Source organism: Triticum dicoccoides, chromosome 3B, assembly GCF_002162155.2.
Source record: "Triticum dicoccoides isolate Atlit2015 ecotype Zavitan chromosome 3B, WEW_v2.0, whole genome shotgun sequence".
NCBI classification, from domain to species: domain Eukaryota; kingdom Viridiplantae; phylum Streptophyta; class Magnoliopsida; order Poales; family Poaceae; genus Triticum; species Triticum dicoccoides.
Genome location: NC_041385.1, coordinates 787,255,349 through 787,327,270, shown reverse-complemented (window position 1 = coordinate 787,327,270; position 71,922 = coordinate 787,255,349). Strand labels below are relative to the sequence as shown.

General features: G+C 42.2%; 3 protein-coding genes, 3 long non-coding RNA genes and 4 other non-coding genes across 10 annotated transcripts; 3 read left to right on the top strand and 7 right to left on the bottom strand.

Moving 5' to 3' along the window:
* The first annotated feature begins 3,363 nt into the window (after positions 1-3,363).
* Positions 3,364-3,840, top strand: LOC119282263. The gene is made up of 3 exons (XR_005138668.1): positions 3,364-3,480; positions 3,558-3,655; positions 3,776-3,840. It is a non-coding gene; the product is annotated as an uncharacterized LOC119282263 (long non-coding RNA).
* A 4,788-nt stretch (positions 3,841-8,628) lies between these two features.
* Positions 8,629-9,423, bottom strand: LOC119282262. The gene is made up of 2 exons (XR_005138667.1): positions 9,255-9,423; positions 8,629-8,968 (listed from the first exon to the last, which is right to left on the bottom strand). It is a non-coding gene; the product is annotated as an uncharacterized LOC119282262 (long non-coding RNA).
* Positions 9,424-33,826: 24,403 nt separating this feature from the next.
* On the bottom strand, positions 33,827-35,247 carry LOC119282260. Its single transcript, XR_005138666.1, has 2 exons — positions 34,938-35,247; positions 33,827-34,141 (listed from the first exon to the last, which is right to left on the bottom strand). It is a non-coding gene; the product is annotated as an uncharacterized LOC119282260 (long non-coding RNA).
* Positions 35,248-37,125: 1,878 nt separating this feature from the next.
* Positions 37,126-39,111, bottom strand: LOC119278486 (protein LTO1 homolog). The gene is made up of 3 exons (XM_037559837.1): positions 38,996-39,111; positions 38,661-38,733; positions 37,126-37,975 (listed from the first exon to the last, which is right to left on the bottom strand). Exon 3 carries the CDS (start codon positions 37,908-37,910, stop codon positions 37,500-37,502), a length of 411 nt encoding a protein of 136 aa, XP_037415734.1. The 5' UTR covers positions 37,911-37,975; positions 38,661-38,733; positions 38,996-39,111; the 3' UTR covers positions 37,126-37,499.
* A 3,654-nt stretch (positions 39,112-42,765) lies between these two features.
* TRNAS-GCU lies at positions 42,766-42,847 on the bottom strand. The gene has a single exon. It is a non-coding gene; the product is annotated as a tRNA-Ser (tRNA).
* A 117-nt stretch (positions 42,848-42,964) lies between these two features.
* On the top strand, positions 42,965-47,674 carry LOC119278485 (transcription initiation factor TFIID subunit 9-like). Its single transcript, XM_037559836.1, has 2 exons — positions 42,965-43,302; positions 46,961-47,674. The coding sequence occupies exons 1-2, from the start codon at positions 42,976-42,978 to the stop codon at positions 47,318-47,320; spliced, it is 687 nt and encodes a 228-aa protein (XP_037415733.1). The 5' UTR covers positions 42,965-42,975; the 3' UTR covers positions 47,321-47,674.
* Positions 44,410-44,491, bottom strand: TRNAS-GCU. Its single transcript has one exon. It is a non-coding gene; the product is annotated as a tRNA-Ser (tRNA).
* On the bottom strand, positions 45,450-45,531 carry TRNAS-GCU. The gene has a single exon. It is a non-coding gene; the product is annotated as a tRNA-Ser (tRNA).
* Positions 47,675-47,883: 209 nt separating the features above from the next.
* On the top strand, positions 47,884-47,956 carry TRNAK-CUU. Its single transcript has one exon. It is a non-coding gene; the product is annotated as a tRNA-Lys (tRNA).
* A 90-nt stretch (positions 47,957-48,046) lies between these two features.
* LOC119282259 (transcription factor MYB1-like) lies at positions 48,047-50,218 on the bottom strand. Its single transcript, XM_037562549.1, has 3 exons — positions 50,034-50,218; positions 49,621-49,750; positions 48,047-48,733 (listed from the first exon to the last, which is right to left on the bottom strand). The coding sequence occupies exons 1-3, from the start codon at positions 50,164-50,166 to the stop codon at positions 48,199-48,201; spliced, it is 798 nt and encodes a 265-aa protein (XP_037418446.1). The 5' UTR covers positions 50,167-50,218; the 3' UTR covers positions 48,047-48,198.
* Positions 50,219-71,922: the final 21,704 nt, after the last annotated feature.

Genomic DNA, 71,922 nt, shown 5'->3' with positions numbered 1-71,922 from the left:
CACCTAAAAATAGTCTACCCTTTCCTAGTGTGGCCAAAAGATTTAAATACACCCGCAAACTAGCCGCTGAGCTACAAAGTTCAGATTCTTCAAACTGAAAGAAAGTGTATGTCATTTGTTGAACCAATTACAACTTTACAATCTCTTTCAGCGAGGTGGAATGAACAAATCAGAACATAAAAAAAGTCTACGACTGTACAACCTCAAAAAATACATCTTTTATTTTGGGGAAAGGACTATTGTCATTAAACCTGAGTTCATTTAATAAAAATATGACTACTTAATAAGATAACAGAAATGTACCTGGCCTATAATAGACACGAGGGGTAAAATAACGTTTGAAAACCTCATCCCATCGCCCCACAGGTTATGTGCTATGCCCTCCAATAGGTAGAAACAGATAATTACATGACGAGGAAAGTTAAACTATAAATGACACAATCTATGAACAAAACAAGATGAATTCTGATTGAACATATGTAAACTGGTCAAATAGATTTTACAATCTGAGAGTTTAGCTATGCCCAGAACAAATAAAAATGGGAACAAGATCAAACTGAATATACTATGCTTCCCCCTGCATTCGGCAACGTAATCTGTTTAAATTCAGCTAATGTAACTTATTACAAATGAAACTTGACACACATGCATGTATCATATGGCTACGAATAACAGTGATTTTTCTAAGAGTCCCGGACAACTAACATGAACCGCTATAAGGAGCGCAAAAGTCACACAAAAATGGGAGGCGCTGCGAGCAGATTCGAACTCGCGACCATCACGAAATAACGGGAGCTGCTAGCCAGTTAAACGGTAGCATCCACATGCTCTACAGGCAGCGCAGGCTTTTTACCTACACATTCAGAAGCGGCGATTTTTGTTTTGAAACAACGTTTACAGAATTCCGCATTTCACTGAATTTTTTGAATATTTTTTAAATACCGAATATTTATTAGGTTATTTGAACAAATTTTGAAAACAGAAACATTTTCCAGAATTACAAAACAAATTTTGACAAGACGAACATTTTCTGAAATCTACAAACTTTTTTTAATACACGCACATTTTTTGAATCTGTGAATAATATTTCATAACAGAACATTTTTTGAAAACACGAATAATATTTGAAAAACTAGAGCACATTTTGAAATTCTGAACTCATTTATAAAAAATAGGGAAAATAGAAATTATAAATATATTTAAAAATGTTCACATGAGAAAATTTTGAAACGTTGAACTTATATAAAACACGAACAAATTTTAAAATTCAAAACATTTTTTAAAATAGTGAAGAAAATGCCAGTGGCTCGAACGGTCAGATTGGTCGACCCATTCTACCATTGTGTGCGTGATTGCCCGACTATTTGCTGCAACATGCAGTAAATAGGAAATTTCGTACGTTCGGGGAGTAGCGTCAATTAAACGGCGCCACGCACAGGAAGCCACCAGATTGGGCTGGCCCTTAGGTTGCGCGCCAAATCAGGGGAAATCACCGAAAAAAGAATGCTAGTGCGATGGATCGAACGTTGTAACTCTCGCTACTAAATGCTCATCACTAGCGACAAGAGCTTATAGGCTTCAGTATCTAACTAGGAAACTTGAAATACAGGAACTATCCATCAACGACCGGTTTACTATAGTGAACACATTTTTTTTCACTATTTTTTTCTGTTGTTCGGTATTTGTTTCTTTTACATTTTTTATTTATTTTAAAAAATTCTCAAGCTTTTATTTTTTAGGAAAAAATCAATAAATGTTTGCCTTTTCAAATTTATTCATAAATACAAGTATTTTAGTTTTTAAAAATTGTACAAAAAATTCAAAAAATGTTCATGTCTTTCAAAATTACTCAGAATGTCAAAACAAAATTATTTTCTAAAAAAGAGCAAACAAAATTTTGAAAGCACGTTAAAAGACTAGAAGGTTTTTTTTAAAAAACATGTTGTTTTTCTACATCACTTAAATGACATCGATTTTTTTCAATGGCTTGTATGACCAATTCAAGTCACCATGCCAAGTTGTTTTGGTTTTCAACAAATTTTCCATTTTCTGTAGTTTTCTCGGTTAAAAGAGACCGATAAATTGCAGGACGTGTCACAACTTGGATACGGTATCAGTAATCGTTTAAATGGATGCCTACCATGGGCATGCCCACCAGCTTACAAAAGTTGGGGTCATTTCAAGGATCTCTACTCCTAATGGAGCAGTTGGTGAATAGTCCGCCGGTTATTTTTTGCTGGTTTTATTTCGCCTCACCACTTTCGTTGGTTTTATTTCGCTGGTTTTATTTCGTCTCCTTCCACCTGCCTTTTCGCTTCACCACCCACATAAACCCATCAGATTAGTTACCATATAAATAAATCGCAATCAATCAAGTATTGATGATCAGATTAGTTACCATATAAAAAATAAATCGCAATCAATCAAGTATCGATGGGATATTTCCTTATATTGATGTGATTTTCCCTTTCTTATCATCAATCATCTCTACTGCCTAAAAAATGCATAGCTTTCCTTTTCCTGCCAACCGACCGCGTCCCGTCTCCCTACATCCGCCCTCGTTGCTCTGCCTCCCGCACGAAAAAACCCTCTCGTTTGACCTCCCCCAAACCCCGCACGATGGAAACACCCAGCTGCATGCTTCCCCTCCTCTCGACCGCTCCATACGTCTAGATCGCGGCCCCATCCCCATCCTCCTCTCACGTCACGGCGGACGATGGACTGCCGCCACCACCCTCCTACTCTCTCGCCGCCGCCGTCCTCCCGCTCGCTCACCGCCGCCGTCGCCACCAATCCCGACGAAGGCGCCGTTGCTGCTATGTCGCCTCCTTTCCCCATCCAAGCCTGACCATGGCAACGGCGCCCTCTCATGTGTCCTGCGGTGAGGTTTGGGGAGGCGCGACCACAATCCAGTAGGGATCTCACCGCGGACCCGTCCGCTGGGATGGGTGTTGCCTCCGTTGCGAATGGGATCGAAGGGAGGGACTACTTCGTCGTCAAGGTCGGCGAGGCAGCGGCCGATTGGGAGCCCGGTTGTGAACATGGGAGTTCGTCCCCATGGAGACGGCGGCCGTGGAGATTGGATGTGAAGCAACCCCACTTGTCGGTGGTGGAGGCTTGCCATCCATGTGATCCTTTCTTCTCCCGGTATCCCCATTCCTTGCCTCCCATTACAAAAGCGAGCATGAATGAGAGCAGGGGCTGATTTTCATCAATTCATTTCTCATATTTTTAGTTACTTTTTTGAGATTATACAAGATGCTCCCGATCTGTTTTGTCAAATTACTTGGATCGTCTTATGGAATTGACAGCCATCATATTTTTCACCTCATGTTATTTCTTAATCCTTGTCCCACTAGGCATCCACTACATGTTTGGTAATGACGTGATGTTGAGGCGGCTAGGAGAAGCTCAGCAGCCAGATCAAGGGCTATCGAGATGGATCTGGGAGCCAAGCAGTAGTTCTTCTGTTAAATTTTGGTTATTATCTTATCTATCGTTACGATTGTGGGATGATTGATTTTGACTCGGTGTAACATTTGCATTTGTTTCCCAAGCTTGTTGGCATAGATGCGTGGCACTGCGGCAACTAATCAAGAGCGAGGGCAGTGCACATCAGAGCTACGCTGAATGTAGCGAGCCAACCACGAATTGGGTATGTTCACACGAGGGATGGGAGAGGAGAGGAACATTAACATTTTTCATGATTTGGATGAAAATTTAGTTCGTAGTTTCTCCGTACGTGGCAACACACTAGCGGTACTCATGGGCTTAGGATGAAAGTAGCGCCAGCAGAATCAGTAGGTTGGATGGGAAGGCGGTTGTTGCCCTTGTCCCTTGGTACTAGCCTACCGTGGCGGCCTCACTAACTTGCTCATTGTGAATACGACTTCGTGGGGTCGCGAGTTGCTGCATATTTGTTTTTATCACTTTTTACAATATTTATTGATGTATCCCTAACTCATCGAGTCATTTTTAGCTTTGATTTCCCATATACGCCAGCCTAAATATCCCATGGTCAGAATATTTGCATGGTTAGTGGGCATTGCCCCTTTCTTTCTAATGTTTAGTATTTTATATTGCCGATAGAAATAATTTTATCCGCTTGATTTAGGAAGTGCACATAGGTAGGTCAACATATTTTGTAGCTCTTTCAGATGTAAAAGCATATGTTGCATAAGAAATTATTATCTTCCAAGCATACTCACATTTCACTAACAAATAGGGGGAGGTTCAGACTTCGGAGCAATGATAAAAAAGGTTTGTTCCTCACTCTTTTGTTGAAATTTTAGTTCCAAGTTAACATGATTTCTTATCCGCTTCATAAGTCATGCATTTGCTTAATTAGGTGATAAGTAGAGCAAAAAAAATTGATCATGTTATTGTGGGGTTTGTTTAAACTCCAGCATAAGGAATTCTGGTTTAAGAAAAAAGACTTTTGGCTTCTTTAATTACAAATTGATTGCAACATCGTGTTAGTATGTGATTTCTCACATCTGGTTATAATATTTGTGAAGACGTGCATTGCACGTGCACTTGGAAGCGGGCCCGTGGCCCGTGCCGGACGGCGCCGACGCTGACCCGGGCCACCTCCTCCGCGTATTCTTGGAGCTATGGCTGGCTGATTTACATGAAATTAATTCCCTCAGTTCTGGTGGCAAATATAATACACATAATCCATATTGTTATGCACTAGCGTGTGTGTGTGAAATAGATGGATTATGGTCTCGTACCCAATAAGATGGATATGTGTGTGTGTTAGAGAGAGGGAGAGGGGGAGAGAGAGTGAGGAAGAGGGAGGGAGAGTATGTGTGTGTGTGAGGATTTGATGGTAAAAAGATCGCCAATGTCGTAATATTGAACTCTCATAGTTAATGTGGCCCCGTTGCAACGCACGGGCGTTCTTCTAGTATCTAATAATAGACCATATTGAACGGAGGGTGTTCGGGTAGGCCAGAAGACTCTGTTTGAGAGCATGTTGTTTCCCGCCATTCTTGAAATGGACCTAGTTTTGTTCACATGACCAATTCAAGGCACCATGCCAAGTTGTTTTGGTTTTTGATAAATTCTGCATTTTCTTGAGTTTTCTCAGTCAAAAAAGGCCGATAAATGGTCAGACGTGTTGCAATTTGTATATAGTGTCAGAAATCGTTCAAACTTGACATGCATTCCTAACATGAGAATTCCCGCCTGCTTGCCAAAGTTGTGGTCATTTTGTGGATGTCAAAAAATAGATCATATTCAATGAAGGGTGTGCGGGTAGGCCAGAAGACTCCGTCTGAGAGCACGTTGTTTCTAGATATCGTTGTAATGGCCCCAATTTTTTTTCATGGATTTTTTTGACTAATTCAAGGCATCACGCCAAATTGTTTGGGTTTTTGACAAGTTTTACATTTTCTGGAGTTTACTCAGTGAAAAAATGCCGATAAATGACGGGACGTGCCGCAACTTGCATAATGTGTCAAAATTCTTTCAACCCCGACATGGATGCCTAGCATGGGATGACCACCTTGTTGTAAAAGTTAGGGTCATTTCAATGATGTCCAAAAAACACCATGTTCAATGTAGGGTGTTCGGGTACGCTAGAAGGCTCCGATCGAGAGCACGTTCTTTTCCAATATCCGTCAAATGGCTCTAATTTTTTTTTCTTGTATGACCAATGTAAGGCACCATGCCAAGTAGTTTGGGTTTTTGAGTGGTTTTGTATTTTTTAGAGTTTTCTGGTGAAAAAAGACCGATAAATCGCCAGTCATGTCGCAACGTGTATATGGCGTTGAAAATCATTCAAACCAGGCATATTTGCCTAAGATGTGCATGCCCACGTGCTTGCAAAAGTTGAAGTCAGTTCTGAGATTTTTAAAATAGCACCATGTTCAACGGAGATTGTTTAGGTAGGCAAAGGTCAGTTTGGGAGCACCTAGTTTCTCGACACCCCTTAAATGTCCGTATTTTCTCATGGCCTGGTATGACCAATTCAATGCACCATGCCAAGTTTTTGAGTTATTAACAAGTTTTACATTTTTTGGAGTTTTTTTGGTTAAAAAAGACCAATAAATGTCCGGATGTGTCACAACTTGCATTCGGTGTTGAAAATCGTTCGAACCAGGCATGAATGCCTATCATGGGCATGCCCAACTTCTTATAAAATTTGGGGTTATTTCAAGCATGTCTAAAAATAGACCATGTCCAACGGAGTGTGTTCGGGTAGAGAACAAAAGGATTCATCTGTAAGCACGTTGTTTTTTGACATCCGTTGAATAGACCTAATTTCTTCCACCGGGTTGTATGATCAATTCAAGAAATCTTATCAAGTTGTTTGAATTTTTTACCAGCTTTGTATTTTCTGGAGTTTTCTCGATGAGAAGGGACCGATAAATGGTTGGACGTGTCCCGATGTGCAAACTGTGTCGAAAGTCATTCAAACCTCACACGCATGCCTCATATGTCTGTGCGAGACTGCTGCAAGAAGTTGAGGTCATTTATCCATAGTTTAAGAAAACACCAGTTGGGGTGCATCCATGAGCATTTAGTTTTTCCTAATTTGAGTACTCCTATTATTTGTAATTTTTGTCATTATCCATCAACATGAACAAATTGTGTATGAAACTTTTACAAAGTGGAACACTTTTTCCGAAAATTTTAACAAATTCTGAATAATTTATGAAAATTTTGAACACATATGACAAACCAGTACTTTTTAAAAATTTATGAACTTTTTTGAAACACAAACATTTCTTAAATTTGGGAACAAAAAAATTAAAAATGTGATCATTTTTTTATATTCCAGAATCTTTTTATATTGTAAACAATATTTGAAAACAAGAACATTTTTTGGTATTCCAATTTTTCTTTCAAATGTTTGAATTGGTTTTAAAAAGAATAATAAAGTTCAAAACGAAGAAAACTAAATTAACCAAAAAATAAAAACCAAAAAATAGAAAAAATTACTTAAGCCTTCTCCAACTAGGCGACAACATCTCTCCCGTCGGGCTCCTGTTGAGGAAAACCCTAGTTGCCTCTTATTGCGTCAGACGGTCGTTATTTATCAGAGAACCGATCGATGCGAGTGAACATGGGCCAGCCCATTTTAATCAGTTTGTTGCCTTGACAGATGCCGGTTTTGGGAACCTTCTAGATGGTTCTAGGCTGGTTTTTACCGGTTTCTATACCTTTTAGAAGGTTCATGAATCAGTTTTTTTTGTCTTTTATTTTTTCTGTTTTTTTTTAATTACAAAGTTTGTAAAATGTTCAACATATTTATTTATTCATATTTTCACAAAATTTCAAATATTACAAATAATGGTCGCATTTTTAAAAATGTTTAGAGTTTCAAAATGGTCACGAGATCTTATAGTTTTCACCTCTAGCCTACCCCAACTTGTTTGTGACAAAAGGCTTTGTTGGTGTTGTTTGTTGTTTCAGAGTTTCAAAATTGTTTGTATTTTGAAAAATTGTTTGGGATTTCAAACAAACTTACTCAAGTTTCAAATTTTGTTAAGAGTTTCAAAATGTGTTCAACTCTTTGAAAAGTTTCTTTGCATTTGCTTCGCGTTAAAAAAAGTTGCATTCAAAATTCCCTAAAATGTTTAAATATGTTGCGTTCAAATTTGTTTCGCGTTTATAAAAAGTCACGTTCAAAATTCTAAAAACATATTGAAGAAATGGTCAACATCCATATCAAAAAGTTTAGCATGTATTGAAAAAATGTTCAGTGTGTAATTAATTTTTTTAAATGTGTGTCTAAATAATTCATATGTTTAAAAAGCATATTCAGAAAATAATTTCTTCATGCAGTTTCGAAAGAATGTTTTCTTGCGATACAATTTTGAAAGAATATTCATTCCTATTTTCACAAAGAAATGATAAAAAAGAAGAAAAAAAATGGAAACCGAACAACAAAAAAACATGAACATTTTTTACTTTGCAATGCCATTTTAGGTCTTTGGATGAGCTCAAATTGTGAAGTGGACGTCAAGAAATCTGTACGCTTTTGATTTTCCGTTAATAAGGAGCGAACCAACCTGTGGTTGGATGGTTAGAGGGATTGTGGTATCCCCAGCCCACCAGGGTTCAAATCCTGGTGCTCGCAGTTATTCCGTGATTTATTTCAGGATTTTCGGCGATGCGCATTCAGTGGGAGGAGACGTTCCCGTCGACGACGAGGCGCCTACGGTAACTTCATAAATCTCAAGATGATATGCCGGCTCAGTCTTTCAAAGGTGCTCATAGGGATAGAGTGTGCGTGTGTGCGTTCATAAGGATGAGAGTATGCGCGTGTATATAAGCGCTTGTGTCTGTACTGATGTTCAAAAAAAAAGGAGCAGAGAAGGAAGGAAACAACCGCCCAATAGGAAAGATCTTTAAATTGCCGCACTGCAAACTGACCAATATGGCAAGCTTGTTGTAGTCGTTAGGTCCGTGTGAATGACAACAGCAGGTTGTTTGTTCGAGTGTCCGGCTGCATCCTAATATTTTTTGGATTTCTCACTATTTCACTACTACAGAGACTGTTTGCTGCTGGGCCGGCCCAGTTGATCTTTCATGTACGCCGGGCTGTGTATGAACGGTACATACACATGATCTGTATAATTCTCAAAAAAAAATTAACATAGGCTGTATATGGGCGTGGATGCGTAAAGACCATTCTACCCTTTATTATAAAGGGGTATGGAAAGATGTCCTCCGTTAATGTGTTCAGGGGGTTGTACCGAAGTAAAAGTGTTTTTCTAAAAGAAAGAACAGGGAATTAAAATAACCATACACCTTTTTTTTACGGGAAATAACTATACACCTTAGTTTGCTCTGGTTTCATTGAACCCCATCCTTTGACTGCAAGAAAGTAGGAATAACCGGGAGGCCCTGCACCTGATCAACAGGCAAAGAGGCCTCACCTCTCGATCAACATCCCACAGCGAACAGCCATGGGACAGCTTGTGGACATACAGGTCGCCGACCTTGACCTTCAACCCTGCAACACAAGCACACCAATAGGTTACTTGAGGTTTGCTTTTGTAAACTACCTTAGAAAAGGTTGCAAATTTAAAGGAAGATCAAAGCTGGAGATTAAGAGATAGTGGTTAGAATTTGTTATGGTGGAGATAGTGGTTAGAATTTGTTAATCGTGAATGCATGAGAATATCCTTTTCTAATCAATTCTAACATTCGTGTAAACTTTTCAAAAGGGGTGTACAAAAGCATTAGCAAGTTTAAGAATTTGGAAAATGCATATCGAAATAAGGAGATGTCTTACATACCAGTGTGGGCATGGCAGGATGGCATGGTAGAACATATAATAGCAAGCACCACGAAAGCAACAACCATTGAGCACACAATCGTCGATCGTGTTGTAGTGCTCTTGGTGAGTGCCATGAAAACAAAGAGATTACTTCTTTTCTATTCCAACGCCCTTCTTATGTTCTTGTGTGTTCTGGTCCTGCAAATAAACTCTTTCATTCGCTGCTATTTATATTAGAGAGGCCCAATTACATCTTATGCAATGATTTTGCATCCAAGTATTTCTCCTAAATTATTGTTGGCATATCTTGCTGGTCCTACCACATCTTAGGCAAATATTATGCAATGATATTTCATTTATTTCTCATGCAATGGTGTTAATATCATGATATTATAGAAAATAGCATATATATATCTTGTTTGTCAAATAAATGCCAAATATTAGGCGATGATCTTCCATTTATTTCTCATGTAATGGTATTAATATCACAATATTACAGAAAACAGCATATATATCTTGTTTGGTCAAATAAATGCCAAATATTAGGCGATGATCTTCCATTTATTTCTCATGTAATGGTATTAATATCACATTATTGTAGAAAATAGCGTATATATCTTGCTTGGTCAAATAAGTGTTGCACATCATAACCTCATAGGTAATGATCTCACATTCATGTATTCCTCCTAAATTATTGTTGCCACATCTTACTGGTTCTACAAAAACATCGTACACTCTTTTATAGAAATGGTACTATCTAAATGTAGTGCAAGCTTTTGTATACAATTACAATCAACTATTAGGAAATGATCTTGCATTCATTTCTCTCAGGCAATGGTATTAATTTGCAATATTATAGAAAATAGTATATATCTTGTTTGGTCAAACAAATGCCGCACATCTACTTTTATTATTCTCTATATTTGCTAATTTTATTGTTGCTGGTGCTTGCATAGAAAAGGACCTTAAACATCGGTTGAATTTTGCATTTATAGAGAAGACAAACAAATCTTAGATACTTATCATGCATTGGTATCTCTCTGAAGGTAATTAACATGTATATCTCTTTTTGATATTGCCTTTATGTCATCTTTCTGGAAAGTATACCAACAAATTTGTGTCTGAAATCGTATCCATTAGTAGATGTTTATGCCATACATCTCATATATTCTTGATCCTACTCACAATGAAAGTTTATGTGAAAATATGTATTAGGCACTATAAACCCAAACAAAGGGCGCAATATGTCATGTTGTTGCAAAAATTAAGGACCACTGAGCTAAATGCGTTTATCGCATATTGCATTTATATTCTCTTGCACTTTAATATAACATAATGGTATTATAAAACTCTATATCTTGTTTGTTCTGATAAATAAATCTCACGTAATCTTATATTTAGTGATTGGAGGCATCATAGGAGGCACCACGTTGATACTAGAAGTTACAAAATGTTGCATGTCCAATTATACCCTTAATCTTCGGATGAACCCTGAAATGTGCTCCATCGTCGATGTTTCCTGTAGAATTGGTAAGTTGCTTCCACTACGTGTGATTCCACTAGCAGTGCCCATCTATGGATCTACCTCAGGTACGATTCAACCACAAGTACCAGACCCTCCTTCTCCTGGTCATATGATGCCAAGATTTAGCCAAAGTCTCAATTATGTTAATAGCAGGTAGCAACAAGTATGTGTTAATACTTCCCTCGCTTTCATAACCCAATGTCTCAAATAAATCATTAAACATGGTCATACATGTACGTCAGCCTCACTGCAATTACACCAAACCTTCCTTCCACTAACGTAGGACCTATTGCCTCCTATCCCATGAATGAACTCCATAGTGAAGTGGTCAGTCTCGAGTTCTGTGAAACAAAGGAAAAATATTACTTTTCACTTCATCCATTCAAAAAACCTACGATTGCGTCCAAACACTAGCCAAATCAGTACCAACTTAAACTAAAATTATGACCAGGATAGTGCAAAGGCTCGAAATAATAAGCACAATTTCTCTACTCACAACAGCCAGGGGAGAAGCATTAGCCGAAAAGAACTCACCATATTGGCATACAGGATCCTTGTGGTGCCACCGGAGGGGAGCCATCGCCTCCTTCTCTCTCCCTGAATGCTCACTATTGCATCGCTAATCGCCGACGATCAAAATAAAACATCACCAATATTCATCGTGGCATGTGCCCAGTTCGTCAGGGTGTCCTACAGGAAAGATTCAACTGAAACTGAGAGGGGCCTTTGCAAAAAACTAAATCGACCTGCGTCGTCCTGTGCTAATGTGGCTGGACATATATTCGCATATCTACGTGGGGCCTGCCACAGGTCCGTCGGTGGACCAGTTTCGTAGGTAGTAGGATCATAACGAGGCAACGTGCGAGCTCCGGAACGGTCCTAGACCAAATCAGCGAGTACAAGGTTTTCCCTATGTGGTTGGGTCCTATAGAGGCTACGATTGTGGATCACTCTCAAGGGGTTTTCATCATAGGTAGATACATCCTAGAAGGGGTTATGTGCCTTCACAAGGTGATTCACAAAACTGAGCGCAAAAAATCCATGCTACTTAAACTAGATTCTGACAAAGCCTACGACAATGATAGAAAAACGAGCATTAGCAGCGGCCAACAGACGGTTGTGAGCGAACAGGATGAAGCCATTGTAATACTCCTACCAGAGGCGGTTATTAAAACCAAAACTATCTCTCTCTCTCTCCCCCCCCCAAAGTGGGAGAGTTGTTTTGGTTGTCCGGAGCATATCCCAAATGAACAGTAAATTCCAAATAAATTGTATTTTTTTAAAAAAAATCAATTTTTTTGTACATGCTCATGCTAGTGTACCAATCATGCTTGATAATTTTCATGTGAAACAGGATGGCAGTGCTTCGTCGGTGAAAAATAACAAAAAATAGGTGTAACATTTGAAGGCAACATTTGATAATCTACTTTTGTTTGCACAAGTCAAAATTTGAATGTTTTCCGCCTAAAATTTTGCAGGTTCCATTTGGATGTGAGTATTAACACATCTAATTTTTTCAGATTTTGTGACATTTGGAAAAACATTTTTGTCGCGCAGGAGCATGCGCTCCTAAGAGACAAATTGGATTTCAGGAACATGACCAGAAAATACTCAGGAGCTTCGGGTGCTCCACACCCCTATATAAATATTAAATTCAAAAAAGACATAGAAAAATTAAAAAAACCTAGAATTTTGGGATATAGAACCTGGATACCCAATCTACTCCCGTGTGAAGTTTCGTGAGAAAATACCAGGAAACGTATCTGTGGCGAAGAAAATACAACTAGGGTTCCTTCGTCGTGGCCCGGTGAGAAGGGCGTTTATTAGGTCATGGGTGGCCACCCGCATGAAGTTTCTTGGTGGTAGCAGTCCTTGGGTCTTTTCATGTTCCTTAGCACATTGTGCTTTCTTTTTATTCGGTTGTGCCTTACTTATGGGGTTTGTAGAACTCTTTCTATATTAATGAATATAGATATAGCTCTCCTACATAAGTATGATATGCAAAAAAATCTGTTACTGTATGGCAAATAAACAACTCGATGCGGCACTAACAAATGACTTCCAATGAGGGTATGCGCACCACTGTTTTTATGCCTTAAGGAGTACATTGGTGTCCAACCCAATGTTTACAAATTGTGTGGAACCTGTCGACGGAAAACATAGAAACAATTAATCTTCTATTAAGATAACCAGAAGTAGACTGTCTTCTGACGGGTTGGGAAACAAGTGCCCACCTAGCTAGTTGCCTAATTAGTACCCATTGTCTGATCCAAATACGCAAGCAAGGATAACAATGATTGGATAATGGTGCAGAGAAGAACGATTGCTGCTACTACTACCGCTAAAACCAACAATGGAGTTTTGAGATGGTTATGCCACAACCAGGCCATCCATCTGTTTACGCGATTCCGATAATACTCTTCCATCATACGGCAAACGGATTTAAGATAGTGCACACCATTCTGATCAAAGTCCACATTCTTACCCAACTTACTGAAAAGAGTTGACACTTCTTCATCGGTACGCATGTGGTGCAGGATTATTCCTTTGCGAGCAAGCAGTGCAACATCACAGGGTGTACTAACAAGCTGGGTAATAAAAGTGATATAGGAAGTGACATCATTTCCAAGCTGCGAGCATGTTTGCTCAAATGCAACCAAGTTCCTGAAGAGGCAAATGGTATTTTCATCAATAAGCAAGCATGGAATTTCCACCTCACCCTTGTCAAAAGTTATGTCCAGAAGAGAAGGCGGGTTATGTTTGTTGTGCTCTTTGCTCTTAAACTCAATTCCAGCTTCATGATACTGTTCCGCTCATCACCATCGATTCAGTGTCTGACAAGAACTTATATGAGATGCTGCCTGCTGATTGATAGACAACTCTTCAAAATAACTTCTTTTGTAATATGTGTGCCACAAAGTTGTGAGAGGACGCAACCATCGGTTTCTAATTTGAAAATGTTGCTCTGGTTGAATCCTTTGTTGAGGTCGGAAGTACATATGACACAAATGGAGCAAGTGGTGGAAGTCTGTTTTCCCATCAAAATTACGAGCAACTGTTGTGTACTTCTGAATATTGAGTTCTAAATATTTACGGACCTTTTCAGCAAGTAGATCTACAACATCTTCTCCAACAAGTAACCCATATATTCTCTTCACAATGGAAAATGGTAATTGGTTCTCAACAAGAAGTAGGTCGCGAAAGGCATGGGCGTGATGCCATTCAGAAATTGGGTCACATTTGGGTTGGTCAGGATCCTTCTGATCGTAGCATTGTTCACCTGTACTAATATGCTCAAGTTCCACACCTTCTGCTGAACATAAATCGGATGATGTCCCAGTAATCAATCTCATACTTTCAGTACTTGTTCCCTTATTTGATGCATGCTCAGTAATCTCCTCTGGTTGTGCTATTGTGTATTGAAGTGGTTCTCCCCCCTGATAATTACTACCACTTGCATTCTGTTCATTAACGCACCAATTTAAGCCGTTCGTGCCACCAAGATAAACAAGTACAAAGCATCCGTCAAGCAGGAGCATTCGCAGGAACATGTCACTTTCCAGAGAAACTTCCTCAGAATAACAACTCCTTGCCTGCTTCTCAAGACTCTCCATAATTGTTAGATAGGCCTCTAACTTTTTTCCGCTGTTCTGTTTGAGAACATAATCTAAGCAGTTCCATTTTACTTTCTCCATAAACTGCAGGGAAAATTTCCATGGTAATAAGGACCTATGGACATAACTTTTGGTTCGTAAGATAACTTGTCAACTTGCTTAATATGTTTCGGAACTCGGAAAATTATGCACAATTTTCTTCGCTGGTTGTGATCTTTGTAAATTGATCTATAATAAGTTAGCTTCCTTGCCATCAAATTCTCCAACTCGTCGATGTTCAGAGTTTCTGCTCTACTCATGTCACCTTGAGCCGTCATTTTAGTTACCCAAGAATGTCACATTAATTGACGATAGCTAGCAGGAAGCGGAGAGAGGTAAAGAAATATAGTTAGATCAATATTACTAAAAACAAGTAGTAAGAATTACAGTCTGATATATAGAAAGATTAACAAAATTATCTAAGGTAACTAGGAAACGTATTTCATAAGCCTAGACACAATGTTAGAAGCTCCCACATCAGGTGGGTTCTGGACATCTGTGGAAGGATTATATGAGGCAAGCTTTACCCCTGCACAGTGCAATGCAGAGAGGCCGTGTCGAACTCAGTACTTCTTCGCACAAGTGGGATGTACTTCACCTTATATATATCATAAGCCTATTAAAGAAAAAATATACTGAAGATTTCATGATGTCAATAGCCCAATTGCTAGGACTTACATTTTTACTATACAATCATGGCCAAACAATACAGCCGAAATCATATGAAATATGCATCTGAAACCAATTGACCGTGGTAAGCATAGTATAAGTCTATAAGAGCAGTTTTAACATACTCCCTCCGTTTCTAAATATTTGTCTTTCTAGAGATTTCAATAAGTGACTACATACGGAGCAAAATGAGTGAATATACACTCTAAAATATTTCTATATACATCAGTATGTGGTAATTCATTTGAAATCTGTAAAAAGACAAATATTTAGGAATGGAGGGAGTAGTATAAGACCAGCTGAAGAATCTGAACTATTTCCTAGAGAATACTTTCAATTATAAACCCAAATAGTAGTGACCTGTTTCAAGCGTCAGTGATCTTGTTTCCCGTCGCACCGAACACACCCAAGAAATTTGTATCGTTCCTATTATTTGAATTCAACGTTTGAATGTAACAAAGCCCTTTTTTCTATGAAATCCCTACGAAGTACTTGGTATTATTATGCTTTTAATCGACAAATGTGCTAGTTAATGGCATATCAATTCCACTCACTGTCTGAAAAGCCACAATGCCATAATCTGCGAGTAAAAAACGAAAATATCGCGTGATTCACCAAACTGACATTTTTTTCACTCATTTGAATTCGACTTGAGGCTACCTGGAAGACCTAATTTATCTGAAATGAAAACGGCCTATATTAAACTAGGCAAGCAACACAAAGGAAGAAATTTCATTACCGTCTCATGGCGTCCGAATTTTTTGAGATCGAAGTTGTCCTACTTTCCTCCCGCGGTATTCAAGCCGGTTTCCATCGCAATTCCACGCCCGAGCTTCATTGGAAATATTGATTGAACAGGAGGAAAGAACGGGAGAGGGCGAGGAAGGCACAAGCGAAATAACTGAGATGGCGAATCATGGAAAACCCTACTCCCTCCGTGCGGGAATCTAAGGCAGCCCGACGAAGGCGCGTCTAAATTATTGCGAGCGAAATTTTCTTCCATGGAACCAGCCAACCTGCATGCACCTGTCTATCACTAGGTATGGCCAATAAACAACGATTAATAGCAACATGCAGTGGTTCTCGACTACTCCAGTTCACATTGGATCGCCATAAATATAGGATCACCAACGTCATTTTCTTTCGATTATCTAAAGGCACATCATGCATATCTAGTGCTCCCTCGGACGCCTAGGTTTTCACTAATTACAAGCACTCGTAAAAACTACTCCCTCCGTCCCACAATATAAGACGTTTTTATAAACAAACTTAGCTTACAAAAACATTTTACATTATGGGACTGAGGGAGGGAGTAGTTTGCTTGATTCCGCGTGGAGGACCTGATACGTAACACCCTCGTGCTGCTCACTCGCTTACCGCGGTGAACTCGAGGCCGTTGATTCCAGCGTCACCTCACGTAGTACTACCTCCGTCTAGGTGAATAAGTCATTCGCGTAGTTCTAGGTCATCGATTTGAGCAGTTAAATATGTGTTATATGTCATGAAAAGTATATCACTAGATTTCTACACGAATGTAGTTTCTAAATATATATTTTTTGTCACACATAATACATATTTAGATAGTTAAATCGTCGACCTAGAACTACGCGAATGACTTATTCACCGAGACGGAGGTAGTACTGTTTTTAGGGGATCACGTACTGCTATTAGTGTGACCTTTAACTAACACTATTAGTGGTAGCCTTAAGTGACCTTTAACTAACACTACTACTAGAAGTACTAGGAGTTTAACTAACACTACTTGTGTGACCTTTAATTCACAAATCTACTAGGAGTAGGAGTTTTAAAGGATGGTTTACCCGATCTGTCTCTACGCTTAGCTATACCATATCTCAAGATTTTAAAGCGACGGGTAGTACTCTTGCATGGTATCAGGCAGACACACGCACGCCGGCCAACAGATCACAATGCTGAATCATTTGACAGTCGGCCGGGAATTAATCTTCGGATGTGGACACCCACGTTGAGGTGCTCCGATCGATCCGTCATGGGTGTATAAATGCGTTCGTCAAACAGCTAGCTGAGATTCCACCCACGAAACAAGGAAGGAACCATGGCTGCTCCCAAAGCTCTCATCTGCGCCATGATCATACTGCTTGGAGTCGTCGGCTTCACCTGCCCTCGCGCCTCGGCAGGGCGTGTGCCATCGGTCGCTCCGGTGCCTGTCCGTTGTGCATCCACTGGCGAATCAAACATCGTATCTGCAGGAACAGGTGAGTATTGTTGCTACTTAGTTTTGTGCACCAGCTCGTACATGACGCTTGCCCCGGCCGTGATATCTATATATCTGCTAGGAACAGGAGGATGCGGTGGCAGCGCTCCAGCTGCCGCAGAAGAGAAGGCCCTGCTCCCGGTGCGCCTTCCGCCCCGCCTCCCGCCGTCGCGCGAAAACCTGCTCAAAGCTCCACCACGAAGCATCCACTAAGGTGAAGGACAAACAGGAAGCATACCACTAAGGTGACGGACAAATAAGATGGATCCACTAAGTCGTAATGGTGTAACAGTTGTGGTTATCGTGCATGTATGCCACCATGGGAAGCATCGTGTGTTTGAATTCACTGGTCTGTTTCGACGTATGTGTTTTAACAGCAACTCGATCGCTGAAATGTTTGATCGGGTTTATTAATTGGCAGAACGTTTTTATGCTAGCTCCGGTGGAACGTTAGACACAACGTTAGATCGGATTTATTAGTTCAAAAAGTTCTTATGCTCCAAATGTTGCACTAAAGAATTTTGAATGGTAGGGACTATAAGTTCAAAGAACAAACTAAAATGTGATGATTGTGCACCCGATGGAGTTCATCTTAGAAAAAGGTCAAACGTTAACGGCCTAGAAAACTGGGGTAAACCTTCTAACAGCATGGTGCACCATCTTTATATCTTTATATTTACTAATTGGAGGCACCATACGAGCCTCCATGTTAATCCACATAATTAAAAATATCTTAACCATTCAATCTATAAAAGGATCTATCTTAACCCTACAATTTATGTTGCTCTGTGGAAAAAAAATAGGGACAACCTGACACGACACAAACAATTTACGTTGCTCCGGTGGGAAAAAATAAGATATGACATAACCAGAAAAGGCACACACATGTGACTCAGATCGAATCTGTCAAAAGAAAAGATGAACGTGATGCTAAAAAAAGATGAACGACTAAAAAAAATGAACAGCGTCCCGTCAAAAAGAGAACAATGTGCAGCGTCCTGTCAAAAAAGATGTACAGTCCTAGAAGCATGTTTCCTTTTAAAAAAAATTACTCGCATGTGACTCGATCTAATCAGTCAAAACAAAAGATGAACAACATCTTGATAAAAAAAGTACAGCGTCCAGTCTAAAAAAAAAAAACAGCGTCCTATCATGTTCTCCCACAGGAAAGCCATGCTTATTCCTCAAAAAAACAACACTCCGGTTAGTTAAAAAAACTCTCTAGATAGTTTTAAAAAAAACTCTACTGATTGATTCCGAATCCAAAGAAAAAAAACACATCGGCATGCTGCCGTAAAATTCATTCTTCAGTTCGCTGCATGTCCTCATGGTGCATCACCTAGAGTCCCTAACGCCGCTCTTCATAATTCAACCGCCTTGACACGTCGTCTGTTCTTTAGGCCATCGTGCTGCCTTTAGTGTTCCATCAACCGCTAGAATCGATCTAAAGACGATGCATAGTCCAATCCATCTTCTCATGCTATGATCATGTTTCTCTCAACCATGGAGAACACGATTGTCATCATGCATCGAACATAGATAATGTTGCTTACTACTCCTGATAAGCTGTTCTCTAGGGAAGTAGGAAATAATCTGAGTACGTACATACATAGTTCTTAAACATATCAAGGACTCATGCCGATTGTAAAATAAATCAATTGATATATGCCTCAGTTATTTCTCGGAGCATGAAAGCAGAAGCGGCGATAATTAAGGCACATGAAAATAGGCAACCATGATCGATTGCGCGAATAACCTCCGCCTATGGGCTGCCTGATGCCGGCCACATCCAGTGTTTCCAGATGTGATGCGCCTATTATATTTGATTTCTCCCGATACAAAGTACAGATCATGCATGCAGATCGGTCAACATTGCTGAAGGGTGCGGCTGTTTTTGTCCAACTTGCATGGATATATACGTTTCACATTTGATTTCAAATTAATGTAAGTATCTCACTGCTACATAAGTCAATGTTTCACATTTGGTCTGCTGATTATTATTTTTCATGTGCTGAGTTTACTTATGAACCACATGCTCCTTTAAGATTATGAAACACATAAAGACATGGAATCGTATTTCCAAACTCTTTGGAGAAATGTTATTCCTTTTTGTTTTAACACTGCATCCTAATACATGTCCATGATAGTAATATTTAACATGGGTACCCAAAAAGATTTCAAATGTGTATCATAAACTCAAACAAAGTTCTATCATTACACACATAATATAGGCCGTCACATATTTATTTCAAAAAGGAATGCATATGAATTAGCTAGGCCGTGCAGCCGCACGGATTGACGACTAGTGTTATATAATAGATTTAGCCTTCTCTTAGTTAATCCTGCAGTTTACCAACTTCCAAGGAACAAAATATTTGCATTAGTTACTTTCCTCAAAATATTTGCATAGATAAGTAAATAGATAACTGCTTAAGGTTGTTACCATATTTTTCAGTTAGAGAATTGTGCGTATGAACTTATCTCTATGCTACTACATCAAATCCTCAGTTAATCTTATAAAGAAAACGTTGAATAATTGGTTTCCTATTTCCCTCATCCAAGAGGCATCTAGCAAGTGGGCCAACATAGATAGTGGCTTAAAAATTGTAAGTCAAATTATTAGTCGAAACTATTACCTGATTAATTTTGACTTGCTTACGAGCTCTTTTGTGGTGATTGGGGAGGTACCACCGCTGAATTATTCGTTGCCTATTTCCCTCATCCAAGAGGCATCTAGCACGTGGACCAACATAGAACATCCTCTCGAAAGTATTAGCCGAATGATTTGACTTACAATATTTTACCACCCTTTTATGGTTTTGAAATTATAAAGAAAACATTTTCATGAAAATAGTGTCAGCTCTAGAAATATGAAATTTTGTATTAAAGGCAAACTAATGCAAAATTGCAAAGCAATTTCCAAGATCACAGTTTCTTCAACAATGCAACGACATCTGTAAAAACTAATAAAGGGGACATCCTACCAAATGAAGACAAAGATCACAAGTAGCAGTGGAATTGAATAGATAGACGGTGCCAAAACTTATAGTTGAATCTGCAATTGGCAACAAAAATTGTGTGCATATATGGAAAAGCAGATGCATGTGTGGCAAGTCATGGGATGAAAATTATTTTGTAAAGGGTAGGCTAGAGCTGAAACCCATAAAATCTTGAAACCAGCTCATGGTTTTAGCACATGGATAGCTACCTTCCACGCATCCCTATTCATGGCTAGTTCTTTGATGATATTTCAGTCCTCTATATCTCTCTTAACAGAATCTTCCATGTTTACTTTGGTCTACCCTAACCTCCCTTGACATTTTCAGCATACTTTACAAGCTTAAATTTTTTACCATTGATTCGCCGATCTCCTGCAGTCATGTTCTCATCCTGCAGCATCAAACACAATCTACTACTTTAAGATGCTAGATAATTACACTGTTTCATCTGTATGATTTATATGTACTTACGTGGAAACTATTGTAGTCATAATTGCTACTCCCTTCGTTCCAAATTACTCGTCGTGGTTATAGTTCAAACTAAAACCATGACGAGTAATTTGGAACAGAGGGAGTAGTTGGTAGGGGAAATGGTGTTTATTATACTGCGATATGATAAAAAAAAATGAAAGGACAATTGACAAATCATGCAAAGTTCCACTACATATTATATCTCCAACCATCTATTGTCCATATCCATCTAGAAAGGTCGGGAATAGGAGGAGCGAGCACATTGTTTTGGTTCCATTAAGAAGTGCCAAAAAAAATCTATGGCTCATCAATCCAGTATCTGTCGTCAATGGTGCGACCGCTGGATGAAATTTCAGAGCATGATTACATATGAACCTAAGTTTTCTCAATTTCATGTAACATCTCCAAGCAGGCTTTCACTCCATTTTATATATAAAGCAACAACCACATCAAATACACGGCCGAACAATAGATGGTGAGGTAACCCTCGTACAACGTCGATCCCAAGATAAACGTATCACACAAAACGCAAGTGACTATGCTACCGAAAGAGTACATTGGAAGAGCATAATACAGCGCTAAGTTCCACAACAACGCCCCAGGAGGGAGAACGACGTGAAGTGTCGCCGCCGTCGAGTCCAGAAAGTACAAGGGTCTTCACCCGGAACCCTGGCACGGAGAGGAGCACCACGACGACGTCTTCAGGAAGAGAACGGTGCTCACGAGCGTCGCTGTCGTCGGCGACAAAGCGTGGAGCTTTCGCTTGGTAGCTCCCCTGTGCCACCACGAGGTCTTCAGGACAAGTGCGATGAGATCAGATCCTCAGGTACGGATTGGAGCGACGCCGCTATGAAGACAAGGGGCGTGCTCGGGCCACCGCCACTACATCTCCTGCCGTCAACACGACCAAGAGGAAAAGCCGCCACAATCGACATGGTGCTCGCCAGAGAGCCAACCATGCAGACCACCCTTCGGAGCCGCCGCCCCGGCATCCATTTCCGAGTCGCCACCCACCATCTGCATCAACTATGGAGGAAGGGTAAAAGGAGTCTCCTTTCACTCCTAGCTCGACATCAGTCGCGGAGTTTTAGGTCGATGCCTCCATGGTAGGAGTCTTCCACACCCGCGTCCCCAACCAGTCCCAGTGGACGGGGGGTGACACAACCCTATGATTGCCAACGGTCGTCGACGAGCACTCTCGCACGACGCCATGCCCGTGGTCAGCGACACCGATCAGCCAACAGATAGGCGGTGACCGGACCACCACCAAAGATCGCATCAGTGAGAGGAGAGGTCACCCACGAACACCACCGGGGTCCAGCCCACCATCACCTACCCGGAGCGAGAGATTTGACCCGCCTCGGGCCCCAAACCGATCCGCTCGAGCATAAGCCACAGGTTCGGCCATCACCGCAATGCGCACAATTGTGTGGACGCCTCGCCGGCCAGTGCACCACATGTTGTCACTCGTAGCCACCAAGCATGTCGGATCGAGCACCACGAGCAGAACCACCCACAGCTGCCAGCCCGTGTCGTCCGCAGCGTGCGTCACCCGTCATCGCTGGGAACCAGATCCATACGTTGCCCGATCTGAAGGCTCGACCCCTATCGGCACGCCCCACCAGGGAAGAACATATAGCCGCCACAAAATTGTCCCGCCGCCGAGCCCCATGCCCAGCCCGACGTCCCTACTGGTCAGCAGCAGCCCATGCCACTGCCATCAAGCGAGGATGGCAGAAGAGCCCTGCCTCCGCCCACACCAGCCAGGCTTCGCCCGGCGGTGCGCCCTGGCGGCGGGGGGGTGGAGGGAGGAGGCCGGGGAAGAGGGGAGCACCGGAGAGAGGGGCCCATCCAGCCAGCGTGCGCGCGGGGGCGGCGCGGACGAGCTAGAGGGGGTTAGGCCCTAGATATTTTGTTTTCTCTGACTTCAATTTCATGTCACATGAAAGCCCTAAGGAGTTTTTTATACTTTTAATTAAACCATGTGCTATGTTAATGACCCATCAATTGCACTCGTTGTCTGAAAAACCACAATGCCATAATCCGTGAGTAAAATATGAAAATATCATGTCATTTCCCAGACCGATGAATTACTATTTTTCTCACTCGTTTGAATCAATCTCAGGCTATCAGATAGACCTATTTAATCTGAAATGAAATTGACATGCATTAAAACTAGGCGAGGAACAAATAGGTGGAGAAATCTCATTACCATCTTGTGGCGAATTCTCTCCACAGCAACAACTGAGATCAAAGTTGGCCTACTTTTCTCATGTGTTATTCAAGTCAGGATCTATCTCAATTCAGCGGTCGAGCTTCCTTGGAAAAATGAGTGAACGGAAGCAAAGAACGAGAGACGGCGAGAAAGTCACAAGTGAAAAAACTAAGATGCCCTAATCACATTTTTGTAGAATTGTTGTTCTTGTAACTGCAACTTTTCTTTCTCTTTTTATATGCTTCACATTTTTTAAATGGTTTTTAAGCTTATATGTTTTATTTTCAATAGGTTTTATTTTAGTAGCAACTATTTACGCATTTGTTTAGCAAGCTTTCCACAGCAAACCTTGGGCTATCATCTAGTTACTTCTAATTTTGTGATATTCACAGTAGTATCCGGCCACTGAGACCTCCTCCCCAACGCCATAAGCGCCAGCGAGCCAAAGCCGTGCCCGCGCTGTTGCTAACCGCCCATAGCCCATTCGTGAGCCATCTCAGTCAACCACTCGCTTCGCCTGCTCGATCGCTCACTCGCTTCAATAGCTTGTTTTCTCTTTTCGATTTCTTCTACCGTCGGTTTACTAGGAAGAAAACAATGTTAGTTTATTATAATACTACTAAAAAAATAATTTACCTTTACTATTGTCCGCTGGCTGCTCAAAAATGACGGATGACTACAAAAAGAACATGTATTTGTATTCCTTTTGAAAAAAATTCACGGATTGCAATAACAAATCATGAACATAAAAAAATCACAAATTCAAAATGTCCATGTATTCACCAAAACTTCAGCAGTTAGAAAACAATTCATGAATCTGTAAATGGCTTCAAAAAATGTCCAGGAACTTGAAAAAAAACATGAATTTAAGAAAAAAATCACAAGTTTCAAAAAAATCATTCAAAGTTTTGAAAAAAGTTCATGAAATCTAGATAAAACATCGTTTATTTGAGAAATTTTCATGAAATTCAAAAATATTCAAGACTTGGAAAAGTTTGCAGAATAAAAAAACCTAATTTGAAGACAATGCAGAAAAAAATTAACGAAATCATTATGTAAAAAAGTTCATGGCTTAAAACAATGTTCATTAATTCTAAAAAAACTCACGAATTTGAGAACATTTCACGAGTTTGAAAACAGTTCATTAAATTTTGATAGCAAAATCACGAATTTGAGAAAAGTTCACGAATTTGAAAGATAATCAAGACTTGGAAAAATTTCCAAAATAAACAATCACAATTTGAAATATATACACAATAAACTGAAGAACAAAATCGTAAAAAATAATTAATTTGGGTAAAATATTCATGAATTTGAAAAAAAAAATAGAGTTTGAGTAAAATTTGGTAAAGTTCGTGAATACAATAAAATTCGAATTTAAAAATTTCCCGCATTTCAAAAAAATAAAACACAGAGAAAAAGGAAAGGAAAGAATCTAAATAAAAAAATCATTTGAAAAAAACCGGCAAAACCCAGCCCGGTAAAATTAGTGGGAACCTTCTAGAATGTTCCCAAAACCGATGGAGGAAAGAAATGGGCCACTTGCACATTAGTGTAGTGAGTAGGGGGGCAGGTCAGTGCCCCATATCAATTACTACAAACTTATTGGTATTGAATAGTAAAATTCAAAATTGAAGAAAAGTTATGCATTTTGAAAACATGAAAAAAGTAAAATAACTAGAAAATAAAAAAAGAAAAAGAAAACACAGAAAATATGAAACAAGAAAACAACAAATACTAAACGTTAAGGCTGTCTGAAAAAACATCGAAAGCCACCCTAGTAAAACCGGGGGGAACCTTCCCAAAACGTGTGGAGGGAAAGATCTGGCCCGCCAGCACATTTGTGTGCAGCCCGTCCAAATTATATGTTATTTGGTGTTGTAGGCGCCACGGGGCCAAATAGGATTTCGGGAGCTCCTAACTGGCGCTCTCAGCGTCGGTTCAGCTAACTAGCGCTCGTAGGTGATGTAGTTACTGGGCCGGCCCAACAAAACTTCAATCAGTCGCGAAAAAAACCCCTAGAAAGTGGTCCTATACTTTTTTTGCATGGAAATGAGAGCTCTTTATTCAATCAGACAGGCGTCGGCATGATCAGCCATCAGGCCGGTTACCAGCAGACCCGGAGGACTGTCCATCCAACACTCCGACACCTCTAGTGTGCTTGCATGTTTAGCACATAGATGAGCGGCGAAATTGGCGTGTCTCTTTACATGACGAGTAACAAAAACGAAAAACTGGAAGCTAAACCATCAATATCTAGAAGCACTGGCGCTATAACCGAGCGCGACATACGGCGCGAGTTCCACAGTTGGACGACCTCCAAGCTATCGTTCTCCATCTCGACTCGCACAAAGCCCTGAAGCTGGGCAAAGATCACTCCTTCACGAAGGGCCAGTGCCTCCGCCACCAATGGGTCAGTGACGCCCTGTACTGGTTTACACCAAGCACCTAGGAAGACTTCCGCTGATCTAGCCACACCACCTAGCCCACAAACTCTTGCCTCCATTGACAGACTGGCATCAGTATTGATCTTGACACACACCCCTCTGGAGGCCGCCACCTATGACCCGGCAAGATCTTCGCATGCTTCTGTGGTAAATCTAGCAGTGCCAAGGTCTCCCGAGTCATCTTCATTGAGAAGATAGGATCCAGACTCGCCCGGTCGTGCGTTATATTGTTCCTGGAAGTCCATATTGCCCACATGACCGTGATGATTTTTGCTTGATCCTCCACATCAAATCTAGCATCACATAGAATGTCCCTTGACCATGTGTCTAGGTGAAGTTCAGGATTTTTTATTCGTAGCCCCTCCCTCGCCTCCTTCCAGAACAGGTTAGCATGCGAACATTTCAACAGAGCGTGATACATATCTTCGTCTGCATCAAGGCAGACTTTGCACCGAGCCAACATGGCGATGTGTCTATGTTTCAGAATGCTCTCAGTAGGAAGAATTCCTCGGAGTACTCGCCACCAAAACACTCGCACCTTCGGCACAACTTTGAGCTTCCAAAGTCTAGTCCACATCTGTTTTTGTTTCTCTGAGGATTCCGTAACCGTCCCTTCCTGTAGAGCAGTGTGCTCTTTTTGGGTCATTAGAGATCGGTACGCTATTTTAACAGACTAGACGCCTGACTTTTCTGCATTCCATGCCCACGAATCCAGTCCACCTCCAATCCTCAAGGGGATATTAAGAATGGCATCTGCTTCCGGAGCAGGAAAATGTTCTCTCACCATTTCAACATTCCACACGCCTCGGTCCATATCTAGAAGTTCAGAAACTGCACTAATATTGTTATTTCCTATGTGGACCGTAGGCCTCAAGGAGATCAGCCCGGGAACCCAGCTGTCATTCCAAACAGATACCAAAGTGCCGTCTCCTATCCGTTTGATCAAACCAGCACGCAGAGCTTGCCGGCCAGCAATGATCGCAAGCCTGGTAGTCGAGGCATATTTAGGAATGGTAGCCTCCATGAACTCATTGTTTGGGAAATACTTCCCCTTCAGTACTCGAGCACAGAGAGAATCCGGGTTCGTAATCATGTTCCAGCCATGTTTTCCAAGTAGAGCTATATTGAACACCTCCAAGTCACGAAACCTCATGCCTCCTGCAACTTTTGGTTTGGCTAGAGCGGGACAATCAATCCAATGCAAGAATTTGCGATCAATTTAGCTGCTCCACCAATACCTTGCCATAGGAGAAGATAGTCCTTTACAAACCTTCTTTGACAACTTAAAACAACTCATGGCATGAGTTGGAATTGCTTGGGCTACGGCCTTAAGCCAAACCTCTCTTCCAACGCAGGAGATTAGCCATTCTGCTCCACCTTGGAGTTTGCTTCTCAGCCTCTCTCCTAGATACTCAGAAGTTCCACTAGTGATGCGACTACTGGCACTTGGAAGACCCAGATAACGCTCGTTAAAAGCCTAAACTTGGATACTCAGAACTGCTTTCAGGTTTTGGTGAACCTGCACAGGCGTGTTTGGACTGAAGAAAATCGAGCTTTTTTCCCTGTTTACACATTGGCCCGAACAGTCCCCATAGATCTGTAGCACCTCATTTAACCTGAGTGCACTAGGTAGTTTGGCATTCATGAATATCAAACTATCATCCGCAAAAAGTAAGTGATTGACCCATGGTGAGCGGTAACTTACTCGAATGCCTCTGTCGACCACAACACCCCCATGACGGTGCAATAACAACGTAAATCCTTCAGCACACAGAAGGGACAAAACCGGTGACACCGGGTCACTGAAGAAAACCTCTTGAAGGCGTAAAGTAGGCAAAAGTTGTCTATTAACTCGAACTGAAAATCTGACCGAAGTGACACACTTCAAGATCAATCTCACAAAACTTGAGCTGAAACCCAGCCTTGACATGATAGCTTCCAAATAGTGCCATTCTACCCTATCATAAGCTTTCATCATATCGAGTTTCACTGCACAAACACTATTTCTCCCCTTTTTCTTCTTCTTATTGCATGGACACTTTCATAAACAACAAGAACATTATCAGTGATAAGGCGTCCAGGGACAAACGCACTTTGCTCCTCACTGACGATCTCACCCATAAACTCCCGTAGCCTGTTCGTAATACATTTTGATGCAATCTTGTATAACACAGGACAAAGGGATATAGGCCTATACTGAGATATTCGTTGCGGAAACCGTACCTTCGGAATCAAAGTGATAGACGTGTCATTCATTCCACAAGGTAAGGATCCTCCGTTCAAGAAATCCAAAACAGCCGGAATAATATCATCTTGCAAGAGTGACCAGTGCCGCTCAAAAAACCCCGCCGTAAATCCAGCCACCCCCGGTGCTTTTGACGGCGCCATCTGGAATAGAGTCACCTTGACCTCCTCAGCTGTAAACGGCGCATCCAACCGTTCATTCATCTGGTCAGTCACCTTGGGGGTAACAAGGTTTAGTAAGTCATCCATCTGTTTAAACCCCGGGAAGTATACATGGCCTGAAAGAACCCTTGGACTTCTGCATGGTTTTCCTCTGGTGTTTAACACACGTATCCATCCGCCTGCTCCAAATGCTCGATCTTATTCAAACGTTTACGTTGAGCATCTTGGGCGTGAAAGTACCCCGTATTCCGGTCACCCTCTCTGAGGTAAGGCACTCTAGATCGCTGCCTCATCCAGATTTCTTCTTGTCTAAGTGTCTCCCGTAGCTATTTAGCAACAGCTCGCTCCTCATCATTCCCCCCCCCCTCCCCACTGAACGGGCTTGTAATTTTTCAAGCTTCTGTCATAATTTGTGAGCTTTCTGGGTCAGACACCCAAATTATTTTGCACCCCAGGTGGCAAGTTTAGATTGCATGTCTTGAAGTGCACTCACCACACCCGCTAGGCCAGACTAACCAGCACCCTTTTCCATTCCTTCAGGACTAGCTGATCATAATCTGCGTGGATTTTCCACACATCTTCGTACCTGAACTGACGTGTAGTTCGGTGTTGCGGTTCCCTCAGATTCTCCCGTAGATCTACCAGCACAAAGCAGTGGTCTGACTCTGTGGTACTAATATGACGAACCATAGTATGTGGGAATAACTGAAGGAGTTGGAGGTTTCCACAACCTCTATCAATTCTGGCTTTTACATTTTGACCACCACCTTGCCCGTTATCCCAAGTGTACTCCGCTCCCGTCCATCCTAGATCGAGGAGCGAGCAATCATCCAAAGCTTCTCTGAATGCCTTCATTTGCCCTTCGGGCCAGCTCGCACGCGAGAAGTGTTCAGAAGCAAACATAGTTTCATTAAAGTCACCAACACAAAGCCAAGCTTCGTGCTTCACAGCAAAAAGAGTGCATAGGAATCTCCAGCTATGGTGTCTGTCCTCCACTCGCGGAGCCCCATAGAAACCAGTGACCCGCCACTCTTTTGAGTCTCGTGCATTCTTCCTGACTAACATATCAATATGGCTCGAACTGTAATTTTTCAATTCAACCTCAACATCAGTCGACCAAACATGCCAATCCCACCACTTAAACCATTACTGTTTACCGCGAAACACCCCGAGAAACCAAGTTGGTTTCGCAGGCTTTCCACACGAATAACCGAATATTTGTCTCCATCACGAAGAGGAGACTAGGCCCTTCTTGCTTCACAATATTGCGAAGATCCCGAACTGCCGCTGGGTTCCCAAGCCCGCGGCACTTCCAGCTTAAACAACTCATTGGCGCGGGCAGGGCTGCGCCGCAGCCGCTGCCGAAGACTCTGAGTTACACGGAGTAGGTTTCTTCTTCTTATGTTCCCGTTCAGCGTCAGTCTCTCCATCCTCCTGCATCGACGGTTCTCCACTAGGGGTGGCCGTACCAACAGTGCCATTATCCTCTGAGTGAGCACTATTCGTTAGGAGGGGTAGATCCACTCTCCTATACACCTGCTTCTGCCCTTGAGGCACTCCTTTTCGCTTGTTTTGAACATGATTCACTCTCAGAGGGGATGTTACCTCAGCTCCACCCTTCGGTGCAGTGCTCGACTGTATAGTTTCAGCTTTTTTTGCTCTAAGGAACAGACTGCTCCCGTGTCGTCGAACCCTCACCCGATACATTCCTCTTCCTGTCCTCCGGAGCTCGCAAGCCTCTCCCAAAAAGGGAGATCACCATTAGCATCTCGTGTTCCAGGCGTTGGACAGTCAGTGGCGGAGCCAGGGGTATTCCTGGGCATTCCATGGAATACCAAAGAATCTGGCCCAAAAAAAATTGAGTATACATGTTATACACCGAAGCCCACTAGAGCAGCCCATCAGCCACGCACCAGACGCCAACAACAGAGCAGGTCTTCGTCTCTCACTCTTCCTCTCTCGATGCAAATCTCCAAACCTAGCTGACCGTTGACGGCGCCGGCGCCATCGCCAGCAAGCAAGGTTCGACGGACGAGGTGGGCCCTCTGCCCCTCTGGCCGTCTCCCTTCCCTCCCCTCCGGCCTCCATGGTTGTGGTCCGTGCGGGGCAGCGCCGCTGCGGGCTTCCTCCGGCCTCCGTCGCCGTCGACAGTCACCGCTTCAGTCCGCCAGCCGACAGGCTAGAAGGAGAAGCCACCCAATGTCCAATCCATCCAGTACTGCATCCATCTACAAATTACCAAGGTATATTTCCTCTGTCTTTTAAACAAATCTGAAGCTTTTTTGATAAATTTCCACTGCTAGAAGCCACTGATCTGCCACGGATTGATTGCTACTTTGTTGATTTGTTCTTGTATAAATTGTAATTGTTTGTACAATTGTCCATCAGTTCATACCACTGATTGCTACTTTGTTTGTCCATTCAGTCCATGCCACATTGCAACTGCCACTTATTTCTACTTTGTTTGTGTGATGTAGATGAAGAAGTATGTTGGCATATTTGAATTGTGGGACATATCTTCAAACTAAGGCAAGGAAAACAATATCTACGTCCACATTTGTTGTTTGTTCTATTATATTGCTTTGGCCATTTTTTTTGCTAGTATTATTGATGTATGGTCATCGGGTCATTGATATTGTCACAATGTTATTTTGTGGCATCGATGTATGGTCATCGAGTCATACCTATTATATTGTTGTTAGAGATATTGCCACAATGATATTTTGTTACTATTATAAATGTATGGTCATCGAGTCACTGAATTTACCATCTTACTACATATTTGTCGTTCTATTATATTGCTTAGGCAAAAAAAAAATTTACAAGAATACCCAGGAGCAAATTCCTGGCTCCGCCACTGTGGACAGTACAAATCCGAGTGACCCAGACGACAACAGGAAAAGCAGAAGTGTGGCACATTTTCATACAGTATATCGTACAAATCTGTGCACTTCCTTCTTTTTGACTCAATCAAAATCCATCTCCTCAGGGGCTTGTCCACATCAACGGTGACCCTAGCCCGCAGGTAACCTGCCATGTGATCAAACTGAATAGATGTGGCGTTTCTATCAATCTGACCCGCTATTGATTTACTCCACTTGTCATCATGAAGATTAAAGGGAAGATTCATGACTCTCACCCATAACTGCAGCTTGTCAAACCTCAATTCAGACGGTCGCATACACTCATCAAATTCCGAGAGGATCACATCATTCTTACTGACATGCCATGGTGAGCCCTCCCACACCCGATCACGGTCTCGCTGTGTGGCAAACTCCACCACGAAAGAATTTCCTCCAACAGATCTGAAGGCTAATCCTTTAGGGTTTCCCCATGCAGGACGGAGGGCATTGGTGATAGTGTTGATGTGGAATATGTTGCGATGAAGGATCTTACCCGCCACCAACCACTTCTCCTGATCTCCCTCCTCTAGATCGTCCAGAACCAGAGGCGTTGCCTCCTCATCGGTGATATCAAGTTTCCCCAACGCCTCAGCCAACTTTGCCCTAGCCACCCCCGGCGACGAGGGTGTCTTCCCCTTCTCCAGATTAGAAGAGGACGCCATATCCTATCCGATCACCGTCGCACTCCGTCGAGAGATCAACGTGCGCCGCCACGGTTCCACCCGAACCCTAGTCGCCCGTCGCCAGGCTCCAGGTTTTTTGGGGCAAAAATTCCGACCCCGAAAGTGGTCCTATACGAGGATCGAACTCGTGCCGCAACAACCACATACGAGTACGGATACCCACCTGACCTACTATGATATACTGATGAATTACAAGGCAAACTATTTGAGAACATTTGTAGCCATGCAAATTTATTGAACAAGTACCCTTTATAGTACCGCTTTGATTTTTTTAATTACTCAAAACTATTAAAAAAAGTGCATGAATGTCAAAAAAGTTCATTGATTTTGAAAAAAATAATCAAATTTTGAAAAAATATCATCAATTTGAAAAAGGTTCATAAATTTGAAAAAGTTCATTGACTTTGGAAAACCTTTATCCATTTTCAAAAAAGTTCATTGATTTTGGAAAAAAGATAATTGACTTTTTATAAAAAATTCCTCAATATTTAAAATGTTCGTCGACATTAAAAAAAGGTTCATCTTTAGAGAAAAATTCATATATTTCGAAAAGAAAGTTCATCGGTTTTGAAAAAAACCCAGAGATTTTGTAAAGAGGTTCACGAATTTGAAAAAGAGGGTCATTTATTTGGAAAACAATTTGGGAATTGTAAAATTTTGACGCGTTTAGTAAAAAATAAAGAAACACAATATGGAAAAAGAGAAAAGAAAAGTGAAAAAACAAAAATTGTTCCATAAAAAGAAAACTAGTTCTAAAAGCTTGCCAAAACCGAGGGATGCTGCAACCTGGACAAAGAATAAATAAAATAAAAAAGTGGTTGGTGTGTTACCCTCTCAACCTGGAGATCCCGGATTCAACGGGACATCCTATTTGGCGCATGAGGCACTAGCGAACATGCCAACGCGCAGCCGCCTCCTCTAGCATGCCTTTGTTTGGCCAGCCCATGAGCGGAGTTGGACGCCCTAGTTTTTTGTTTCATTTTTTTGCCTTTTGTCTTTGGGAAATGATTTCCATCAACCGGCCGATCTCATGCGAGCGTCCGCCACCTCCGTGTTCGTTAGATGGGCTCTTAATCAGACTGTCAGGAGCTAACCCATCGTGTCCACGTTCTGCAACTGGTCAGTTGTTTCAGCAAGTGGTTATGCAACTAGCCCCTTGTTGCAAACTGACCACGGGTTAGATCCTGCAACAGCTGGGACTATGGAGGGTGACGGTGGCTGGGACTAGGGAGGGCAGCGGCGCAAGCCTACCAGACAGGCCCCCCGAGGCGGCGACGACGATGGGATCTCCGCTGATGGTGGACGGCCTTTGTACGGGTCGCGAGATCCCTTTTTCCATGTTCATGTAGGGCGGCGTAAGTGGTAGGTGGTGGCGGTGGTGGTCGCCAGTGGAGGTGATTTGTGCTCCCCGGTGTGCTTCTGAAACCACGGGAGCGAGTGAGCGACGACGCTATTGCTTTGTTGTGATCGGCGGTGACACGTTCAACGCACGCAAGGACAGCGTCATTGCTGCATATTCTTTAATTTTAATTTTTTTTGCAATATTACCTATATTGCAAGAGTTCCCCAACAACAACCCCGTTGTTGCAAGAAAAGTGAAGACGGGAAAAAAATTCTACAGCACGACCTATGTTGCAAAAAAAATCCCGCAACACAATCTATGTTGCAAAAAATAACTGCAACAAAATCTCTCTTTGTATATGTTTCCGCAACAAGCCCTCTGTTGCAAAGTAAAGTAAGACATTCGGTTGCTTGATTGTGTCAGATCCCACGGCTCACGAGGCGGTGGATCTTTTAGAAAGATCTGCCGGCCGACGCGTAGCAGCCCCTCTTTGTCTTTTTTTTATTATTTATTTCTTCTTTGAAAGAATTGCGAATTAAAAAACAATTTTCAAAAAAGTGAATGTGCAAAAAATGTTCCAGAAACCATAAGATGTTCGTGGTTTCAGAACCCATATTTCAACCATATGCTCCTGAATTTAAATAAACCAAAAAAAAATAAAAGAAAATATAAAAAAGAAAAAGAGAAATGAAAAAAGAAAAATATAAGTGGAAGGAAAAAACAAAAAAGAAGAAGAAATGAAGAAATAAAAAGAAGAACAGGTTTGGGAAGGTTCTAAAACATTAACCCATAGGCCACATCATCATCGATGATGACTCGAGTCACTTGCCTAATCACAGTACTGCTGTTTTTATGGCAACCAGGTTTGCTTCGTAGTGAAGCTCGGTCGTTGTGCTAGTTTAGTTTAAGTGGTCCGCTTAGTTTAAATGGCCGGCGTGATTTGCATTGTTGCATGGTCAGACTCACATGCACCCATGGGTAGAGATATATGATCTCTTCCATGCGCAAGCACAAGACAGATAATAGACTTTTTCCAGAAAAGAAAAGAACAGGCAGTAGAGGATAATCATTATACTTGTGTGCATAAGACAAATATGGAAAATAAGTAGCTGCATTACAAGCATATAATTATTCAGAATTGCATAGCTCGGGCCGAGAACCGCTAATAAACTTTATATTTCTGTGCAGCAACACGGCGGAAGAGCGCCCCCCTACATAGGTATGCAGCAACAGATTGGAAAATCACGACCAGCACACGCGTTATAGTAGAGAACCATGCCACTACCCTCGCAGATAGCTTTGCATCCAGCGTCAGAGATACATGCATCCAGCGTCTCGCACACCGCCTTTTTAGTAGATTCTGCAAAATACAACATATGCACATTTATCAAACAATATGTGCTTTATATAGGTTAATTCAGGTTTGCTTCTGTACACCACCTAGAAAAATGTTACAAAGTGGAGATTAAGAGTTACCCGTTCGATAAAAAAAGTCTAGTATGGTCTTTTATATCCAAATCAATTGTTTCAATGTATGATCTGCAGGCTGGTGTGGCAATAGCCAATAGACATGGGTAGCTCGCCTACCGCCGAGGGCGGACATGTTGCAAGCCTATAGTGGCATAATGATTTCATGTATGCTCGACTGCCGTTAGTGATCTGATTTCATACGAAAACTTTGATCTTTCAAGTCTCCTAACTATACCAATCTGAGCTGTATAAAACTCTTCTATTAAAAATTCACGCTCAAGATCTGTTCTACCTATTGTAGTAGCACTAAATAAACTACAACACATACCATCAAACATGATCAACATTCAAGGCTATCTATAATCAAGAAGACTCCCATATTTATATGTGTAATCACTGTGGGCCTGATATATGTCCTTGTGGGAAGTATTGGTAAGTCATGGAGCGGCGGGTTACATAGAGAAGGTTAGCCATCATTGGTTCTAGTTTCTTTATTGCGGAGCAGGTGCCACTGTTGGTTCTAGCCTCTTGATTGAGCCGTCAGGAAGATAGTGGTATGAATTTGTTAATCATTTAAGCAATTTTAACACCCGTGTAAACTTTTCAAAGGGGGTGTACGAAAGCATTAACAAGTTTAAGAATTTGGAAAATGCATGCATATCAAAGTAAGGAGATGTCTTACATACCAGTGTGAGCATGGCAACATGGCAAGGTAAAGCTTATAGTAGCAAACACCACCAAAGCAACAACCATCAGGCACACGATCGTCGATCGTGTTGTAGTGCTCCTGATGAGTGCCATGAAACAAAGATGTTACTTCTATTCTATTCGTCCCTCCTTCTTATGTTCATCTGTGTTTGGTGCTGCCAATAAACTCCTTCATTTGCTGTTATTTATATTAGAGAGGCCCAATAGCATTTTATGCAATGACCTCGCATCCAAGTATTTCTCCTGAATAATTATTGCCATGTCTTGTTGGTTCTACATAAATGACATATACTATTTTATATAAATGGTATGCATTTCATGTTATTTACATGTAGTACTAGTTCCAATATAGAGTCATAGTCAAACATTAGGCATTGATCTTCCATTTATTTTTCATGCAATGGTATTAGTATTACAATATTATAGAAAATTGCATATGTCTTGCTGGGGCAAATAAATGCCGCATATCTTAGGTAATCATCTTGCATCCATGTATTTGTCTTAAATTATTGTTGCCACATCTTGCTGATTCTACATAAATATCTTACATTCTTTTATATAAATGTTTTGATTTCATATTTATTTAAATGTAGTGCAAATTTTATATAGTCTTAATCAAATATTAGCCAATGATCCTACATTTATTTCTCTTAGTCAATGGTATTAATATCACAGTAGTAACAAAAATAGTGTATATCTTTTTTGTCAAATAAATTTTGCACACCTACTTTTACTAGTAATTATGTAGTACATACAATGCGCGTTAATATTAGGCAAGATATTAATTGTATTGCATATTACTAGGCAAGATATTATTAGGTAGGATATAATTAAACCCTTCGTTCATAAATATAAGTCTTTTTAGATGTTTCAATATAGACTACGTATGGATGTATATAGACGTAATTTAGAATGTAGATTCACTCATTTTGCTCCACTGCGGACTACATACGGATGTATATAGACATGTTTTAGAGTGTAAATTCACTTATTTTACTCCGTATATAGTCCGTAGTGAAATATCCAAAAAGACTTATATTTAGGAATGGAGGTACTGCTTGGTTAATGTTGACATTGATATTAGGCACGATTTTAGTTAGTGAAGGGTGCTAGAAATGTTTAATGCTAGACACCCGATCGATGTAGATCGTAGGATATATGTGGTTGAACTGGTGAGATTTATTGGATCTCCATAACTCGTTCCTTTTATATTGATGTGTGTGTGTGTGTGTGTGTGTGTGTGTGTGTGTGTGTGTGTGTGTGTGTGTGTGTGTGTGTGTGTGTGTGTGAGTTATTCTCTGTTTTTGATTATTTTATTGTTGCCACTGGTTGCATAGAAAACAAATATGAGACATTGGTTGAATTTTGCATTTATCGAAGAGGCAAACAAATCTTAGATACTTATCATGGATTGATATCTCTTCTAAATTAATGTTGGCATGTACAACTCTTTTCTATATTTTCTTTATGTCATATTTCTGAAAGCTATACCATCGAATTCGTATCTGAAATCTTTTCCATTAGTAGGATTTTTATGGCATACCTCTCATATATTGTTGATCCTACTGATAGTCAAAGTAAATGTCAAAATACATATTAGGCCATATAAACCTGAACAAAGGGCGTAGTATGGCATGTCGTTGTAAATATCAAGGACCACAAAGTTAAATGTGTTTATCGAACATTTATATTCTCTTACACTTTAAGATAGCATAATGATATTGTAAGATTTTATATCTTGTTTGTTCAGATAAATAAATGTCATGTATCTTATCTTATATTTAGTGATTGGAGGCATCATACAAGTCACCACATTGATGCTAGAAGTTAAGGATTATTGTATGCCTGATTATATCAATAATCGTTGGATGTTTCCTGCACGAGGACTAACAAGCTGACAAAATCCTCATTTTATGACAAGTGGGTTAAGAGCATTTTAGGCAAATCATGTACTCAATGTCAAAACTAACAAGTGAAAATAACTAGCGGTAAAACCATGGCAAAACCACCGGCTCTACAAGGGTCTCTCTCAGCATCACCTGACGTCCAGTTAGATATTCTCCCAGAAAAAAGTTGGACAATATCCTGACATCATGTATAAACTAGAAGCATCAATAAGACATTTGTCAAGTAAGCATATAGCACCTAAAGTAGTACTGTACGATATAAAAGCCAATGAAAAACTGATCATTGCTTACAGTGGAAATACATGCGACTAGCATAAAATAGCTGCGTGTTCAGTACAGCAAAGAATATCATCTCATCTTGAAAAGATAAGAAGAGAGAAGAAATAACATGACTCCAAATTTTTCTCAAGTTGAAGAGACTTTAAGTGGTTGTTACTTGTTAGATACACTGCTTCAGGTATCCTCCGTTATCCCAGTGGCAGCACATTTCCTTGCAGACCTTTAGCAACATACGTGAAACTGAACATCATAAGTCCAAAATCAAAAGCAAACAATATAGACACCAAATATCAGTTTCAAAGTGGTGTTGAGATTTGATAATCCATAAGAACCCTATGAATAATGCTAAACAAGCTAAATATCCTCAAGGTCTTGCTCTGATGATGTGGGACGACCTTCATACCCCAATTTTGCTCCTAAGCTTCCTGTGATAACCCTGAATTTCAGCCTTATATCCTTCATCATGTCCTGATGGTGATTATTCTCTGGATCAGACAAAGGATAGTTGCTTAGAAGTGCAGCTAGTTGCTCCATGTATTTCCCGACCCAAGCTGAGAATGCACCTTGATCAAGGCGAATTATTGACATCCACACATCCAAGCAGCCCTGATAGAATCCCAGCTCTTCACCTACCTGGAAACCCATCTTTAAACCGACCTGCCTTCCTTCTTCCTTTCCAGATACCTTGCCATCATCATAACCATCTTTGTAACCGTCTTGATAATGTGTCTCGTCTAAGGCTACCATTGGTTCAAGAAAATCCATGGTAACCAAGGTCTAATAACGTCCAGCGATTATTCAGTTTGCAGAAGTACGTAATTCAAAGAAATCTGCTCCATCATCAACAAAATAAAGGAAGTAACTATATGATACATGTTCAATGAAAATAAAACAAGCTCCTGACTGAATGGAACGTATAGCTCAAAGGAAACAACAAATTAAGCTTTTAGCTCAAATAACCTAAATGGTGTTGCACATCGAATATGAAAAAAATACAAATGATTGATTAAATCTAGAGTTTGTAAGATCTTTGAAAGCATGACATATGAAAAGTGAAAGTGGTCCTAAATTCCAGCCCCATTCTTCCTTTTGCCCCCGCAGACAAAAGTAGGGATGTTATCTTTCCTCTCTTCAACCCCTTGCTAGTCAAGCACACATTACGAAATAGTATGACTTCGACGCAAAGAGATATTAAATTTTGTTCTAATAACTACGGCTCTATATTCTGCAGGGCATATGGTACTCTATATTCTGCCACAGATAAAAATACGGACTGTATGTATTCTGCCATGCTCAAAACCCATACAATACACACAACTTGGAATAGCACACTCAAATATATGCTCATTGTCCATACACAAAGAAAAGCATGCCCACTGTCGACTGTCCGTTATACAATCAAATATATATGCTCTGTTATGCACCATCAGATACATTCTCACTGTCCATCCAATGAAATTATGAAACCATAGAAGAGCATGGCGAAAACGGTTGCTATGCGCAGCAGGGCGATACCTTCGATTTTTTGAGTGGGGAAAGAGAGAGACGGCCTTGCTGCTTCTATTCGCCGGCACCGCAGTCCTCCGTGCTAACAGCAGAGGAAAGGAGAGATGCGTCAGATCTGGCATAAACAGGAGCAGGCCAGAACACGGAACAGAGAGAGATGTCGGATCGAGTTTCCCCGTGCTTGCTGCTGAGAAACGAGAAAGAGGGGAGGGGAGGGTGAGGGGGCACAGCCGCCGCACGCCGCCGCCACAGCGCCCCCGTTCCCCGCCGCCGCCGGCCACGTCCAGAGCAACCGTCGGGAAGTAGAGTGGAGGAAAGAGGGGGAGAGGAGGGGATGCACCTACCTCGAGCTGCGAGCGCCGCCGCCTTTGTTCAACCGCTCCGATCGGGAATCGCAGACGCCGCCGCTGCTTTTCCTTTCCGTGCGAGAGGTGAGGGAGAATAGAGGCAGGGTTTTTTTTTCGCGTGATGAGGTAAATTTCGGTTGTGTTTGGTTTGGTCTTTGGTGGCTGTCCACACGAGAAAGCCAACTTCTGTTTTTTCTTTTCTCAAAGAAAAAACTTCTGTTGTTTTTTTAGTTCAAACTTTTGTTGGTTTCTTTTATAAAACGAAACTATCTGATTCTTGTACCATAGCAAATATAGCGGCAGGGTGCAGTTAAATCCCACCTCCGCACGGTTTAATTGTCATTGTTGGCCGAGAATCGTACCTAAGGTGGCGTATATATGTAGCAGGGTTTTTTATCAACCATACTTATGACATAAATAATAAAGGCATCACCATGCAGGTGCCCCACAAGGAAAAGTAGCTACTGGCATATTTATTTGTTTATCCTCTGCAATGGAAGCAACCACCAATGAGCTCCATCAAGCAAACGGGAAAGCTAAATTTGGGTACACATGCATGCATGCATTTCTTGTCCTCCACTCTACCTTATCCTAACTTTTACCATAGGAATCCCCAGGCACCTGCTTCCTGTAGAAAAGCCTCTGACACCATCCGAGTCAATATATCCTAACACCTGAGCCTACATGGCCTGCACGTTGAAGTTATGCATTGATCAACCCTTACAGACTATATGTGCATACGAAACGCTTACATCACTACACACATGCACTTAAACAACGTCTACTGAAGATCGGGTTGGAGTTACAAAGCTTTTAGTTTTGCCGAAGTGACCACAGTCGTCTTGATATGGACAAAGAAGTTGCCTCACACCAAAAATAATAATCCGCATTAATGAAACTTCAAAGCATGAAACTAGGGGTTTAATCACAGTGAGTTAGGATACAACCACCCTCCTATTATCGAACCACCGGTTAATTATCAAGAAAGCCACCTTTTGATGGGGAAGGGATACCACTCGTTTGGAAGAGGAGACAATCGACTTTTTGGAATATTCCCTGGATCTGCTGGTTGATGGAAGCCATTGATAATTGCTCAATGAGGGCAACCACCTTGCTTATGAAGTGATTCCGTTGCCCATAAAGAAAATTCTCCAGCATGTCATCTTTTTCTCTTACCGCTTCTCCCTCCTAACCCTATCCATCCTGATGTCGTCTCTCTCCCCCTACTAGCGCCATCAATGGTGACTCCAACACGTAGCACTCGGCGGCAACACTAGATCAAGCATCCGTCGATCTCATACAAAGAGATTTTCTCAAAACTGATCCAGAATACCCTCCATCCGGATAAATCCCGACCAGACATCTATCTCTTCTCTCTTATCGTTGGTCGTAATGGCGAGAAGTGCTCATGGGCTACAACCTAAAGTGAATGATGGCGGCGGGCTGGTTGTTGGCCTATCCTATTGCCCTTATATCACCCAATAATAGTGGCGTAACAACAGTGAGTTGTGTGGCTCTATCCCAAGTCGATGAGCTCTCCATCGACACCTCTTTATTTGCCAAGCCAGTCTTGTCAGATGGGCCACACCGGTCAGTATTGCCTTCAAAATGTGACCATGAATCCAACAATGTCGTATGTGATGGCTGGACCTAGAAGTGGTATCGATTTGCAAAACATATATGAGAAGTGGTGGTAATCTATTAACTTAGCCTCAGTTTGTGATGGTCTTATATGCAACTACTCCAACTCTTTTGCATATACTATTCATGTTTTACTCTAGAATACAAGGTACCTATCCCGGAGCTTTGCTGGTGACATATCCAGGTCGACGAGGGGAATTCAATGAAATCTCTCCACCATGAATGTAATGAACATTGTGTTTTTATAGGGTCAGACCCATGAAGGTCTAGTACCAACAACACATGATTCTGGCTTCTTGAAGCAGATACACTTGAGTGATACTTAAATTAATGAGAGCCAATCCCGTAGGAATTGTATAAGGTGGCGGATCTCGTTGTGTCATCTCTCAGCATGGATGGACCTTCTAGTTTCCTTATAACACTCCCGAGCATCCATCTAAAAAATCTTCCTGTTCAAACCACGATAGTTCAAAGGTGACGATGCCATGATCGATGGGTATAGACACGCATGATAATAGAGACCTAGAAAGCATGGGTGGCCCAGCCCATGCCTCGGAGTCCATGAACTATTCCGGCCCATCACCGCCTTAGAGCGCAAGCCAATGAAACTACTATAGTACATAGAATAGTTTCCTTAGCTAACAATGTACTCCCAGCCTAACCATTTATTAGAACCACCTTATGATCCTTGAGATCTAAACCATTGTAAACACCAAATCCTACTTATCATACGAGGCTAGAGCAATCAATCTAGACAAGCAAGAAATATGATATTGCCTCGATCCAAGGCCATGTAGCTAGGTAAATCTCTTCTCATGTGTTATGATTGCTAAGTATATAGCCTAACAACGAGTTGGGCTCCCAAATCCAAGAGTTTGTAGCAAGCGGTAACTTTCTCTTAGTGAGAAACCAAGATATCAATCCATGGAGGCAACAATGTTCTTCTGCAAATAAGGGTAATATCTACAATAAAAATAAAACTTCACTTGTACTCCCAACATTACCAACAAGGGTGTACATGTATTCTACCATCTAATTCAAAGGGTACTGAACCTGATGGAGATGGCAAATCCATCTCGGGGGGTGTGCTTGCAATGGTGGAGAAAATTGAGGAAGGGCATCTTGTCTTAGAAGTTACTTCAGAGGTGAGGAATGGGGAGCTCAATACCCTGCAAAAAACCAGACAATATGAAAAATTTGAAGACAAAGAATGGCACAACGGAGTCAGACCCAATAAACCAGATATCAACGGCCTCCGAGGAGGCTGATCGGACGCAATGAACTTCTATTTTTGAACTGTTTCACAACGGGTAACATTGCGACAATACGATCGTTGTAGTATGACCCAATAAACCAGATATCAACGACAAGTTAACCCCCAAGTGATCTTTTTGTTGAAAACTCACCTAGATTCTTATCCGGCTGATTGTCCAAGGAAGAGATTGAAGACGGTTTTGATAATTTTGAACAAAGTGATGGTAAAGGTGGGGTTGCTATGTTTTGGAAGAGAGAAGGTAAAGTAAGCCAACTTTACTCGATCCAAATTATACTGAGAACAGAATTAAGGAGAGACCGGATATGATTTGGTGATTTACTGCTGTGTAGTTCAAGTGGTAGGACAAGCATAAAACATGGGACATAATGAAAACAAGCAAAACATAATTTACCATGGGTTATGGTACGACATTTTAATGAAATATTGTTTAACAATGAAAAGGAGGAAGGAAACTTGTGATCCAAAGGACATATGACAACATTTCGCCAAGCTATGGATGACTGTCGACTTGATGATCTGGGATATGAGGAGGACCTGTTCACATGGCAAAGAGGAATGATTCAAGAACGCCTAGACTGGGGGTATGTCCAATGCCCTGTAGGCTATGGAGGCTATGATACTCAGAGGTGGCTATCGTGCATTTTAGGCTTTGGGAACTCTGATCACCAACCTCTTTTATTGGATACAAAATATCACAGAGAAGATTCAGAAAGCGTTGTTTTTAGGTTTTATAGGGCCACAGAGAGAAAAAGGAAAAAAGATACGATCTGAAATTATCTCATGGAAGTTGGGTGGCCACAGAAAGAATAAAGAGAAAAAGGAAAAAGAAAGAGAAAATAAAAATGGATAGCGACGCCTGAGAGATTCGAACTCTCGCGGGGAAACCCCATGTACTTAGCAGGCACACGCCTTAACCACTCGGCCAAAGCGTCACTTGGTGATCCCAACATGTTCCACCCGTATCTGAACCGATACTTCGGCTCCAAAAGGACTGGCGCGTATATATCTAAACCCTATTCGCCCCGCTCCCGAACCCCACACCCCAGCCAGCAGTCAGACCATGGACGGCGGCGGCGGCGGCGGCGGCGTGCGGCCAGCGCTCCAGCCCGCGGCGGCCGGAGGAGGGGCGTCGGGCGGCCCGGACGAGCCCCGCGACGCGCGCGTGGTGCGGGAGCTCCTCCGCTCCATGGGGCTCGGCGAGGGCGAGTACGAGCCGCGCGTCGTCCACCAGTTCCTCGACCTCGCCTACCGCTACGCCGGGGACGTGCTCGGCGACGCCCAGGTCTACGCCGACCACGCCGGCAAGCCCCAGCTCGACGCCGACGACGTCCGCCTCGCCATCCAGGCCAAGGTCAACTTCTCCTTCTCCCAGCCGCCGCCCCGCGAGGTACCACCACCACCACAAACCCTACCTATTCTGTATCTTCCCTAGATTCGGATTAATTACCAGATACGGCGAACCGGTGCACGACGCGCAGTTAGCTCTGGTGCTTCCTTCACTCAATTGGTGTTTGACGAGGAGAAGGGGCCGCTTTAAACCCTAGATCAGGGGGAGTAGTGCTGTGGACTTCAATTGGGGAAAATATAGCCATGACAGAGGATGCGCAGATGTGTCGCGGAAGGAACAAAAACTGATCTGTGCTTTTGAGATTTCAGTTAATTGCTGGGTCTTGGCTGAGAGATATTTTTGGGGAAAATTTAATTTCAGATGAGGGTGGATCCTGGATTAATTGGACGTGTTCCGCAATAAGAACACATCAAAGCCCCAGATATGGTGGTTGGTCAGAAGCCGCCATTCGTGACGCACGCAGAGATTGCGGTTTCGAGTCCTCGAGCTCATGACGAAATGTCGTTTTGTCCACACTTGTACATGTCTCAGGGACCAACATATCAGTCAATGCTATACTGAAATTATTATAAGTAAAACATAGGAGGGAATGGTGTGGGATTCAAACCCAGATTCATCTCAAGTAGTACTCTAGCACCACTTGGACCAAGATGACTCCTTACCCTTTAGGAAGCTGGAATTAAATTGGTGGGGTAACCAGGGAGTGCTGAGAGTTAAATCCCTGGGTCAACTAACCACTTGGCCTGAGAAAGATTTTTTTTTAAATAAAATAAAATCAAAGCTTCAGACATGGTGCTTGGTCAGAAGCTGCCATTCATGACGCACGCAGAGATTGCGGTTTCGAGTCCTCGACCTCATGACGAAATGTCGTCTTGTCCACACTTGTACATGTCTCAGGGACCAACATATCAGTCAATGCTATACTGAAATTATTATAAGTAAAACATAGGAGGGAATGGTGTGGGATTCGAACCCAGATTCATCTCAAGTAGTGGTACTCTAGCACTCTACCACTTATACCAAGATAACAACTTATCCCTTAGGAAGCTGGAATTGAATCTGGTGGGGTAGCTAGGGAGTGCCGGGATTTAAATCCCTGGGTGCAGCTAACCACTTGGCCTGAAAAAGAAATTAAAGGAAAAAAATCAACGCCTGAGAGATTCGAACTCTTGCAGGGAAACCCCTTGTACTTAGCAGGCACACGCCTTAACCACTTGACCAAAGCGTCTGTTGGTGTTATCATGACCTTCCGGAGCTACATAGTAGTATCTCTTTTGTTCCAAAAGTAGGTATGATATCTAAACCCGATTTGTTCCCCAAAACCCCATCAGCTATAGCAGATCATGCAAGCAGAGTCCAGTTGGGGCATAAGGTTGACATTCAATTTAGTCCATGTCTTGTTAGGAATGTTCAGCTGAGCCCATGTCTTCTTTGGAAAGTTGAGTGTGTATCTACTTAAGGGTCCAAATACTCAGGAACCATGAAAAAGTAGTTCCGTATACACAATGTAAGCTTTGAGAATCAAACAAAAAATAAATGCCTCTTCTGTTAGTGCAGCGATGCTGATTGTACTGTAGCAGCTGTCCTGCCGTTGGAATTGGAAACAAGATACTCAGTTTCTTTTTTAGTTAGCTTTACTCTTAAGATATATTATGTGTGTTATCGATAACTTTCATTGGATTTGACCCTCTTTATGAGTCAACTCAAATAATTGCATAGAAGGGAGAGCATCTGTTCGAGCCTCTAGAACGGATGATATTCCTGTGGCCAGGAGGCACTAGAGGGCTCGCAAGGAGGCACCATAGCCAGTGCATATAAGAAAGGTAATGGGATGGCAGGGAATAGAGATGAATGCGAGCTATACTGTAAGCACTGCTTACAAAACTAATGCTGCATGAAAAAACTGTTATGGTTACGGCGTAGAAATAGAGCAAACCAACACTGAAAGAACGAAGGTGTTGAAGAAGTAAAAGGCATGGCTAAATTCCAAGTAAAGAGAGGAACATGGCACAAGAAGCTTACCACCAAAGTGAGGACCAAAGATTGCTGCTGTGTAGCATGAAGCCAGGAATGCAGACAATCTGAAGCGAGCGGCCATCCAAGGCTTTACTTATAGAAAGGGATCATTGTGAATCCGTTTCAGAGTAGGGAGAAATAAGCCACCGAGAAAAATAAATAAAAAATTGCGACGCCTGAGAGATTCGAACTCTCGCGGGGAGACCCCATGTACTTAGCAGGCACACGCCTTAACCACTCGGCCAAAGCGTCTCTTGTTTCTAAATTATGTTTAACATTTACTTTCAGAGCTAAACCTGATTCTCTCCATTGGCCATGACACCTTTCCTAGTAGCCTGCCATTAGGGCCAAGACGAGTCCATTATCCTTTAGGAAGTTGGATCGACCGAACATTTGCCAGTTTGGTGGGTGACCTGGGACTGTCGAGGTTTAACTCCACCCGGGTGCAGCTATAAGCAGATGATGCAAGGAGAGTCCAGTTGGGGAGAAGATTGACGAGTTAGAATTCAATTTACCCCATGTCTTGTTAGGAGTGTTCAGCTGAGTCCATGTTTTATTTGAAAAATCGAATGCTTATGCTCAAGGGTCCAAAATGTTATGAACCATGTGCAACTATTTCCATATACACAATGTAACCTTTTGAGAATCAAGCAAGAAATAAATACCCTCTTCTGTTAGTGCAGTGATGCTGCTGATACTGTGGCAGGCGTCTTACTGTTGGACTTAAAAACAGAATACTCAGTTTCTTTATTAGGAGGCTTTACTCTTTAGATATATTATGTGCATTATCGATAACTTTCGTTAGATTTGGACACTCTTCACTGGTCAAGTCAAATAATCACATAAAAGGGATAGCAGGGCATCTGGTAGAGCCTCTGGACTGGAGGGTATGCCTGTGGCCAGGAGGCGCTCTGACGAGGTATCGGCAAGAAGGAACCAAAGCCAGTGCAGAATCAGAAAGGTGACGGGGTAGTGGGGAATAGAGATTAGGGGAAGACTCCTTTGTTGATAAATTGCATCAGTTGCCGCAGCTAGGGGACCTTTATATAGGCAACTCAAGACTAGTGTCCTGGACGGGTACAAACTCGAACTGCTGCTGGTTCTGTTGAAATGACTCTTTATCTTAGGGAACAAATGATCATTTCCTCAATACAGAACTCGTACTGTAGCATATTCCAACTCAGCTGTGGCTGTTGTGGCCTGTGGGCTTCCTCCTCTGGTACGGAATTCCTCACATAACATTCCGTAATGACGGTTACCTGCCAATTCACTGATGCACTGGTCCCCCCACTCCCACCCCCCTCCAATTCCTCGTCCTTGGGAACAGGGTAATCCATGGTTATACTTTTAGGAAAACATGAAACAGACAGGGTATGATTCTTAATGTGTATGAGGCTGGCATCTCAAGATATACCTAAAATGTTATGAATCATGTCAGGTAGTGGAAAGATATTAGAGATTAAGAGTCGTCGACAAGGGTACTCACTTGTGTGTTAGTTGCTAAGCGCAACTAAAGAAGTTCTTGCGTGTGTGGATAAAGGCTAAGAACAACTCTTTTGGTTATGCTTTGAAGTCAATGAGTGCCTGTTTTATGTTCTATCATACCCCTGGAAATTCTAAGTTGACACAAAGTACTCTATACGCATAGGTGGGCTGACAAGTCATTTTTCTGATGTCGCAGGTGCTACTCGAGCTGGCACGCAGCCGGAACAAAATCCCGCTGCCCAAGTCCATTGCTCCACCCGGCTCGATTCCTCTGCCACCTGAACAGGACACCTTGCTGAGCCAGAACTACCAGCTCCTACCTGCATTGAAGCCGCCAACTCAGACCGAGGAAGCAGAAGATGAGGAAGAGGGCGCCAACGCAGACGGTGCCAGCCCTAACCCAAACTCCTCGCAGGATCAGAGGGGCAACGAGCAGCAGCAGCAGCAGCCTCAGAGCCAGAGCCAGGGCCAGAGGGTTTCTTTCCAGCTCAACGCCGTGGCCGCCGCAGCTGCAAAGCGTCCCCGAATGACGATTGATCAGCTGAACATGGGCTGACTGGCTGTTGTGGATCGTTGGCTGGTCCCTGGTACTCTGTGTCATTGCTGTTGTAGATCGTTGGCTGGTCCCTGGGATCGCCCTTTCTGGCCATCGCCCTCCCATTTCACCATTCAGATTGTTCAAAAAAGTAATAATTCACCCATGAGAAACGCTGATGCTTCAGGAAAGGGAGCAGCGTTGCAAATAAGTGTATGTTGTAGCCGTGCACCCCAGGTTGATTAGTTTCTGTCCATTATTGTCAACTTGGTTTGTTTTGTAGATTATATTTATTTGTGGAACTTGAACTGTTCCGTTGCTGTTTCTGAATATAAAATCAGTGTTCCTATTTCCTATTTGGTGGGATGTGACACATATTTGGTGGTTAAATTGAGGACCTAAAGATATAGAGGGAGAAAAACAGAGAGAGAGAAAGCTGTAGTGTCAAATGCATATGCACTAATTTAGCTGTTTTCTTCATCAGAGTTGCCTTTCTTGTCAGGGGGAGGTGATCGGATGGGGTGACCTTGTGTGCACGCATTGCGGTGAGGTGGTAAAGGTGAATCAAAATGTAGAGAACACCAGCCCGTCTAGCTCAGTTGGTAGAGCGCAAGGCTCTTAACCTTGTGGTCGTGGGTTCGAGCCCCACGGTGGGCGTTCTGCCTCTATTTTTTTTCTTTTTTTTTTGTACTCTCGACGAATCGATTTCCATGCGCACTTCAGGAATTAGGGATGGACCAAGGCACTCCAGCTTATTTGGCAGCGGTACTTTATTTACAGCACCAACCTGTTGTAATTTATACACATTCTATGAACTGAGCTATGCAAGTCGTAATTTACTGCACGTAAATATATATTCACGCTAACACATTTGACATTTTGACCGTTCACCCGGGCCATCAAAGCCACGCCAACTCCAGGTCACCGAGTCCACCATGGCCGTCGCCGTCGCCGTCTTCTCCGGCCACGCCCAGCCCGAGCAGCTCCTCCAGATCATTGCCCATGCCCTCAGTCCCGGGAGCACCGAAATGCTGACCACCCACGCCGCCGCCGTCGCCGCTCCACGGGCTCATCATGAAGCCCAGCTCGATGCCCTCCAGATCGAGGTCGATCGAGCCGATGGACAGGCAGTCACCCAGCTGATCCTCCTCCTCGACGTGCTCCGGCGCCGCACGGCCCTGCTCGTGAACCCCCTCTGCTGCCGCCAGCACCGTGGTGGTGCACCGCAGCGCCTTGGTCCGTATCGGGCTGCTGCTCGTGCCCTCGGGCAGGGCGTGCGCCTCGCCGCCGGCCTGCGGCGGCGGCTTGGCCTGCGGGTGGTTGGAGCAGCCGGCGCCGTGAGACTGCAGGTTCCTCTTGCTCAGCGTGGTGTTCCAGTAGTTCTTGATCTCATTGTCTGTTCGCCCCGGCAGCCGCCCCGCGATCAGCGACCACCTGCCCACAGGCCACGTCAACTGTTATTACATGCTGACCCTGAATTAGCAAGCACTTGCAATTGATTAGCAGTAGCGAATTCTAGCTGGCCCTGTTTAATTTACTTGCGCCTGACAAGGTTAGCTGCTGCTTTTGCATACGTGACAGTCTGACTGACAGAGTGGTTAGTTGTTGTAGATCAGAGCCTTTTCAAGTTATGGTGTAGATTGATTAACAGTGGCTGTTGTGCCACACTGCCACATCTGGGAGGGAGTGGCATTTCGTTCTAGACCTAGCTCCATGGGAGCCTTTTCAAGTTATGGTGTAGTAGATTGTTGTTGTAGATCAGAGTGGTTGTGCATGCATGCATGCATGAATGAATGCATGTCATCATCAACTTTGCTGACCGAATAACTCGTTTACCTCTTGGGGCTAGGGACACGCACTCAGGCTGTCAGCAAGAGGTTGTTCTTTTCTTCAGGCATGGCTGAATTGGGAACATGCACGCTGACTGATATGGATAGTAGGTGTGTACAGGTGATCATGATAACTGGATCCTATATTCATTTAGCAGGCGTTGGCCTACTTTGCCTGATCATACATCTCTCTCTGTCTTCCATGTAGGGAAAAAGAGAGTGAAACTCCAACGGAAAGGTCATTAGCATGACCTTGGTGTTTATTACCAATATTTTTTGTGAAACAACTGTGACTAATTAATTAATACTCCTCCATGACCAAAGACCAACTTGTACACCTTCGTTCACACTATATATCACATTGGGAATATGCATGTAAATGCAAGTGTAACCGCAAGTAAACAACAATATACAATGCTTGATCATCTACACAAGAGAAAATGCGCATGGTACGGTGCAAATGAAAGGAAAACAACATAGATCTATGTGCACCTGTTGCCTAGGAGCCTGTGGAGCCTGACGATGAGCTCCTCTTCGTCGTCGGAGATGTTGCCTCTCTTGATCCCCGGCCGGAGGTAGTTGAGCCACCGCAGCCGGCAGCTCTTTCCGCACCGATTCAGCCCTGCACACAACGTCTCAGTAAGCACGACCATCTCGAGCTATGCTAAACCAGTGATCTCTCTCTTTTGCCGCATTCCTTGTTTCAGCCACCTGGCCGCGCGCTTCTTCAAGCATACTCACACACACATACACTCTTTGTTTCAGTTGCAATGGCTAGAAAGAGTTCGGAGGAGAGATCGGTCAACTTAAAGAAAATCGCACGCATAATAGACAAATGTATGTATTGATGTAATGTTCAGAGAAGAGCAAAGATTAGAGACGATGGTGTGTGTACTGTAACCTACCAGCTCGTTTGGGAAGGCTTCCCCACTTGCCCTCGCCGTGATCGTTGATGTAGGAGACCAGGATCTCGTCCTCCATTGCCGTCCATGCCCCTCTGTTCAGGCCCTCCTTGGCGCAGCATGGCTTCCTCCCCATATCCCCTGCCCCTCTCTCGGTGTCGGTGTGTGCATGTGTCTGACAGAGGAGCGCTCAGCTGTTCATGTGTATATGTATGACGTTCCTAGATGGGGGCCTATTTGAAGGTTAGATGAGGCTGTGTGAACGAAACCGTAGTAATTAGGTGTTAATAGAATGGTAATCAAAACTGATCAGTGGCAGGTCTGCCGGCCCTTTCTCACTGTCAGAATGATTGGGACATGCGTGCGCGCAGCTCATCTGTTGATCCCTTTTTGGTACTTTCATTATTTCTTGAAATGATGGAAAAAACCTCGGCCCATGCATTGAGTGATGCACACAACCATATATTACTAATTATTAAAAATACCGAATAAATTGGCTTTAGAGAAGAAGACGAAAATCTGAGGCCATCCACATTGGATATGCGTCGCGACAACATCGACTCTATCCACCTAACCTAACCGCAAACATAACTCTCCCCCACCCCCCACCCCCCCATCACCCTTTAAGAATAATCCCCAAAGCACTCACACGGATGGATTTATTTATTAATTATTAGTTGATGTTTTCCTATGATCAAGTAAATCGTCTTCAAGTCGTCCATAACCGTGGGCACAACTAATCGAATAGATTTAACCGTGTAGGGATGCATCGTTACCCATACATGCTCAGTCGTCTCTTAATGTCTGTGAGTAGCACACTTCATGGTGTATGCCTGGCCGATGGGAGAAAAGCGATTCTCCCATGTACGGGAGATCCGGTGCATGCATACGTCGTTGGTTATGCTGCAGATCCGAGTGCATGCAAACTATGCTTCATCGTATACGTATAGACTATGCTGTTCGCATTAATATAGCATGGTATCATGTCAGTCCACTTAATGCCATGCATGCGTCTCTCTCTCTCTCTCTCTCTCTCTCTCTCTCTCTCTCTCTCTCTCTCTCTCTCTCTCTCTCTCTTTGCTGCTCACAACCGGTCTGACAACATCTCCTCTCTCTTCCTCTCAAAATCCATCATTTTTAGTTTCCTTTACAAAGTTTAAATTGTTCATATCTTTAAAACCAAAATATTTGAACCCATCGCATCAAGACCTTTAGAACAAGATCAATCTTGGATAGATTCTAAACATGTTAAAATTTCAATGTGTTGACACACTTTTCACTAAATCTATTTCACTAATTATATTTTTAATGATCAAATCAGTTTTTGAAATGAATTTTTAATGAGTGAAATACAAAAAATGAGTGAAATTATTTTATTTAAATTAGTGTTTTTTCAGAATGAAGAAAATTTAGTTTTTCTAAATGAGTAAAAGCAGTGTTTGGAATGACTAAAATCAACATTTTGAAGTAAGTGAAATATGTTTTTTTTAAATGAGTCAAAACAGTCTCTAAAAATGACTGAAATATGTTGATGAAATTTAAACTCGTTTAAAATATATTCAATATTAACCTTGTTTTAAAAATCATGTTGTTAGGAATTCAAATTTATAAAAATATTTTAAAATGGAATTAATATTCAAAAAATATCAATGAATTAATATCTCACAAGAAAATATAATGCTAGCTTTTGTATAGATAGACCGATTCCACGGAGGGATAACATTTGCATTACTGGGCCCATGTATCACTATTCTCAGTTAATGTTGATGGATAGTTTCTAGACCTATGGATGTGGTATTGTACAAAGAGTGCCAACTAGACCATGCACGGGACCTCCCGTGCATGAAAGAAAATCTAGTAACCCTCAAAAAAAGAAAAAAAAAAGAAAATCTAGTCTCCTGGCAGATGGTGATCGATTCCACACTCCCCCTAGGCCGCAACAAGTCCAAGGAGCCAACTGATTGCGTTGTACCTGAATTGTGAGTCGGACCCTAGCTCCGAGCCGGACCCAACCTTTGTGAGCAGGGCCAAGTTTGACCTAGGAAAAATCTAAAACTTCAATTGTTTTGGAGTTGAGGTAGTAAAGAATAAGATGAACATATAAGACCAAAGGTTTTCATACGTGGAAATTAACCATTAACCGTGTTTTGATTAAGCAAGTACTCAGTACTGAGGGGATATGAATTTACAGTGGGGTGCTATGCGTTTTGTGTCTTACCCAATATGAAAATAATCATGTCAAAGCTAGTACGGATCTAGAGAGTCACACGCCACCTGGCCTCGGAGGTCGGAGCAAGGTAACAGTAAGGCCAGTCGTAGTGGGATTCAGTGACTGCCCCGCCACTCACGAAGTCAGTAGGGATTAGTGTCCTACTAGCGTGGCCCTGCCGAGGTGGCGGTACCTGTCTTCGGCTCGAGCGCGCGGCTTAACGGGTGGGCTTGCGATGGTTAGGATGGCACCAACGGGGATGTAGAACATCGTTGGTCAGCTTGGAGCTTGGACGGTAAGACTACCGGGAGCACTAGTAGAAAAATGGCCTTTCGTCCCAGTTCGTAAGGGCCTTTAGTCCCGATTCTTGAACCGGGACTAATAGGTCGTTACTAATGCTCTTGGCCTTTAGTCCAGATTCTTACACGAACCGGGACAGATGAGCCTTCACGTGACAGCTGCGGCTAGCCCAGGCAGGGGGGCCTTTGGTCCCGGTTGGTGCCATCAACCGGGACCAATAGGCATCCACGCGTCAGCAGCTAGCTGTAGCTGAGGTTTTTGTTTTTATTTTGAAAGGGCTGGTTGTTAGGGGTTTTGGGGGTTAATTTAGGTTGTTATTAGCTAGCTAATAGAGAGAAGTGTCCTCTCTTATATATCTCCGTGCTTGGTTTATCAATGCTACTGCTATGCCTAATGTTAACATGGCTTAGATTGAAGTGAAGGCAACATGTGGTGCATGTCGAAAGTAATACTAATCCTAACTTGATCAAGTTTGGATTGTACTACTTTTGACATGTACCACATGCATGTTGCCTTCACTCAATCCAATTCATGTTCATTCCACCCGCTCGCATCATGCATCATCATATATAATAACAAGTTCTACTAATTAATCATCATCATACAACTTCTACTCGTTATTAATAACAAGTCATACGATCATCGTCCTCATAGTCATCGAACCAACCCTACTTAATTGTTATTAGCACATGATCATCATTATGAGGTATAAATACCCTTTTTAAGGTAAAGTAGCATAAAACAATATAGACCCTGACTCTCCATTATGGAGAATGGAGATCATCATGTCTCCAATTCTTGCGCTTCGCTTCCTTTTGCTTCCAAGAACCTCCTTACGACTGTCCATACATTTTTTTCATTCTTTGATTGTCATGTCTTCACTTCTTTTAGAAATCCGATATGGACAGTTGAGATTCGTAGGACGACCTGGTTGTATGTTCAAAACATCAAGGCGACCGTGCGTATACATCAGATGAGGCACACAATCATTCGGGATTATCTGTTGAAAAACATAGTAATAATTTCGTAGTTAGCAATGATGTACTAGTTTTAGAAGTATGCAAAAGATGCACGGATGTCGTAATAGTAAAAAAATCTTACTAGGGTATCTCCATGGTAGTTACCGTAGTTCAACACATGCACTAGTGGCACGTATTGACCATGATGTTGAGGAGTTCGATTATAGATATTGTAATTCTCAAGATCATTACAAAATGCGATCAGATGATTCTTCTCCTTATAAGTTAATTCTGAGCCATCGGTGTAGTGGGTTTTGTCTACCATCTTCTGCACATTCTTTGAAGAATGAAAATAAGCTGTCAATGGAAATAAGTTGTCAACTATTTTGAAATAAACAATATAAATTACTTAATAACTATGCTTGAGAAGCTCACATAGAGGAAGAATTGGAAGCGTATCAACAAGGACCCAAATGTCCATATTGTCTTGCTCGATTTCAGGATCACCAAGATCCATGGTGACAAGCATACCCTTATCAAAATCATACATCTTGCAAAGTGCTTCCCAATTTTTGCAACCAAAAGGGGTTACACTCTCAGAATTGTACAACTTTACTTCAAAATCCACACCATGATGGGTCCTTAGGTGAATTTTCTTTGATTCAATACTTTCATGGTCTTCAAAACCCATCCTCTCCAAGACATAGCGTCTTGCATAGCATGGGATAAGCTAGTCGAATTGGAAACGATGAAAAGTACACGTTAAAATAGTTGAAGTCGTGCTTAATTACGAAAAAAACTATAGTCGTCGTTGCGTACCGTTTCAACATCGAAGGTCTCCTCGAGCTTAATGCTGAAGCTTCGATCTTCGTCCAGCTCAAGGAACCTATCACACATACCTCGGTCGTCTGGCACCAGTCGCACTCCCCCGGGCGTTTTTCGTCATCCGAGTACGACATTTCCTATGTTCATAATTCAAATATTAAACTTGTACGATTAAATATATGTACTAAAAAACTTTCAGCTCTCATGTGGTGTACATATTCGACCGTCGGTGATGGTAGCTCCTCCTTTCATTCCCGAATGCATTACACCAAATTGTCTAGCACACGGGAATGAAGGAGAAGCTACCCCCACGACAACAGTCGGGATTCTTCGTCCTCTCATATATATATATATATATATATATATATATATATATATATATATATATATATATATATATATATATATATATATATATATATTTAGAGACTCTCCCTCACTGATTCCTCTAGGTGGAGACTCGACAGACTTAAAGTCAACCCGAGGACTCATATATATTGACATGGAGATTTGGCTGGTCTCACCTCGAGGTCGGAGGGGGGTCGGTGACGGGGATGACGGCGCGGATGAAGGAGGGGGCTCCTAGATTTCTGCATAGTGCTCTCCAATTTTAGCATTCAAAGTGTGAGTACCTTTCAAATTTGAGCATTCAATAAGCAGAACCAAATCGTAAAATAAAGTAGTATTCAAATTAGCATGCATTCAATTATAAGCAAAAGTACATCATCTCTTGTGTCCGTACATCGTCGAATATTATCACTAGTAATACTCCTCGAATACTATCATACATAGCATCGCTAATACAGCTAAAACCGTAGCGCCCGACGGGTATCATCGCGGGCGGTGGAAACCCAAAGAGAAGGAACCATCACAGGATCATAGCTCCAGTGAGATCCCTGAAGAACCTGCCAGGTATTGTCAAACCTTCCCTCCAACGCAACCATGTAGCGACGGACGTGCTCGTCCTCCTCGCTGACACGGTGACGTACCACCTCCGCGGTGTCCGGAAGCCTTGGCACCATCACTGGCCCATGCGATCGCCACCAAACAAGGATCGGGTCAACAACGGGCTGGCTCCTCACCAACCTACGCCCCCCGGAAGCTAGCACCTCCCAATACCTGCCCGGCGGAGCCCAGTCCCAGACATGGCCCCTCTGATCAAGCCGGTCTCCTCCGCCGAGTCGACGACGAGGATGCGGGATAGGCATCGTCAACGTCGATGCGGGATTAATTGCTTGAACTAAAAAAATAAACTAGTTCTATTAATTTTCTTACTAAAAATAAACTACTTCTATATATAGTAAAATAAAGTAATTTTATTAAATCCACTAGTTCAACTACTAAGCACTTACTATAAATAAATAAATTAGTACTTACTAAAAATATACTACTTCTATAGTAAAATAAAGTAGTTTTATTAAATCAACTAGTTCAACTATATACTAAGCACTTACTATAAATAAAATAAAGTAGTACTTACTAAAAATAAACTAGTTTAACTAGTTCTATTATTTTTCTAACTAATTATATTAAACACTTTTTCTTCTTATTTGCCTTTTTCCTCTCATGCTTTTTCTTCTAAATATGAACATATACATATAAATGACTTTGATCATACACAATTTTCCTATACATACACAACATAAATTGACAAAGAAAATTCGATGAACAAAAAAATCATTAAAATTCTATGAACAAAATTACAACAGAAAAAAATCATAAAAATTCTATGAACAAAAAAAATCTTAAGAAATTGACATATTCGATATTTGCATATATATGAACATACAAACATGCATATTCAACAATAATATCACCAAAAAAAATCTATGAACAGAAAAAAAATCTAACACAATATGAACAAATTACACAATATGAAAAAAAATCTAACAAAAAAAATCTATGAACAAAATCTAACTCAATTAACTATACACATCTAAATTAACTACACATCTAATTAAATTAGCAAAATTCATATAAGCTCAAGGGGATGGCGACGACGTGAGGGGCGCGGCGAGGGAGACGGGCAGGTGACGGCGACGGCGATGGTGCGTGAGGGGCAGCGCGGCGACGGGCGACGGTGAGGGGCGGCGCGGTGACGGGCGATGAGCGAGGCAGGGCCGCCGGCGTCGCAGGGCATGGGGCGAAGACAGCGTCGGGGTGGTGCGGGACAGCGCGGGGCGACGACTACGACAGCGTGGCGAAGAGGGGCAGCCTGGCGGCATCGGGACGGGGAAGAACGAACTGAATGAAATTTTCACGAGAGCCAGTTATATAGACGAGACCTTTGGTCCCGGTTCGTGAGACAAACCGGGACTAATGCGTCCTTTCGTCCCGGTTGGTGCCACCAACCGGGACCAAAGGCCTTTTTTTAGCAGCCCAAAGGGCGGGAAGCAGAGGCCTTTGGTCCCTGTTGGTGGCACCAACCGGGACTAAAGGGGGGCATCACCAACTGGAACCAATGCCGCCCTTTAGTTCCGGTTGGTGCCACCAACCAGGACCAAAGGCCTTGTGCTGGCGCGGTGTGGTGGGAAGTTTAGTCCCACCTTGCTAGCTGAGGGAGCTCAGCACCTGTTTATAAGCTGCGGTGCAGCTCAAGTGCTGAGCTCCTCTCTAATATGCAGGCATTAGTTGCCTACCCTTGTCACTACCGTGTTGGGCCTATTGGGCCTGCAGGCCTGCATCCTAGCCCATGTACAGATGGGTTTCTAGTCGTATGCAGGCCGTGTGGCCCATTAGGCGGCATTTTTTTATTTTTTCTAGTATTTTTTTGTTTTTTGAATTATTTATTTTCTTTTGATTTTTGCTTTATTTTTTTATTCTTTCTGCTTTTAGCTCAGAATAATTATAATCTTTCTGTTACTCCATTATTTTCCAAATTTGAATAGTTTAAATTTTAATTCTTTGAAATTTGTGTGAATCACTACTTTGTGAATAACTTCACTATAAAAATATATTTTGAGTGATTCTTTTTCCTGCTATTTAATATTACCGCGTTTTATCATTATAGTCAAAAAAAGATTTTGTTATTTTAGTTTTTATAAAAAAATCTTTATGAAAATTCTTTTTGCTACTAAAGTTTCTAACAAAAAATTCTTTATGATAATTCTTTTTGCTTTTCATGTTTTGAACAGAAAATACCTTGATAAATTTAGTTGCATAAATTTTATATATTTTTAGTTTAAAAATACTAGAGGTTTATAAAAGCTTTTTAGTTGCTTCCTTTTGCTATTAGAGTTTTATCAATGCATTTACTGGTTTTTTTGAGCTATAAGACCTTAAAATTGAAAAGCATTTCAAGTGAACTCTGAAAAGGTTGAAAGTTAGCATGGTATCATCATTTCACCCACATAGCATGTGCTAAAAAGTTGAGAGGGTTATGGGAAAAATTGGATACACTTCGTTTACAAAACGGACAATCTCTTTCGAAGTATCAGGGTTTCATATGGAAACTCATCTGTTACAACAGGCATTTCAAATGAAAGTTGGCATGGTATCATCATAATAGTTGTGGAGAAAGTCTTCACTTTTTCTTCGCTTGTGTCCTTTCCTTATTGCGCCGTAACCATGGATAATCTTCATCATTTATCAGGATGCTTGGGTTAGCCTTGACTTTGAAGGGAGGAATTTCATGAAACTTTTCATAATCTTCGGACATGTCTGTCTTGCCCTCCACTCCGAAGATGTCCCTTTTTCCTGATAGAACTATGTGTCGCTTTGGCTCATCGTATGATGTATTCGCTTCCTTATCTTTTTTTTTCTCGGTTTGGTAGACATGTCCTTCACATAGATAATCTGTGCCACATCATTGGCTAGGACGAACGGTTTTAGTGTACCCAAGATTGTTCAGATCCACTGTTGTCATTCCATACTGTGGGTCTACCTGTACCCCGCCTCCTAATAGATTGACCCATCTGCACTTAAACAAACGGACCTTAAGATCATGTCCGTAGTCAAGTTCCCATATGTCCACTATGTAACCATAATACGTGTCCTTTCCCCTCTCGGTTGCTGCATCAAAGCGGACACTGCTATTTTGGTTGGTGCTCTTTTCACTACAAGAAATATGCTATCTTGTGACCTCCACTATTGATCACTGAAAGGTCATAGTTTTTCATTTGCGACCGTTTTGTGACCAAAAATAGAAGGTCAAAAGTTGGCGGTCGTAAACTGAAATTAACGACCTTCTCACTGGACGTTTTTTTTACCAAAATATGCATATTGTTTTGTTTTGGTCACTAGCAGCCTCCCCAGGCCACGTAGGCATCCGACGTGGCAATCTGATGTGGCACAAGAATCAGCCCGGTCCAATTCGATTTTCTACATGGGCCTAGCCCAACAATTCAGCCTATTTGTGTTTTTTTCTGTGTGTCAAGTTTTGGTTGGGTTCATGGGCCAAGCCCTATATTGCAGCCTTTTTTATTGTTGGTTGTGGCCTTTTTGTCTAAACGAATTTAGTTTTTCTTTTTTTTCCAAAAGAAGGGTCCACTAGTCAGATGGGTCCCAGTTGTCAGGTTCTAGTAACAGGTTCCCATTTGTCATGTTGTGGTAAGTGGGTCCCATCAATTCAGACTCATATTCTTCATATTTCAAGCATTATTTAGATTTTCGGAGACAAAAACACACATGATACTTAAATAAGAGCAACCAGATCACATAATACAAGCTCTATCCATTCCAATACAGAAGACCATACTGCTTTACAAGATCTACAAGTGTAACAAGCTCTACAATTGTAATACTAACAAGCTCTACAAGTTCTTAGATTCAGACTCCTAACAAGCTCTACTAGATGAACAACATGCCGGACTCGCTCGACGACCATAGTCAGGGCTGGGAACAAACAAAACAACAACATGGCTTCCACTGTCATCCTGTTACATGAATCAGAGAAGAATTAGAATAACTGGGGAAAATATATGTCGTAGCTAACAAAGTAAGAAACAATAGTTAACAAGTCCGAGTCATAGAAGCTAGAAGCTAAAAAGCATGGACACGCCAGAATCAGCCGAACTTCCGTCCTGATACGGCAGGATACGGGGATACGCTGGGATACGCCGGGATACGCGAACTAAGCCGTGTCCCATGATTTTTGATTAATAAAAAGGAAAAAAATACAGGGATACGGTGGGACACGTCTGGGACACGTTTGGGACACGGCCCAGCCCAAAACCAACCTCGGCCCAACCCAATACCAAACCCTATATGTCTCCCGCACGCTCTCGTCATGAGGACTAGGTGCTCCCTCCCAGGTTGTACTGAACGAGCCGCCGCCGCCGACGACACCTGGATTCGGCGACCGCTAGCCCCAGCACCAGCAGCCTTTACTCTCAGGTGTAGCCTCGCAGGTAACCCAACAGCCCCTCCTATTTCTCAACCTCTTCCTCTTTTATTCATCATATTTCTTCCATTAAGCTGCTGGATCCTGGATGTTGCTTGCTATCTTGTGCTGCTGGGTTGAATGCTTGCGCTGCTGCTCCATGTTGCTTCAAGTATGTCTTGTCCTTTAATCTTTCAAGTATGTCTTGTCCTCTAATCTTCTTTACTGTTTGTGTTTGATATGTTTTGCAAGATGGATGCAGCTTGCAATGACAACATGACATTGGGGGATGAGGATCAATCAAGGACTTGGCAAAAAAGATTTCTTTCTTATTAACTTTCTGTCTTAATTCTATATTACATGCGATATTTTTATTTTATTATATATATACTCGCCGTATCCCCGAATGGCTGTTTTTGGAAAATGCCGTATCCCGTATCCCCGTATGCGTATCCCCGTCTTTCGGTCCCCGTGTCCGTGCTTCTTAGGCTAGAAGTGTCCCTTCAGAGAGACGAGAACTTAGAATTGATGCATGGATCTTATTCTAAACAGCATAAACACCATGGCAATAACAAATTAACAGTAACAAGATCAGTGTTAGCAGAATTAAGTACAAGGCAATCACGGGTACCAATCCAGTGCAAGTTAATAGAGAAAATATGTCAAAGTTACTCAGATTTACTAATGTGTTTTTCATACTACCAAATTGAAGGTAAAAGATGTGTACTGATTCAACACTGCAAACTAATTTCTGAAAGCTTTACCAAAACATTGTTTAGTCGCTTGGTGCTAAAGCGATAGATGTTGAACACTAACTGCCAGTGATAGTAACAACCAGCAGGTACTAACCAGCAGGTACTGCACCTGCGACTGCCATCACTAGCTTGGAAGCAATAAGCATAGCATAGGTAGGATAGGAATCATCCTGGTTGTGTGTTCACGAATCACCTAATAGGTGTCGTGCCGCATAATTGATTTCCTGAACTCAGTATGCTACACTTGTCTATCCCAAATCAGGGCTCATGAATCCTCATCAAAGTGTGAAATTTTACCTGAAGTAGGGCAGTGGCCACGTCGAAAACCACGAATAGGTCAATGGTCTGCGGGGCATGAGAAGCACATCAGGAACCCGGCAGTCGCAAGTGGCAGACGAAAAAAATACTGCTAGGGAATCTGTACACGAATGAGGCATAGAACAGCAAAATAAGATATATATTCATGATCTTCACAGCATGAATCCAAATCCTACGGCTGATACTGGCCCTTTTTATACTACAAAAGACACCTGTACACGACCATTGACACCGTTCAAGAATCACAACAACACACTAAGAACAATGACAGGCTCCGCAAGCCTGTGACATACTGTACACGGCAATAGGAGCAAAAATCTAATAAATTCATTACAGGCTTGCCAATAAAAATAACAAGTTACCTACATATGGACCAATGCATCATAATTATCAGTTTTAAACACTACAGGATCAGACCGACTGACCGAGCCTGATGAATCAATAGGTGTGAAATGCATTGACACTTTGCCTTGTCTTAAAATTGACAGCTATATTAATTTATGTTTATACTCATTAGAGATAGTCATAATATTGGGACGTGGACAATCATCAAGATAACTCTAAAAGAGTTTGACAAGATATGCAACCGAAGTCATAGATCCAGAACAATAAAAATAATCACATTCTATTCTGATGAACACTTATTTATGCTGGATCTCGAATATCACAGACACTGTAGTTGCCGGGCAACTATATCTGCACCATTCTAATGCTTAAACACTGTCTACATGAGCATTTTAATACCACTCACCGTTCATTTGACCACACAAATAATCTGGCAAGCACGATGCAGATGCCACCCAGGTAGGCGATCAGTTTTTCTAGACAATAGACAATAGACAATAGAGCAGTCATGCCCTGTGCAAGTTAACAAATGCAAGGGAAACAAGAAGCTTCAGCAGCTTTTAGCTGGAAAACTCTCAAGGTTGACCTCCCCAACAGCTTCAGCAGCAGCTTTTAGCTAGCAAACAAATCAAGTCAGTTGGTTCGACAAAGGAAAACAAAGCAAGCTTATTTTCTTGACTATTTACAGAACTTGTAATAGAAAAGTAAAGTGTTGGGCATGCAGAAAAGGGCAAAGAAGAAAGTCGATGCCAATCACAACTTCTATAGATGGAGATAAACAGAAATAGATAACATTTCTTACATATCTAGCTACAGCCCAACTTGTTCATCATATTCAGTCATGTCACAGTTGAGAGTAAATGTTGACAGTTTATGGACATTTTGCTAGAAGGACATGTCACACTTGTATTCACATGCACATTGATCTCATGGATCAATTGAAGGCAGTTTTTATTTATTCGCATGCACTTTAAGTCAAATGGGATAATCAAAGACAGACACTCTCTATCCAAGTGATTTTAGTACTAGTGCCCGGAACCAACATGTGGTTTACCTGATTCAGAAATTCATCCAGCCTCTTAACTAGCTGTATGATGCTTCCTTCAAAAATGTCAGTCATTTCTGTCACCTCTCCCAAGGTGGCGCCCTGTGAGAAAAATGGGACTCTACACAGAATATAACTACAAAAACTGCAGCAGCAATACAGATGCAGAGCAGCAATACAGACGGAGGAGATATCTTGTGATAGCAGGCATCCCATAAGCCGCAGAAATGGCCAGAGTAGTGTCACCTGCAATAAGTAAAATAGAAGAACCAAATTAATCTAGGATTACTGGAATGTGTAGCAGAATTGATGCAAAGAGATCAAAAGGGATCTAGATTAATTACCCTGTGAGAGTTCATGGGTTGACGAGGCACCTACACATGTTCAGCCGCCCTTCCATGACCACCGGGGTTCACCGCCCTCCTCGACATCCTCAGCTCCTTGGTCGCCACCCTGACCGATCGGACTGGTCCACTCGCCTAGGCCTCTCCCCTCTCCTCAATCACCCTGCATCGATGATCCGCCTCAGATAGAATAGCCCGCACTCCAAAAAATCATAGAGAAACAAACCACACTCTGATTTGAAATCAAGTGCAAGAATGGCTGCAGCACATACGACTAGCATGTTACGGTTGGTGGGTGATGTGGAAAATGCATGTGAAGTGCATAAATCACAGAGGGGTGTGTACAATACACACCATCTCGTCGGAAGCTAGTTTATACCTCCATCAACACCTCCCCCTCCTAGCATTCGTTCATTAGCAGCACTAACTTGCCAAAATAAATCTCAGTTATATAATTCACTGTTGAATACAGAGAAAGATAATTGCTTCTATGCAAAATGTTACAGATGGAAGTAACAAAAGGATTTAGTAAAATGCTCACATAATAGATCATATCATCCAAGCTTGCAAAGGCTTAAGATCTAACTGGTCGAATGGATTTGTAATAAGATATTGGATTTATAAAGTTGTTGCAGAAGGGACTGCAACTTTCATGATAATTTGAGGCTCAGAACTCAAATTCCACTCCATGGTAAATAAGCTGACAGTCATTAGGGAACTTGATTCAGACTTCTTGGTGATGCCCTTAATGGCAGGGGGAACCAATACGGACATTAAAACAGAAAATAAGCATAGCTAAGAAGACCCTATTCAACAACCCAGACCTAGGCAAAGGACTGTTCCATCTGAGAAGCTAGCCTAACTACAACGCCATGTGATGGTTCTAAAACTGGGTTCAGTTCTGATCTCATGCTCAGATCCTATTCAACTACTCCGTATTTGGTAAAATACAACTCGACCAATCTCACCTATCCAAGCATATCTAGATACGCAACCAGTATTGCGTGGAGGAGACAAGGTGGGATTGGATGATGGGATGGAGCGGAGGAACTTACGATGGCGTCGGTGGCACCATCGACGAACCAGAGGGTGATGTCGCCCTTGTGTAGCTTCAGCCCGCCGGCCCCACTGCAGCCGATGGGGACGAGGACGAGGGAGGGCACGAGGGCCTTGGCCTCGTCAGCGGTGTCGGGGCAGATGTTGCCGAGGATGCAGAGCTCCATGGCGCGGGAGCAGCGGACGCCGGGCAGGTTGACGGGGAGCCGTGGCTGCCCAAGCCCCGCCCCGCCGATGGAGAAGGGGGCAAATCCCTCCAGATCGAGGCCTAGATCTGTGTGGGCTTGGCTGCGAGCCCACTGTCACCGTCGCGGGTCCAGAAGCACCGCCTCGCCGGGGAGGGGTTGGGTGCGGAGGCGATGTGAGAGGGGATGGATCGAGGTGGCGGCGGGTGTGTTCTGGGGAGAGGGGGAGAGAGAGGCAGCGATGGAATGGGGAGAGGGGAGAGAGAGGCGGCCTGCTAGGGTTTGGGCTGGGGTACTGAGATCTGAACGGTGAGTGAGAGGCGTTGGATCCACTGGATACGGACGGTTCAGATTAGCTATAGTGCGGTGATCCGTGTGAAGAGTTCTGATTGGCTCAGAAAATCAGTGATTTATGAAAGAGTTTCCAAGTACTAAAAATTGAGGGATTTTGTGAAGCAGCTACCAAAAATATATTGCAAAAGGGTATCACACAAATTTTCACTTGAGTTAGACCACATTATATGGATGAGCACCAATTTTTATGCATTTCTGATCTTTCTAGCTATTTTTTATCATTTATCTAGTGCCCAAAATGAGTTTTTTTCTCAAGGATCTACCATATATTTGTTGTAAAATTGGACCAAATCAATTTTCTAAAATACTAGGCCATATTTAATTCACAATTGACCAAATGGTTGGGTGTCAAAAGCTTTTATCCACCTCTGGTGAAAAAGACAAATTTCCGCTGATTCACCCGGAAGCGGGTCAAATTTGAACTGTAGCTACCTCATAGTTTGCTCTTTATTTTTCCAAAAATCATTTCTAGGTAAAGAAGTATCTATTTAATCACAGAAATACCAAAAAAATTCTAAGATTCAACCACTAGCTAGGAACGGTCATGCCCGCCGTTTTGACCGCATTTTGAAGCGGACATAAAAAATTCAAAAAAAATCAAATAATTGGAAAACCTTCGCATTGTGTCATTATATGTGACCAAGTTTCCAGGAAAAATAATAAACTTGTAATACAACAATTATTTTAAAAAAGTGTTCTAAAAAATGAGCTATCATGCGTGAAGATTCATGGCTTTCAAGCCAAATGATCAATCTTATGGCCACATTCATGGCATAGTTTGTTCAAATGATCTCATATTGTGCACAAAGGTGCATATTGGAATTCCAAACAATGTTGCCTAAGGGAGTTTTCATTTTCTTTGCACGGAAAATTCATTTTCCATTTTTCGAGTGCCCGAAATGAGGTTTTTTTTGTGAAGGACCTACCATATATTTGTTGCAAAATTGGACCAAATCATTTTTATAAAATACTAGGCCATATTTAATGCATAATTGACCAAATGGTTGGGTGTCAAAAGTTTTTACGCACCTTTGGTGAAAAAGACAAATTTCTACCGATCTAGTAGGAAGAAGGTCAAATCTGAACTACAGCTGCCTCATAGTTTGCTCTTTATTTTTTCTAAAAATCATTTCTAGGTACATAAGTATCTATTTAATCATAGAAACACCAAAAAAATTCAAAGATTCAACCACTAGCTAGGAACGGTCATTCCTGCCGTTTTGACCGCATTTTGGAACGTGCATAAAAAATTCAAAAAAAATCAAAAAATTGGGAAACCTTCACATTGTGTCAATATATGCGGCCAAGTTCCCAGAGAAAATAATAAACTTGTAATACGGCAACTATTTTTAAAAAGTGTTCTTAGAAACGAGCTATCACGTGTGGAGATCAATGGCTTTCAAGCCAAATGGTCAATCTTATGGCCACATTCATGACATAGTTTGTTCAAATGATCTCATATTGTGCACAAGGGTGCATATTGGAATGGCAAACAATGTTGCCTAAGGAAGTTTTCATTTTCTTTGGACGAAAAAACCATTTTCCATTTTTTGAGTGCCTAAAAGGAGGTATTTTTGTGAAGGACCTCGCAAATATTTGTTGCAAAATTGTACCAAATAAATTTTATAAAATACTAGGACATATTTAATGCACATTTTAAAAAATGGTTGGGTGTAAAAAGTTTTGATCCACCTCTTGTGAAAAAGACAAATTTCTGCCGATTCAGGTGGAAGCGGTTCAAATTTGAACTGCAGCTGCCTCATAGTTTGCTCTTTATTTTTTCCAAAAATCATTTCTAGGTACATAAGTATCTATTTAATCAGAGAAACAACAAAAAAATTCCAAGATTCAACCACTAGCTAGGAACGGTCATTCCCGTCGTTTTGACCGCATTTTGGAACAGGCATAAAAAATTCAAAAAAATTAAAAAATTGGGAAACCTTCGCATTGTGTCAATATATGTGCCAAGTTCCTAGAAAAAATAATAAACTTGTAATACGGCAATTATTTTTAAAAAGTGTTCTCAGAAACGAGCTATCACGTGTGGAGATCAATGGCTTTCAAGCCAAATGGTCAATCTTATGGCCACATTCATGACATAGTTTGTTCAAATGATCTCATATTGTGCACAAGGGTGCATATTGGAATGGAAAACAATGTTGCCTAAGGAAGTTTTCATTTTCTTTGGACGAAAAAACCATTTTCCATTTTTTGTGTGCCTAAAAGGAGGTATTTTTGTGAAGGACCTCCCAAATATTTGTTGCAAAATTGTACCAAATCAATTTTCTAAAATACTAGGACATATTTAATGCACAATTAAAAAATGGTTGGGTGTAAAAAGTTTTGATCCACCTCTTGTGAAAAAGACAAATTTCTGCCGATTCAGGTGGAAGCGGGTCAAATTTGAACTGCAGCTGCCTCATAGTTTGCTATTTATTTTTTCCAAAAATCATTTCTAGGTACATAAGTATCTATTTAATCAGAGAAACACCAAAAAAAATCCAAGATTCAACAACTTGCTAGGAACGGTCATTCCCGCCGTTTTGACCGCATTCTGAAACGGGCATAAAAAATTCAAAAAAAATCAAAAAATTGGGAAACCTTTGCATTGTGTCATTATATGTGGCCAAGTTCCCAAGAAAAATAACAAACTTGTAATACGACAATTATATTTAAAAAAGTGTTCTCAGAAACGAGCTATCACGTGTGGAGATCAATGGCTTTCAAGCCAAATGATCAATCTTATGGCTACATTCATGGCATAGTTTGTTCAAATGATCTCATATTGTGCACAAGGGTGCATATTGGAATGGCAAACAATGTTGCCTAAGGAAGTTTTCATTTTCTTTGGACGAAAAAACCATTTTTCCATTTTTTGAGTGCCCAAAAGGAGGTTTTTTTGTGAAGGACCTCCCATATAATTGTTGCAAAATTGGACCAAATCAATTTTCTAAAATAGTAGGACATATTTAGTGCACAATTGACAAAATGGTTGGGTGTAAAAAGTTTTGATACACCTCTCGTGAAAAAGACAAATTTCTGCCGATTCAGCTGGAAGCGTGTCAAATTTGAACTGCAGCTGCCGCATAGTTTGCTATTTATTTTTTTTCCAAAAATCATTTCTAGGTACATAAGTACCTATTTAATCATAAATACATGGTTTGGTGGCGATACGTCGAGGTTTGGCGGTGGCCGAGGGCCCCAACTCTAGAGCACGTAAACTCGCATGCCCGCCGCGTGGTCACCGCTTGACCGTGGCGTTGCCATGTGTTCTGGGCGACGTAGGCATGTCTAGTGGGTTGGGCACTCCCCAGGTAGGTGCTAGGAAGAAAATTACAACATAAGATTCTCACGAGGAGACCGATCGATGCTCAAACATGAATTAGCAGCCAAGTGTTTGATTAGCGGTACGGGAAATGTATATGGCTAATGGGCGTGAGTTTTGGCTGAGGATGATCAGTTACTAAGAAGACCGTCTTCACTAATTTTCAGCTCAAAGGGAGGAGCCTAGGTGGTACTTGTTTTGCAAAGTACCACACTGGACATAAATACGAATGTTGAAGCTGGGCTCAAAATAATGAATGGATTGAGCTGGCATTTGGTGGAGGATGGTTATTTGGGCATAGGAAAGCACTGTAGAAAATGGATACTATTTGGACATGCCAAAGTGGTACTTCCTTCACAAAGTGCTGCTCTGAATAGAATAGGAAAATGAATACTGTTGAATTATTTTTGAACTAGGCAACGAAGGTTTTTGACATATTTGATGAAGATATGATCCAAACAATTTATGAGAATTTTTTGGGTATTTTTGGAATAACATAAATATAGGTTGCTTCACAACCTAGGGCAAAAATTGACACATGGACATGACACATAGGCAAAACTGATGACATGGCGCCTAGTCATCACAACCCACCACAATTTACAAGGCCATGACCATCTATATTGGTTGTTAACAACTAGAAAGAAGGCATCAGACTAGCGCTGTTTGCTTTATGACCATTTCATGTAAGGAAATTACGACCTTTCTGACCAAAATGGTCGCAATGGTTTAGGGTTTGGAGCCTCCCGAACAGCTTTTGACTAATTGGTCTGAAATGGTCATAGATCTATAACCAATTCTTCTAGGGTCACTGACAGAAGGTCACTAGTTGATATATTTCTTGTAGTGTTTGATCTTGGGCGATCGTGTAAAATGTATTCCCATTTATCTCGTATCCATTGTAAGTCAATAAAGTCGAAGATGGTCCCCTGGACAACGAGTACAGCCCAGCACAAACAGTGTTCTCACCTCTGAGACGTGTTTCCAACCAACTGCTAAAAGTCCTGATGTGTTCACTTGTAATCCAATCGTTGCACCGCTCCGGGTGTTTGGAGCACAGAGTGTTCTTGTGTTCATCGACATATGGGGTCACTAAGGTAGAGTTCATTAGTACTGTGTAGTGTTCTTGAGACCAAGAATATCCGTCCCTGCATATTATTGAGTCCCCTCCAAGCGTGCCTTTTCCAGCGATGGCTCCCCTCATACCGCGATTCAGGGAGACCTATCTTCTTAAGGCCAGGAATGAAGTCAACACAAAATCCAATGACATCCTCTGTTTGATGGGCCATGGAGATGCTTCCTTCTGGCCTAGCGCGGTTATGAACATATTTTTTTAGGACTCCCATGAACCTCTCAAAGGGGTACATATTGTGTAGAAATACGGGGCCCAGAATGACAATCTCGTCAACTAGATGAACTAGGACGCGCGTCATGATATTGAAGAAGGATGGTGGGAACACCAGCTCGAAACTGACAAGACATTGCACCACATCACTCCTTAGCCTTGGTATGATTTCTGGATCGATCACCTTCTGAGAGATTGCATTGAGGAATGCACATAGCTTCACAATGGCTAATCGGACGTTTTCCGGTAGAAGCCCCCTCAATGCAACCGGAAGCAGTTGCGTCATAATCACCTGGCAGTCATGAGACTTTAGGTTCTGGAACTTTTTCTTTGCCATATTTATTATCCCTTTTATATTCGACGAGAAGCCAGTCGGGACCTTCATACTAAGCAGGCATTCAAAGAAGATTTCCTTCTCTTCTTTGGTAAGAGCATAGCTGGCAGGACCTTCATACTGCTTTGGAGGCATGCCGTCTTTTTCGTGCAAACGTTGCAGGTCCTCCCGTGCCTCAGCTGTATCTTTTGTTTTCCCATACACGCCCAAGAAACCTAGCAGGTTCACGCAAAGGTTCTTCGTCACGTGCATCACGTCGATCAAAGAGAGGACCTCTAGGTCTTTCCAGTAGGGTAGGTCCAAAAATATAGATTCTTCTTCCACATGGGTGCGTGTCCCCCAGCGTCACTCGGAACAGCTAGTCCGCTGGGACCCTTCCCAAAGATTACGTGTAAATCATTGACCATAGCAAGTACGTGATCACCGGTACGCATGGCGGGCTTCTTCCGGTGATCTACCTCGCCTTTGAAATGCTTGCCTTTCTTTCGACATTGACGGTTGGTCGGAAGAAATCGACGATGGCCCAGGTACACATTCTTCCTGCATTTGTCCAGGTACCTACTTTTGGTGTCAGCTAAATAGTGCGTGCATGCGTGGTATCCCTTGTTTGTCTATCCTGAAAGGTTACTGAGAGCGGGCCAATCATTGATGGTTACAAACAGCAATGCGTGCAGGTTAAATTCCTCCTGTCTGTGCTCATCCCATGCATGAACACCGTTTCCATTCCACAGCTATAAAAGTTCTTCAACTAATGGCCTTAGGTACACATCAATGTCGTTGCCGGGTTGCTTAGGGCGTTGGATGAGAACTGGCATCATAATGAACTTCAACTTCATGCACATCCAAGGAGGAAGGTTATACATACATAGAGTCATGGGCCAGGTGCTGTGAACTTCCGCTTCATGAACTTCCGCTTCATGAACTTCCGCTCCCCGAAAGGATTAATGCCATCCGCGCTTAAACCATACCATACGTTCCTTGGGTCACGTGCAAACTCAGCCCGGTACTCTCTCTCGATTTTTCTCCACTGCGATCCGTCAGCGGGTGCTCTCAACTTCCTGTCTTTCTTACGGTCCTCATTGTGCCATCGCATCAACTTGGCATGCTCTTTGTTTATGAACAGTCGTTTCAACTGTGGTATTATACGAGCATACCACATCACCTTCACAGGAACCCTCTTCCTGCGGGGCTCGCCGTCAACATCACTAGGGTCATCTCATCTGATCTTATACCGCAATGCACCACATACCGGGCATGCGTTCAAATCCTTGTACGCACCGCGGTAGAGGATGCAGTCATTAGGGCATGCATGTATCTTCTGCACCTCCAATCCTAGAGGGCATATGACCTTCTTTGCTGCGTACGTACTGTCGGGCAATTCATTATCCTTTGGAAGCTTCTTCTTCAATATTTTTAGTTGCTTCTCAAATCCTTTGTCAGGCATAGCATTCTCTGCCTTCCACTGCAGTAATTCTAGTACAGTACCCAGCTTTGTGTTTCCATCTTCGTAATTGCGGTACAACCCTTTTTTGTGATCGTCTAACATGCGATCGAACTTCAACTTCTCCTTTTCACTTTCGCATTGCGTCTTTGCATCGACAATGACCCGGCGGAGATCATCATCATCAGGCACATCGTCTGGTTCCTCTTGATCTTCAGTAGCTTCCCCCGTTGCAGCATCATCGGGCACATCGTCTGGTTCCTCTTGATCTTCAGCAGCTCCCCCCGTTGCAGCATCACCGTATTCAGGGGGCGCATAGTTGTCATCGTCCTCTTCTTCTTCGTCGTCTTCCATCATAACCTCTATTTCTCCATGCCTCGTCCAAACATTATAGTGTGGCATGAAACCCTTGTAAAGCAGGTGGGTGTGAAGGATTTTCCGGTCAGAGTAAGACTTCGTATTCCCACATTTAGGGCATGGCCAACACATAAAACCATTCTGCTTGTTTGCCTCAGCCACTTCGAGAAAATTATGCACGCCCTTAATGTACTCGGAGGTGTGTTTGTCACCATACATCCATTTTCGGTTCATCTGCGTGCATTATATATAATTATGTGTGTCAAAAGTAAGAAAATCAGACAAGTATCTATCTAGAGTAAGAAAATCAGACAAGTCTCTACCTAAAGTAAGAAAATCAGAAAAGAAGATAAGAACAAGAGGCTTACCATGGTGGTGCCGGTGACGAGATCGGGGCGGGCGATCAACAGCGGTGAAAATGGGGACGGGGCGTGACGGACCGCTAAATCTAGACAAATCTCGGGAAAGCTTAACTAGTGTGGCTTGGGCATTTCATCGAACACCTCATGTGCATAGGAGGTGAGCTAGAGCACCCAAATGCCCTCCCCTCGCCGGCCAAAAAAAACAGAGTGCTCTGCCACGGCGGTGGGTATATATAGGCAACTTATTTGTCCCGGTTCGTGGCATGAACCGGAACTAAATCCCCCCCCTTCTATGCCAGTTCATGGCACGAACTGGTACCAATGGCTGTGGGCCAGGAGCGTGGACCATTGGTCCCGGTTCGTGCCTAGAACCGGGATAAATGGATCCAGACAAACCAGGACCAATGCCCACGAGGCCCCGGCTGGCCCCCTGGGCTCATGAACCTGGTCTAATGCCCCCCATTGGTCCCGGTTCGTGAAGAACCCGGACTAATGGGCTGGCCAGGCCCGAACCAAAGCCCTGTTTTCTACTAGTGGAGGACGACCCCAATTCAGATGCAACTTAGGCCCTGTTTGGATTCCTGTTTTTCTTTTAAATAAAGCTGTAAATAATACACGTCTCCACCCGTTGTTTCATTTCCAGACATAAATTGCTCTGCGGCTGGTAAGATACATGTTTAAGTTAAACACCTCCGTATCGAAATACATCGAGT

Coding starts and splice junctions, on each gene's coding strand:
- LOC119278486 (XM_037559837.1), bottom strand. CDS start 37,910: ATGGATTTTCTTGAACCAATGGTAGCCTTAGACGAGACACATTATCAA.
- LOC119278485 (XM_037559836.1), top strand. CDS start 42,976: ATGGACGGCGGCGGCGGCGGCGGCGGCGTGCGGCCAGCGCTCCAGCCC. Junction 43,303..46,960: donor CCCAGCCGCCGCCCCGCGAG/GTACCACCACCA, acceptor CTGATGTCGCAG/GTGCTACTCGAGCTGGCACG.
- LOC119282259 (XM_037562549.1), bottom strand. CDS start 50,166: ATGGGGAGGAAGCCATGCTGCGCCAAGGAGGGCCTGAACAGAGGGGCA. Junction 49,751..50,033: donor AAGCCTTCCCAAACGAGCTG/GTAGGTTACAGT, acceptor CGTTGTGTGCAG/GGCTGAATCGGTGCGGAAAG. Junction 48,734..49,620: donor CACAGGCTCCTAGGCAACAG/GTGCACATAGAT, acceptor GCCTGTGGGCAG/GTGGTCGCTGATCGCGGGGC.